Source organism: Bactrocera neohumeralis, chromosome 2 (assembly GCF_024586455.1).
Source record: "Bactrocera neohumeralis isolate Rockhampton chromosome 2, APGP_CSIRO_Bneo_wtdbg2-racon-allhic-juicebox.fasta_v2, whole genome shotgun sequence".
In the NCBI taxonomy this organism is placed as follows: Eukaryota; Metazoa; Arthropoda; class Insecta; order Diptera; family Tephritidae; genus Bactrocera; species Bactrocera neohumeralis.
In genome coordinates, this window is record NC_065919.1 from 38,600,546 (window position 1) to 38,672,634 (window position 72,089).

Below are 72,089 nucleotides of genomic sequence, written 5' to 3' on the forward strand. Positions count from 1 at the left end.
TATTTGTATGGATGGCATATTTCATGTGTAAATTACATAATTACTATGTACCAAAGGTACAGGGTCTTTAGAGCTTTTGCCAACTGAAATTAGAAAAAAGGAATAGAAATTAGATTATGGACATAGAATGTTTATCTTCTTCTTCTTCTTAATTGGCATAGACACCGCTTACGCGATTATAGCCGAATTAACAACAGCGCCCCAGTCGTTTCTTCTTTTCGCTATGTGGCGTCAATTGGATTTTCCACGCGTAGCCAGGTTCTTCTCCACATGGTCCTTCCAACGGAATGGAGGTCTTCCTCTTCCTCTGCTTCCCCCGGCGGATACTGCGTCGAATACTTTTAGAGCTGGAGTGTTTTCGTCCATCCGGACAACATGACCTAGCCAGCGTAGCCGCAGTCTTTTAATTCGCTGAACTATGTTAATCTCGTCGTATATCTCGTACAGCTCATCGTTCCATCGAATGCGGTATTCGCCGTGGCCAACGCGCAAAGGACCATAAATCTTTCGCAGAACTTTTCTCTCGAAAACTCGCAACGTCGACTCATCAGTTGTTGTCATCGTCCAGGCCTCTGCACCATATAGTAGGACGGGAATTATGAGTGACTTATAGAGTTTGGTTTTTGTTCATCGAGAGAGGACTTTGCTTCTCAATTGCCTACTCAGTCCGAAGTACCACCTGTTGGCAAGAGTTATCCTGCTTTGGATTTCCAGTGTGTTTACACTGGTTCCAAGATAGACGAAATTATCTACGACTCCAAAGTTATGACTGTCTACAGTGACGTGAGCGCCAAGTCGCGAGTGCGACGACTGTTTGTTTGATGACAGGAGACATTTCGTTTTGCCCTCGTTCACTGCCAGACCCATTTGCTTTGCTTCCTTGTCCAGTCTGGAGAAAGCAGAACTAACGGCGCGGGTGTTGAGGCCGATGATATCAATATCGTCGGCATACGACAGCAGGTGCACACTCTTATAAAAGATTGTACCTGGTCGATTAAGTTCTGCAGCTCGAATTATTTTCTCCAGCAGCAGATTGAAGAAGTCGCACGATAGAGAGTCGCCTTGTCTGAAACTTCGTTTGATATCTATCGGCTCGGAGAGGTCCTTCTCGATCATGACGGAGCTTTTGGTGTTGCTCAACGTCAGTTTACACAGCCGTATTAGTTTTGCGGGGATTAAGGGGGGTCACTCATCCGAGGCTTGTTGCGTCTTTTCATTGGGGTGTTTTTCTACGTGGCGGGTCCCAAACCCAGCGCACAATCCAATGTAGGGGATGTTTCGCCTTCTCACTTTAGCTCGCCTTCAAACGGATGTGCTTAGGCTACCCAGAGGATACTTGGTCAAAGACCGGAAGTCGTGAGCTGCTTGAGCCATATGTAAAAGAATCGTTTCTGGCCACTCCCAAGTGAATGGCGATCAGAGAACTTTCCTCACTTGCGTGAACTTCTACACATGACCCCATCCTCCAGAATGCCTATCAGGGGACTCTTTAATAAGGCTCAGCATTGGATTCACTGACGAATGGAAATGTATAAACTAAACTTAGGAAGGCTAAAAGAACTTTATTAAAAAAGTTTTCATAAAAATGTAGAATATATCAGTCAAAATCGCAAATCAAATCAAACTACCCTCATAATTTCATTCTAAAGGAAATCCAAAACTCAAAAATTTTTCATCGATAATGAGATGTTTTCACTTATAGCTTGCTGATAAGGTGGAGTACTTGGAGCTTGTCCAAATAACCCAAATAGCGATAACAGAGTGATAATAACATCCCTTTTTCTAATTTATTGCTCGAAAGGCAACATACACGTTTTTTATACTGCGGTGGCTGTTTTAAAAATAGCTTTAGAGCGAGAGCTGAGAGTCAGTAAGTATTAAGAGCGCAATCTCAATGATTGGGCTTGATACGAAATGTTTAACATTAATAATATCATGGGGATATATTGAAGTCTGACGATATTGCTAGAAAGAGCACTATCGCTTCTTTATTTTCGAACTGAAAGCAGTTGAGAGTTCTCTTTTCCTTGCTGTTTGTTTTTGGAAATTTTAATCCCAACTGAAAGCCAAGCGAATTGTCTTTTATTCGTCCTTTCTACAATCTGCAAATTCATATACAAAATTGTAATGAATGAACCAATGTCTTAAAATTTATGGCAAAGTCTGCGTGGCCATCAGGAACCATTTAAACTTTTACTTCTTCATATGATATACATACAACGTCATATAACGGTTGAGGTGAAAATTACTAAACGTGCAATAGTAATTAGTAAATAAATGCTTTAGTTGAAATCTTACGTCATTCTCTACTTAACGCATTTCAAACAAAATTTTGAGTGCTACATTGTGGAAAACTATGCGTTTTGCATTTTAAATTGTTTTTTTTTGTAAGAAACTGTTTTTCATAAGAAAAAAATCGTTAATATCTTTTAAAGGGTTAGGTTTACGAAAAAACCGTAAGAGACTATTGTGTGTTCTTAAAGTCAGAAGTTGCAACTCGGAAATGTCCGGCTATAAGGATTATCCGCAATGAAGAATTTTACTGTATTTTTCAAGTTGTTGGAAGCGAGATTTGAACTTTTGTATCTGATAATAAAAAAATATAAAGCTGTAATGCGGAAGACCTTCCCGTGACTATTAAGAGCTCAGGTGTGAAGAGACTTTTTTAGAGGTGTCTAAGAATCTATTTTCCAGAGTACCCAGCGAATATTCGTTCTTTTACCCACATTAATGTGTAGCTACCCACTGAAAATAAGTTTTGCTTTTCCAGTCAACTTTATTGGATATATCGATTAATGAGGGTGAGTGATCAATAAAATAATCAATTTACTAGAAAGGAGCAAAGCTAATTTTTTTATTAACGCGAATGTAATCAAAATTTATGTAATTTTTTCTGCTGATATAGAGCGAAGCCCCCAATAAATTAAAAATCTAACCAAACTGGTAGCTCTCCATAAATTGATTAAAAATCATTATACAGAATTAAATTTTTTTATTTTATTTTTATATATTTGTCTGACGCTTTCATTTTTATTTGAATAATTACATACTTGTATTTATATTTGTAATTTAAGACTTTCCATCAATATTATAGCTAAATAAAAACATCTTTTTATAAATTAAGAAATAGAAAATAAATAATTTATCGACTGAAGTTTAATTATATACATACATATAGTATACACTTTATGTTTTTAAGATGATATCTAAACTTAACATGCTTATTTGAAATTACTTTAAATAACAGTAATAATATATGTATAGTCATTTACCTTGCAATCACTTGCAAGATGAACAAAATTTTCATAATTCACAATTGACTAAATTTTCTATATACGTAGTACGATAACTGACTTGCCGTAGGCATCTAAACCACTTCAGACAAATTACTTTAAAAGTTTTAAATATAATATATAAAAGTTATTTTACACATACATATAACCAGCTATATTCAATGTAAATTCTAATTATACAAGTGACGTAATTGAAAAATCAGCAGCAGATTTCATCGAGTCTAATCAGGATACTTAGTTGTTGGTGCATAATTACAGCGGTATTAAAATTAGTTTCACTAGAGAAATTAGAAACCGTATATTTTTTAACAAATAAATATCAAAGAACAATCAAAGCGTGTAACGGTTAGTCCTTAAAATATACTAGTTAGTAATTAAGCTACATACAAAATAATTAAACGATCAAATAAATAAATCGACTTATGTACTAATCCTATTTACAAAAGCAACGGCGAAAGTAGAAAAATTGAAAATATATCGACTACTGAACGCCGCGGGATAAATTGCTGTACAATTAGTTTTTGTTAGTTACTTATTCGGTGTGCCTACGAAGTTAGCTGCAGGCCGCTTTAGTCAATTTACTGTTTTGGCATTTTTGCGCCTAAAACGCTGCAAATGCCCACTATGCATAAGCAGGTGCTTTGAAGCTTTCACTTCAGTACCACCACGTATCGATTTTGTGTCATTCACATTTCCGCTTCGTTGCCAAGCGCAACTCATTCCGTATTAATGTTGCACTGCGGATAAAGGCGTAGGCAATCTCTTTGATCCTGTCCATCACGGGCGGCTTGTATGAAACGGTAGAAGCGCACAACGGCCCCGTTCGGGTTCGACACGGGTTGCAATTCACTCGTATCGCTGCGTGAATTCAATTGTCAGCATTTGGTATAGTTGTTGTTGACGAGTGCGTGTAAAGACATAGAAATGATAGAATACTGATTAATGATGGGGTGGTATTTTCGATTTTAAATTTCAATTGGTAATTTTATAGGCCTTGTAGGCAATAGTCTTTATAACAATTTTATTATATAACCGTTTTAGAAATAAATCCAAATTCAAGTTACGAAATTTTATTAAAATTTTGCTAACTAATAATCTAAGTATATATTTGGATAAGTTTGATCTATATCTATAAGTTAATATCATAATCATTCAATGACAAATAATAAAGAAGTCATGAAAAGTGATGAACTAAAGAATGGAAATAGAAAACAAAACTTCACAGAGAAGTTAGCCTTTATTCAGATTCTCTCTATAATATCAACTAAGAGTGCAGGAGAACGCTTTCTAAGAACTAACATTGACAGTTTTTTCTGGTTTGTTTCTATTTTTAGATCAAACTAACAGCTTTCCAAAACCGAGAAGTGAAAATCAATCAATCATGCACTATATTTATTGCCTATCTACATATACGAAATCTCGAATCTAATACAAATTTCGTGTATTCTGATAGCAGGAATGGATGGAAAACATCTTAAACAGTTAAATATGTTTGCTTACACAAATATTTCGGAGCACAGCTTCAACTTAGATTGTACTTCTGTCTAGCATGAGTAGGTAAATTCTTAATTTTCTTTCCAACGCAGTGGCTACGTACGCGAGCTGAATAATTGAGTCGCATACATACTTACGGTTTGAAAGTTAGTATACTTGGTGCTTTTAGGCTTTTGAGCTCTAATAAAGCGACATATGTATGTTCTTAAGCTCATACGTGCTTCACAAAGAGCATGTGTGGATTTTTTAAGTAGCAGGGAAACTCTCTCCACAAATTTATATGAAGTTTGGCAGTACAAAGAGATTGTACATTATGTATGAATGCTGCTGGAACAATGTCTCAGCAGACAAGAAGATATTTTTCTCAACTTAATTAGATCAGTTTATTGTTTTTGCATTAAAATTCAGAGATTTATTAGAACGCATTGGGATTTCTTTTTCATGATTCACTCAGATGAATTCCACAACTCCACTGTCCTCCTAAAATTGTTTTACTTCGGCATTTCTTTCGAGCACAATAAAAATGCTTGCCGTTATAAGTAACCGTTTGTGAAGCACCATGCAATCGGAAATTAATATCCCATTTGCTTTGGCAATTTGCAAAGCTGCTTTAACATTCACTTTGTGTATTGCGAAAATAAAATTACAAATGGAATCATGATGTGTTTTTAATCAAAATCAGAACGAAGCACCAAACCGAAATCAAAGTAGATATTGCATTTTTGTAAAATTCCATTTGTATACTTTCTTTTGTTACTGTGAAAATTGATAATAAGGATGAATTTCTCTCACGTACACCGTTCCTGCAACCAACACCAACAGGAAGGTCCCCAACAACAACGTTCGAGTGATTTATTTGATATTAATGGAGAACTTACATAACTGTATAAAATTCGTGTTTAGTACGGATTGCAATTGTTTCCCATTAATGGAAAATGGAACACTTTATTCGGTTGGCGCAATGTGGAATAACAAAATTTATATTGGATAGTTGGGTTTTCTTCATATTGCCAAAACATCTGCTCGATTTTATATTAAAAACTCGTTTAATAAGAATACGTTTATGTTAAAAATTTTATAAGGACATAAGATAATATGATACGCTATTACAGATTTGAAAAGACCTTTTTCATGATACAATCAAGGATGAATATTTCATCAGACTCAGAAAGTAAAGCTGTTTTCGATTCATAGAGTTGATGATTCTTCTTTCCGTGTCAAAAAACGTTTTAGTAACCCCTTAATTATGTTCTCTACGAATTATTGTAATTGTTTTCAGGTCTTAAGTTTTTAAAATAAAAAAAAAGAAATTTGATATTTGAGTCATTCATAGTCTCCTACTTATCTAAAGGAGATCCAAAAACTTGGTAGCGTTGAAGATAGCGGTTATACCACTTTAATGGCGCCTGGCACACGTTCAATATTTAATGGAATATTTGGGTTCATATTGATGATTGATGGGCCGCGAGTGAATGCTACATGTTCATTATAAAATGTCAAAAAAGTGAAGAAAAGATTTTAAGATTTTGCGGAAAAAAATTCAAAGGAAGCATTGGATCAAAAAAAAGTAGCAACCCTTGAACAGAATGCACCGGATCTATGATTAAATTAAAATGTTTATATATGTAAATATAAATAAATAATACATTTTATACATTGATTCCGTCGTATCGCGAATATACGTAGACTATATCGCGATAAATACTGAACGTTTAAAACGCATTCCATAGTCCGCTTTCCTCGTTTCAAAATATTTAAATATTTTGAGACATTGATCAATCCATTAAAATTGCATGATGCTACACGTTCAATAAATATGACCATTCAGATTCGCGGTCAATATATATTGAACGTGTTGCAGGTCCCAATGAGGGACTTTCCAGTATGGATTCAACTGGCCAACTTTGTGGTTAATTTTTATTGAAGTGTGTATCCAGCTCGATTACGCGATCTACTAATTTTTTGATTCGATTGTTTATGGTAAAATCCATATTTGTTTCAAAACACCTCTCGGTATGATTACCTCTCATCGTTGATAAATATTTTCCCATCTAGCATTTTCTTCAGATCCGGGAACATGAAAATGTGGTTGGTAGGACCGGAGAATACGAAGGATATTGCTACTGAAATCTAGCGCCTTGATTTTGAACTCTAGGGAATTCACTGTGCACAAAACTGTTTCATACCCCAATATTTATGAACGCTCAAAGTAATGATCAACTTCATTTTACGGTCATCCAAATAATTTTGTGGTTTTTGATGCTTTTCGTCCGCCCTTGAAACATCCTCCATAGGGAATTCGCTAAAAGTGGTTCAACAACACGGATTTTCATTTTATAAATTTTCTTGAAGCCACCAATGTTTGAGTCAATCAAAATGCCATCTCATAGACTAAGTGTCCGATATCTGTGCAATTTCTACTTACTTTATCCTAAGTCGGGTCTAACTATTATGGAAATAATATGCTCTTTCCCCTTGAAAACATTACACTTTACTTTGTTCAAATGGCCAGTTTGACAGCAAAAAAATTGGAATACCTTACTAACGTCCCAAATATGTCATATGTAAAGGTTACATTTACATTTCCATCACTATTGTTACGTTGATTTGAAATTATTGGAGCAAATATGTTAGATATGTCTCCAGGCGTTGACGAGCAAATTTATTTACTTATTATTCTCGTTAAAATTTGTACATGAATGAGCGGGTTTATACGTACTTACATATGTACATGTGCATTCGCATAAATACACGTTTGCAATTTGCGCGTTTTGACAAATGATGATAAAAGGTGACAAATTTGCTCTAATTTTTCTGACAGCTTTAAGCTTCGCTGGATTTTATTATTCGCATGTGCAACTCTTTTATTGCAGCTGATATATAGTTAGTTATGTATATGACATATGCCTACTACATATATTACCTAAATGTGTGATTATGTGAATATGATTGGATAAATATACTAGAAGTGAAAAATATAAGGGTTTAAAATTAAATGAAAAACGAAATTTTTGTAAATTTTTCTACATTAACTTTAACTTTTACGTTTATGTTTAGATAACACTAGGGTTTGCAGAGTAAGTATATAGCCTTCTACATCTCGTCAACTCTTTCCGCCTCTTCGATGTTGTTTTTCGGTACAGGTACCGATTTGAAATATAAACTGACTTTCTGTAGACTTTGTTTACCACAGTTTAAAAAAAATATCAGAACCAAATGTGTTTCAAGTTTTCAATAATAATCTTTCAGCAACATACATAAGTATACAGTGCGGTGTTTGGGTTAAAATTGCATTTCTATGACATCATTTTGTTTACTTACCGACTCAGCTCCGCAGATACGAAATTACTATGCGGACTGTATCGCGTTGGATCCTTATACATGCTGCAGATAAGACGCTCTTTGCAGAGATCATCTGTAACTCCGAGTTGTTCAACGATTTTATCAATTTTCAAAAGAATTGGACTGTAAAACGGATCATAGTTCTTTGGCATGATTGGCTGAAATAAATGTAATACAGTTTTATTAAAAATTGGCTTTAGTATTTTTACTTGTTGTCAAAAGAAAATACCTGTCCATCCTGTACAAATGGCTGTTTGTCAAGTATTTGTTGTTGTTGCGATATTATGCGGTGTTCCGCCTGGATTCGTAAGGCTTCTTTTAGTTGTGCGGCCAATTCGGGCTAAAAGGAATAAAAGACAAGGAGGTCACAGATACAAGTTTTTATTCTTTCGCATTTTCGTTTTTATTTGCTAGATACATGAGGCAACTAAACAGAATGTGTCTCAGAGGTCAGTCAAGCGGAAGTCCTTCTTGGTAAAAGCCGCATACGGGAATTGCGCCAAAGTTTAGCGAAATACCCAAGCGTGTCTGGATTCCAATAAACTTGGTGTAAGCGATCACAGTAGGCGATCTCCCACGAAGAGTGGAGGAGGCTCCGACTAGCCCTTCCATACGCGCCAGGGGAGAAATCCTTACTCTCTCCAGACGCGGTGTATAAGTGGGTAGAAAGCTTCCTTAGAGCGCTCCTGTTCAATTATATCACCAAGCGGCAGAGGGAAAACGTTCTGGTAGACATTGGTACTCTCGAAAATCAGAGCTTCTTGTAGATAACTCTCCAAGAAGGGCCGTAGGAGTGGGCAACTAAAAACTGGTCACCTTTGGGATAGTACTTCTCAGTGTGCCTCAAACGGACTACGCATACGTTTAGTGTCTTTTGGATTGTCACCTAACATCATCAACGATCAACTCATTCAAACCATTCAACTACCCTGGGCCGGATGGCATTATACCATCACTAGCTGGTATCTATATATGCGAACTGAGCGAAGTGTTAATGAGATATTAGAATGGGACTTGGAGGCAGGTTAGGGGCGCATCCACCATCAATAGGAGGAACGCGTCTTCAGCTTGCTGACAGAGTTAAGTATCTATGGCTCATCCTACCGCAACATTGAGGAGAGAGCATAGAAGACATTGGTTGCCCTTTACTGTTGCGGGGGAACCATAAGCAGATTAATATTAAAATAATATTAGAAGGTATTAAACCATAGTTAAGTCAATAATGCTCAATGGAATTTTTTATTGGTGGAAGGCGCTGGAAAAGATCACATGCGGAAAGTATTTGTGGTGCATTACTAACCAGACCAATTATGGCGTTAAATTTCTTGCTGCATACAGCATTGGTGGGTGTAGCCACGAAGTAGATGGACGCGAAAGCTGCTTTCAGACTCAGATATTCTGACAGCGAGACTGAGTACTTTGGAATCCTCGCATACTTCGATTTCAATTCAAAATACTTGGATTACCAGGTGTCGAACCTAGCCCTGGCTGTCACTTGTTAACTCATATACCTTCCTTTCCTGACCACTGAAGTGCCTTCCAAGTGGAGGTGGATGCCATAAAAGTGGCAGTAGATTTACGACTCCGAAGCGTAGTCTCCGTCAGAGTGGTGATTATCCATTCCGACAGTAAGGCAGCGATATTAGCCTTGAGTTCGCTGAATGTGGGCTCAAAACTAGTGAAAGATTGTCTAGACACCTAAGGGTGAACATCTAACCGGATGCCAGCTGCATCAGCTTGTTGGAAGAAGATGATACAGAATCATCTCAACACTTTCTCCTCGATGCCCCACCTTTGTCAAATCAGGGCAAAAACACCTTTAAATATTTTCGTGAAATAGCGGAAGTAGAAATAAAACACCTAAGCAGATTTGTGATATGTTCATGGTTTTTTTTGACGATAGCTAATGTTATGGCCAAGAACTTAGCTTTATATAGAGATAAGAGTTTGTCATTATGTATCAAAAATGGTTTCGGGTCGTTGTCCGTCGCGTTTGGCTTGAATAAATTCGGAGGGGAATAATTTTCGATATGCGTCAATTGAGGTTGTGTGTCAACGGCGCTGAATATTATCTTTCAAGGCGTCAATCGTCTCGGGCTTGTCTGCGGAGACAATCGACTTCACATAGTCTCACAAAAATTATCCGAGCGGTGTTACATCGCATGACCTTGGAGCTCACTTGACAGAATGTGCTCACCAAAAGTTTCCTTGATCGATTGTTTCATGGCTGTATGGCATGTTGTGCCGTCTTGTTGGAGCCAAAGTTCGTCCACACCCTAATATACTCTATAGCGTTCTCCATTGACTGTGAAAACATTGTGGCCGCCTTCATTTTTGTAGAAATATAGACCAGTGATATCCTTTGTTCATAGAGCTCGACATAGTTATTCTTGAATGAAACGGTATCTCGACAATTATTTGTAGATTATCTCTCCAAATGTGAAAATTTTGTGTATTAAGTACACATTCAACCAAGAGAGACCTTTATAGGTTTTCTGGAGTAAGTGTGTTTAGTATGAAAAATGGCAAACCAAACTGAGTATAAATGAAGTAACAGCTGTCAAAAAAGCCAACTCCGAAAAGAGTATTGCCTCACTTAAAACCAAACATATAAAAAATACTCAAATCAATAAGTAAATTTATACTACTTCATGTCCATTAACTATTGAAATTACAAAACCATTACACCAACAAATCTTTCCTAAATTCAAATGATATGCAACAAGCAAAAAGTCGGAGAGAGAGAGAATCATAATGAATCCTCCATATGGAATAAACAAAACCAAGATGAAGTCATCCACTTTTGGAGGCTGCTGCGGCAGATAAGATATTAATCACTAAACATTTTTATTTACTTATGTACATACATATGTATTTAGAAGTGCGGTGTAATGAAGACAGTGATTTCTAAAGCGATGATGATGAAGGCGCCGGAGAACACGCGGATGCGTTGCCGATGCGAACACAAATGACGACGCGCTTTTGCACAGCTGAGTGGTAGACGCGTGCCATGTGGTGCAGCATGGCTGCTTGCAACGGTTATTTGCTGTTGTCGACACAGCTACTGGCATTGGCACTGAGCATTGTGCACTTCGCGCTCAGCGTCGCGTCTAAACCGGCTGCCGGCATGTTTGCCTTCACACTGTGACATACTTTCGCTACGTACTTGAGGCTCGACCATGGCAATAGTAATTTCTGCTGTTGTTGTTGCGCTCGCCGCAGCGCTAATGCCGAGTGACAAGAAAAGCGCATGCAATAATAAGGCAGGCGAGATAAAACCCATTCAAATGCACATAGACTAACACAAGTGCAGTTGAAAATTGCTGTCATTCTCAAACACGCCGAGTGCACTTGAATGGGCTGTGATAAACACAATTACAAGCAACCAAAGCAAAAACACAACCAACAGCAATGACAAAAAGTAGAAAGAAGAGTGTCTGCTGCAAACTGACGGTTGGCAGCAGATAATTACACATCGCACTATGATTGTTGCAAGCAATTGTTGTTAGTCATTTCTTTATGGCTGTTGACCCGCATGCGCAGGCCACTGAACGCAGACGGGGCGACGGAAAACACTTAAAACGCCGCTCAAGGGCTCATTTGCGAAGTTAAATACGCCAATATGACGAACGTGTATGTATTTACATGTGTACATATCTATATATGTATTTATAAAATTACTATGACACGTGCTATTTATATCACTTATCGTTTAAGCATGCTTTCATATGACCATCTTGCTGCTACAAGTACTGTGTGTACGATACATACATATGTACGACTTTATTTGGTAGCTATGTCTGCCTTTTTTGCTTACCCAAAAGTCATTAATTGTGTTTAGCATAAGCACGTTCATATACAGACATACATATATAGCTTATTTATGGCAGCAACTAATGAATGCGTTTCTGCCATTTTTTAATTGTTTATTATAGCCACCGCTCAAGTGATTAATATGAAAAATGGTGTACACCTCCTAAATAGAGCGAACAAGTTACTGCCAACCACGCCCAAGTCGCAGCAGGCAATGACTATTAACGCTGGTGAAAAGCCCATTAAACTAGGCTTCTTTCCTTAAATGGCTTCCGGTCATTAGTGGTGCAGAATTTACTCAAATTGTTGTTGTTTCATTTCTTATTTTTTGCTAATTTCTTCTTTATTTGCGAATCGAACATTCCAGATTAATGTCTGTTTGCCTTCTCTTATTCCACTAGCAGTTTGCCGAAAACTCAAGTAAAAAGCGCTTGGATACCAACGAGGCTGGGGTTTTCTTTATTAAGAAACTGAATAAAAAGCAATCGCGGAGAGCTTAGGAACCCTGGGGTGAATTTTATAAAACTCTATTGAAAGGATACCTTTTAAAAGTCAAGGCTTGAGTCTGAAATATTATATATTCTTATTACCTTTTTGTTCTCTCGTTTTCTGCCCTTACAGGTTTGGCAATAAAGTTTGTTTCAAGGAAATTTGGTTGCTTCTGAACAAAACTACTGAAACACTAATACGTAGTTTTATTTTAGGTTTCTAATCAAAACATATTTGTAATTTATATATATTTTCGCAAGCTCTCGTATTTTTGTGTGAAGAAAGATGTGATATCCAGCTTTGTCAACCATATTTGAATGCATAGAGTGACAGCTTTTTTACCCATATGAATCCGATCTCTAAGGTCAATATCACTGCAACAGCGAAGAACGTCTTGAACCAATGTCTAATATATAGATCTACAACCTCAAAATCACTATAACTTTCATTGTGTCCATAAACACCTTATTTTCAGGGAAAAAGCGAAAAAATATTATTTTAACTTTTTATAGATTAACATTGTTGAAAGTCAAAAATAATTAAGTAAAAGAGTAAGCTAATTTCTGATCTAAGGTTGAATAAAAAACGAATTTTGACAAAAAACGTGTTTTACTATGGTAGGCCGGGGACTTTTCAAGTTACCTGTTATATCCATACTTGTACATACGAATGTACTTACTTGTCGTTTAAATACTAATATTTGTCTTCATGTCGTTCATTCAAATATTTACATATTTAGACCCAGATTTATAATGCAATCTGATATATATGTATGTATATGTATGCAAACTAAATATTTTCCTCCATCAATGGTGCCGCGAACTTTATTTATGTAAGTGAAAATGCAAATAGTCCAGTTAGCTGATTGCATAGTAAACAAAATATGAAAATGGTATAAAATGACAGCCAACAACATGCAACCAAGTGAGTATGGTGAATAAATAAGCGCATACCAATTTTAGTACAAAAATGCAATAAATATGCATCTAGACATACATAAGTATGTATATCACATATGAATACTACATACTCCATTTACATAGTAGAATACTTAAAAGGGCGTGTAGTAAAAGCGCCGCACTTATAAATGGAGGAAAATACAGGAAAATGGAAAAGGTGGACGGAAATATAGCAAATAGACGGGCAGACAGACCAATGAAATGTAAACAACAAATCTACATGCATGACATGGAAAATGCATTTAAATAAACGAAAGTGTCAATGGCCCAGAGCGAGGAGATGGCATGGTGAGAGTAAGGGCGACGCAGCACAATTTTGCGAACGAGTTGACGGTGGGAATGCCACTATGGCATGAAATTGCTGGAACTGTGTCAAGTGCGATATTTCAAGTGACCACTCATGTGACAGTTTGTATGTATGTATGTGCTTTCACACTTTCATAAATGTTGCACTGCAGAACCTGCCTGGTTGAAAAAATAGGCAATTAACCGTCTGTGGCTCACGGCTTGTGTAAACAGCGGCAAAAAATCAAGTTGTTTATCTTTAATGAATTTAAAATAATGTAGATTTGCAATCCGCTGCCGTTCTCTATCGCCATTTTTTGTAATCTTCCTTGCTTTATACTACATACTTACATATGTATGTACATAAGGGTGTGTCATTCTGAGGCAACCTTTTTTTCAACTGAAAAACAGGCTAAAAACTTTCGAAAATGTGAAAAAAAGTCACTTAAAAGATGAGCTCTTAATATTAATATTAAGAGGTGCCTCTTTCAAATTTTCTATTTTCCATATAAATTACATGGAAAAAAATCATTTTTTTGTGGTGGTTATTGTGCGGAGGTTATTATATGTGCACGCGATGGTTGCCTGTAGGGATAGTAAACTCGATTCCGATTCTACTCGAGAATCGAGTTTTCTCGTAAAATAATCGATTTTTCGGAATCGATCTTCAGTAGTCGAAGTCGATTAGGAATCGATTCTTGACATTCACATTAGGTGAAATTCCGTACTTTAGAACACGACTGACCGATTTCGATAAAGTTTGGTATGGGACATTCCTCTCATATTCCTATATCACAGAACGAAAATGGACGAAATCGGATCACAACCACGCCTACTTCCCATATAGCACAATTTTAAATTGCATTTGATTCTTTCATTTTCCAGTACACAAATCAAGAAGAAGTTAGTATAACGGGAAAAACTTTGCATGCCTTTAATGTATGCCATCTTATGACCGAAAACTGCCAAAGTCTAACGAAAAGGTTCAAGGCTCTAGATAACGGATATTTGGACTCCGAACCGGGAAATTACAGAGCGTATTTTACTTATAACAGTGTATTTTTGTGTCTAAAACAGTTATGATTGGGCGAAAATTTTACCTACACCTCAAATAACTAATACCATGATTTTCGAACATCGGGCTAACTTTACTCCATGTGATTGGTGATTGTATGTGACGTACTTTGATGAAACCCCGGGAACCATTTTTTAGTATGTGGCATGATAATAGTTAATAAAATCGGGTCGATACTATCCCACCTCCCGTCAAAGTTGTACGTATTATAATTTTCGTTTTCTTAACAAATCTTATGGCTAATTTATCGGTCAGTGGGTCTCAGTTTCGGCGATCACCAATTCTTACGACAAACATTCTTTTAGGATCTTAGAATATGAAAAAGTCACTGGGGGACAGATCTTCAGAATACTTTGGATGTTCATGGATTTTTGTCATCGTTTTCACTGACTTGTGACACGGTGCATTTCGTCCTTAAAACGGTTCAATAACGCTATGTAATAGTCGCTGTTGATGGTATAGACGCCATATTCTCGCCAGCCGACTGTTGCGTTTCCCACGCTTTGGAGCGGTTTTATCGTGAGCAGTTCACTCCGATGACTGTTGATTGGACTTCGGAGTGAAATGATGGACATATATCGACGCAAAAATTCGGGTTTATTACATTTGAATTTCTCGCGCGGCACCCACTTTGCGCAGAGCATTGTCATGCCCAAAAATTCCTGAATAATATGATGTACACATTCAGTTGATATCTTTAGAGTGCCTACTATCTCGAACAACTTCACTTTATGGTCATCCGAAATTATTTTTTGATGTTTTCGTCGGTAATAACCTCCTCCTCCTCTTCACCGTTTTGTTGTCCATTTCACCAAATCTAAACTTGGAATACCAATACTTGATGGTTGATTTTCCTGAGTAGTGTCCGGAAAGTCGTAACAAAGCCAAGTTTTTGCTGGAACTGTATTTTTCTTCATCAAAAAGCAATATTTTTTAAACACGTATAATTAAATAAAAAACTGTAAGTCGACCCGCCCTAATATATATGTTTAAAAATCTCTGCGTACTAATCTCAAATCCTCGAAGCGAATTGTGCGCAACACCAATGAAGTGTCGCAGTTATGTAAATACGAAAATCCTGTTGTTCCTAAAGTCTCGGAACTTCGATTTATGTGTGGCAAATACCACGAATACCACAAGTCTTCATTTGCTTTGAGAGAGCGGCAGAAAATTTAATACTATCATTCATAAATCTAAATATTTAGATACATAAGTACATATGTATATACATATGTACATATGTTGAAACTCATTAAAAGGTGAGGGCTTGTCTGCCTACCAGCTTACGTTGATTGCGTTAGGGCTTAATATGGTGTTCGCTCGCTTTCGAGTAAACGTAACATCATAGAGAAATTTACGTACTTATTTTTCGTTTAACTGAGACCGTAATACTTGTAATATGGATGGCATTTTTGTGTAGCCAGAGATGGATCTTATCTGATACATATTAAGCAGTAATAATTTGGTAGATAGAAAGACGACACAATAGATCATTTCCGAAATGCTAAAACATTCCTTTACCTTCCACAATATTTACACATATTCATAGTATTTTAATTTATATAAAATAAAATAGCAGGAAAGGATTACTTTAAAGTTAATTGCATGGCGTCCGAATTAGAACAATAATTATTTTTATAGTTTTAACTATGATCTAACATACCTTTATAGTTCCAAGGCGCATCTCTAAACTTTACGAGTCAACAATAAGTTAAAGATAATGTATGAGATTGTTAAGAAGACTACAATCCCAGTCTATGAAATCTGCGTAACCGGAAGAACCAGTTATGTCCCTGTATGTATATCCTGAAGAGGGTATATTAAGTTTACCACCGAGTTTGGAACACCCAGAGCTTGTATAGAAAACTTAAACATTTGAGGAGATATCTTCACGAAATTTGGCACAGATTATTGCCTATTACAACTTTGGCTTGTGAATAGTTACCATACAAACTAAATGATCAAAGGCTTGGAAGGAATCTTTTGTATTTTTGAAGGGTGTCGCCCGAAGTTAACGTTTTCCCTTGTTTTACTTTATTCAACACTTGATTTACTTACCGACAATTGTTGCTGCTGTTGTTTTAGTAATTGCTGTAGCTGTTGCTGTTTAAGTTGGTCCTGTTTTTGTTGTTGTTGTGCGAGACTATTGCGTGCCGGATCGTATTGAGCCGCGATGTGTGCGGCTGCGGTTAATGCCTCTGCCGATGGCTGCTGCGGATGCGATGGCGGCGCTGGTGGGGGCGCATAAACTGGATTTGGCGCGGATTGTGCTTGTGCCGGAGATTTTAATTTTGTGGCAAATAAGCTGTCGTGAATAAAAAAGTAATAAATAAAAACGTTGTAATGAATTGCAAATTTAATACGCTTTCAGAGAAGCCCGCAGAGGAAAATATCCGTGCATGAATGAGGAGGAGGAACAAGTTTAAATATACTTTGACGGGAGAGCTATCATGTATATGATGCTCTTGAGATAGTAAATGTTTTTCGGTATTATTTGGTCTGGGGGTGTATTAGGAGGGATGCTGTGAAGGAGGGCAGGCATTTTAGTAAATTTCGGTTTTGAAACAAATTCAATTGTACGTATTTGCTTTGTTTCGTCAGATTAGTGTATTAGCTTGAGTTTTTTGTTTCGTTTTTACAGTTTTATACACGCCAAATTGGCTGAGCTCTTTTATGATGGCGAATAGAGAATATGTTTGGAGTCTACAATTAGTAAATAGCTTGAGAATTAACTTTAATATTATCTCAGTTGGTTATGATATTGGAATAGGGTTTCAGTTTTGGAAAATCTACAGAAAAAGGTAGTGAGATATTTAGGAAACTGACATTACATAAGAGAGAGGGAAAGAAAGATAATTTCCAAATGAAGGATCTTAGGATTATATGGATCCACTTTTGTAACCTAAAGCAATAATAAATCTAAGGAGATTACATTTAAATAATAATTGCTATCAAATATATAGTAAAATTTTGAAAAAATTGGTTTTAAAATGAATCAAGTGAAATCTGATGAAGGAAGGGTGAAATAATATAAATTCAGAAATTCTAGTTGAAGTGTAGATAATTATCATTCTAAGTAAATTGTAACGAAAAATATTGAGAGTTAAATCATTTTAAATTTGATTGTTTTAATGAGTTGTTTTTTGGGAAGAAATTGTAGACTTATAAAATGTGAATTTCGCTCCCTTTCTTTCCACTTTAATTTGAAGTAAAGCGGTTCACCTTTGTTTCAAATTATTTTCACCATTCAAAAATGGATTAAAACTGTGACTAGTGGCGTGTGGTTTCTGAAGATTATGTGTTTGCTGTTGTTTTTGTTGTGTTTTCAGTTTTTGTTGTACTAGCTGTTGTTGCTGTTGTAATTGCAATTTTTGTTGCTGTACAAGTGATGGCGGTCGATGTTGTTGTGTAGGTGGTTGTTGCTGTGTTACCGGTCGATACCTTTGTTGTTGATGTTGTTGTTGTTGTTGAGGAATGGTTCGCTGTGTGGTACCCAAACCCCAAACAAGTATTTCATTGGCATCCTTGTTGGCATTTGGTTTAAAATAATTAGAATTTTCATCAACTTGTGCGGACCGATTTATATCGCCAATATAACTGCAAAATGAACATGCAATTAAAAAAAAACGAAATAGAAGGATCATGTGATGTGGTGTAGGTGTGTGTAAATAAGATTTTGTGAGGTTTGGTTGTTAAATACTCGATTAAAATAGAAACTTTAAATTTTAAGGATATACATGGGGAATGAAGTGTTCAGATTTTGGGTAAAGTATGGTTCCGGATGATTCTTGGTTTATTTATGCTATTGTGTTTTGAGGACATTTGCAAACATATTATATCTAGATTGCGTAGTTTCCTAAAAACGAATCAAACCCATAAAATATTGACTACCTCTAAACTAGTGGGTTGAATAATTTCTGTTCAACCAATTTATTTGGATTACTGAAGGTAAAACAAGTCAATTGAAAATGCCTGAAAGATAAATATCGTTATCTTGTTATAAATATCGGATCACTAGTTTGTGAATCATATCATTTTAAGTGAAGCAGCTTTTTATTGTAAAAAAATTGATAAAAAAAATTAAATAATGAAATAATTTTAGATTACCGTGAAGTTGTTCGAGATAGCAGGCGCTATAAAAAATTTAACAATTTGGAAGCAAAGGACAAATCGTAGTACAAAAATTGCATCGAAATGTTGCAAGGTCGCTGTAATTAGTGTATCACCCTTGAAAGAAACTACATATGAAGAATAAAAAAACTAATTTTGCTAAAAAAAAATGTTTTATACTATGGTTGGTCGAGCACTGTTCAACTGAACTGTTAGATTTAAAAATGTAAACCTAATAAATATATTTTCGTTAAAAAAATTGCCCTTAAAATTGTTGCATAGATGCACTTTGAGCGTTCAGAGCAGGTAGTTTAATGAAGCTCTATTTAGCCCGTTCTCAGTTTGGTGATATTGGGACGATATTAAACTTCATGACAACTTCATCAACTTTACAAATTCTTAGAATTCCGATAAAAAGGGTCTATACAGCATTTAGTAATACACAATTTACCAATTTATACAAATAAATCGCAATGAAAACGGGTATTATTTCGGGAAATAGTACTCACTCTGAACCCAATCCCGGACCAGAATTTTCCCAATTACCCTCATTATGTTCCAATGAGTAAGGGCCGTAGTTTTCGTGAATTGGCGCGCCGTGCAAATATGTAGAAGGATGCCCTTTTGGAGGATGAGTATAAATAATTTCCGGTATTGAATGGTGTTCGGGTGCATGCCAAGCTGGAACAACCTGGAGGAAGGGCAAATAGACAAACGTAAATAGGCAAATTATATAAGCAAAGTACATTCATATGTAAATTTATATACATACATATTTGAGAACTTAAAAAGCAAAGGTAAGTATTGGATTAAATGTGAATACGAGTGCTTTCGAAAATTGCTTCGGGAAATTAATTAAAAGTTGTTTACTTCAAAAACTTCTTTTTATGCCGAAACACGCTCACGAGGACACATTTTTCTTTTCAACCACAGATTTTTCACTTGCTTAGATACCCTGCCGAGATTCATAGGTATATAATACTGTACTCGTATGTATATGTACATATGTTACCACATTATTGCCTTTAATTGACTATAGCCTCATTCGATTACAAAAATAATTTTTTCAACTATGACTCGTGTGATAAAATATTGCCTTTCGTATGGAATAAAACGAGAACATTGTTGTGTTTCATAGATTATCGGTTTAATAAGCTGAACTCCTACGGGGGTCTCTCATAGCGACAAACACACGTACATACACATGTCGTTTCAAGGGCTGTGCCTGAAGGTTACCAAATTGCCACTCGCAGATAATAATGTAAGTTTTGAATACATTTCCATGCACATACATATGTATGAATGTACAAAATTTTCAAAGTACTTTTGCGTTCAAATTTCGTCGCCTTCTTATTCTCCATTTCCAAAGTTTGATTGGCTGTCAGATACAACTTCGAATAGGGTTTTCAAGGGAAATGAGAAGGTTTGGAGCATTCGTGATTCTGTGCTGCCTAATTTTGGTTTTGTATTGAAATTGATTGCATTTGCATGTATAAGCATGGTTCTTATCTCTTGAGAACAATCTTGTCTATGATTAATGGTGGCTATGCAGAAGAATAAGTATTTCTTCCAATGACTTGGAACTTCTGTGCGACTTTTAAATTGTAGTAATCAAAAGACAAAAGCATAACACATATTTGGGGTATTCACAACGTGTCATAAGGCATTGTAAAATTATAAAATCGTAAATTTTTATACTAGTTTAAAAAATGTGTTGTTGTATTGCATACTAAAATAAGTTTACGCAAATACAATTCTGAACGCTAGGTTTTCGGATCGTTATAACTTATAACTTCGTGAGACTATGTGAAACCCCTAATTATTATGTAATCACAATTCCTCCACCCACGCTTTTATTTTCACCTGGCTGTAAAATGGTTTGGTTACAATTCTGCTTAATTGCTTGCGTCATACTGTTTATAGAGTGGACCATGAGAACAATGTTTAAAGAGTGTATAATATACATATGTACAAGCATAAGTATATACGTACACATATTTGAAATGTTTAGTAATGGAAAAATAGAAAAAAGTTAACTTCGGTTGCAGCGAATGTATAATACCAATCACAAATAGGTGCAGAAGATTCCGTACGAGAAAAGATTCCATTGACGCTTCAGTATGTTACTCAGCTATAAGCTACATATAGTGTTCCAAAATCGGCGGTTTCGACAAAACTCAAAAACTAAGGGACTAGATCGCGTGTATCCAAATAGATGGACATGGCTAAATCAACTCCTCTTTTAATGTTGATTATTAAATACCTACACTTTATAGGATCTTTGATGCTTCCTTTTCGGTGTTGCAAACTTCTTGGCAAAGTTAATATACGCCTACGGTATAGGAACCGAAAATAGGAAAATACCAAATTAGAATTTAGTGTAAATTCATCTAAACAAGTCTTATTTGGTTTTTTATTTTGTACTCGCGCAAAAACTAATGTAGTATGCAATCTGCGGTTCCGTTCGAGCTTAAGTCGTTTTTACTATATGCGTTTTTTAATAATAGGAGTAAGCATAGAAAGCCGGAGTGCGGAACTTTTATCCTAAACTTAACCTCCTCTCAACTCATATCTCTCCCACGGAGCCACCGGATTAAGTATTACTTCATATGAGAGAGAATGACTTTAAGTTGCATCTATAATACGGACTGACTGACGCCTAATATACTGTATATGTCTTAGTTTTTTCATAATTGGAGCTGACGCTTCGCTGACAGCTTTCAATTTACTGGAGGACTGACACATAAGTACTGTCAAATATTCTATCGAAAAACTACCGACAATTTAAGTTTTCAACTTTTCTCTTTAATTTGAAAAAACCAGACCGTTGAACAAAACCGTGATCGGCACTCTATGCACTCTGTACATGTCGGACAGTATGGACTAAGGTTGTGATCGGAACCGATAGATTTTAAAGCATCCATGTCCACTTAGTATTTGGGTGAGGAGGAAGTCTAGGCCTCATGTTATCTATATATCCACGAATGGATGTCCGGGATGAGTATGTGGGTCTACCGTCCTTTGGTTGAGATTTGCCACCGTTGCTGCCACGTTGTGATGTTTTTGGTTCTCTAAGTTTACAGATGGTTCTGATAGCTGGTTCAATCGCGCGAATTCGTCTCCTTGGATGTCAATGGGCAGCATACTAGCTAGAACTTCAGCAGCGTCGCTTGATATCGTTCGGAGTTGCTACTCTTATAGCAGTGAGCCTATGCACAGCGTTTATTTGTTTTGCATATTTTTAAATCAAGTTAAATTACGGAATTCAATAGCAAAAGCAATTAAAGCTGTCCGGTTGGAACGCACGCAGCTCCTATTAACCATCATTCTTGATAGAGCATTATACACATATTTTGTTTGCTTTTTGTCGAAGTATACGTTAGGTATTCTTTAAATTTTAATTTGGAATCCAATATTACTCCCAGATAGTACTTCGGCCGTGAAATAATTCCGCATTTTCGCCGGCTTTTTGGATCGCTAACTCCAAGCGATTTCTTACTATGCTTTCGTACCCTTTCGTATTCTTCAAGTGGCTTGTTTGGTTTTGAAGGTAGAACTAAACGCTTTACCTTTCACGGGTCGGGGATCACTTCTTTTATAATACACGTGTATTACATTTTGATGATCAAGCTGGGTCTTAGAGTCATTGCTTCTTTTAGTGCTCTATTTGGTATACCTGCCTTGGTGTTTTTGATTTTTTTGCGCAATTGTCAATATTTCATCTTACGTGAGTAGTTGGGGTGACTCTGTAGTTTCATTTCGCTTAGCACAGAAAATGGGGTCAGGTATGGGAAATAACGCTTCAACGACTTTTCTCATAAACGATGGATTTTTTGGCTGCGGCGACTTATTTTTCAACTTCACATATGTACATATTTTGTAAATCGTTCACCAGGGAACTGCATGTATGTACGTGCATTTGACATATTAATATAATATGTACAAGAGCTTACCAAAATTTGTGCTACTTAAGAAAGACGAGAAGCTTATTAATATGAAAATTCAATCATGAAATTCTCTAATTTTCCATTTATGTTGGCAAATATTACTGCAGACACACATACGTATGTGTGTATATATGTGTGTACATACATATGTATGTAGGTGTAAATTCCTTGCAGGATGAATTTGAAATTTGTTGGCGCAAGGCTAAATTAATGAATTATACTTGTATGTTATGGTTATAATAAATTTTAATTAATTAAAGCACGTGAATATTAAAATTCTACTCAAAAGTGTCAAATCGAAATTTGCAATTCCCTTCATTAGTGTCTGGTATTATGAGTAAAATAAACAATTAAAATATTCTGTGATGCATACGTGCTTACCGTTGACATGTTACTACGTACAAATGTATCGTTATACTCGTATGTATATGTACAGAACTGTTTCTGACATACCTCATACTAATAGATGCAACACATTTGCACGCATTTCAATTAAAAGCATTTGTTGCCGCTGAATTTCACTGTTATTTGATAGATACAGTTTTTTAGATACACAACGTGTCCCGAAAGGAAATCGACTTTAGCTTAACTTGTTGCAAATTGAGTTTGAGAGCTTATACAAAGTTTCAAGAAAACATTTTTATATCAAGATTTGCATATTCTATTTTTCAGAAGATATTCATAAATGTCTTAAAAATATCGTCGTTATCTCATTCCTTTGCATATAACAAACTCAATCTCTGCGAAAATCGAATTGACCACAAATGACTGAGAACAAATTAAAATATCAATATCAATAAGTAAAAGTAACGGTAGAAGTACTTTTTTCAATAGCCTTTTTTGACAGATCATGCGTGAGTCATGTCAAGCTGTAATGTTATTTTTATTCAGTATTGTTTGGCATTCCATCATGGAAAGACTTACGTTTGGACAACGCTTACAAGTCATTCAACTTTATTACGAAAACTCACGTTCTGTAAAGATAAAAATAACGGTTTGATGTAGTTTGTGGGCCGGTGGAATCGGTCCATATTTCTTCAAAAATGATGCCGATGAGAACGTCAATGTTAATGACGACCGTTATCGCGCCATGATAACCGACTATTTGATGCCTGAAAGCTCGTGATCTTGGCGACATTTGTTTGGCGGCCGGAGTTCCAAAATTTGGTACAAGGTTGCTTACAAAATTCATGCACAGTGAAGAGAATATTGAGCATCAAGAAATAGATGCTGATTTTTCGAACAAAATCAACCTAAGTGATGAGGCACCTTTTTATGCTGATGAGATTGTTAATTGAGAAAATTGCCTCTTTTGGGGTTCTGAGAACCCACATGTGGCTGCGAAAAAGAAATGTATCTAATTGGACCATACTTTTTGAAAATGAGACTGGTGAATCAGTGACTTCCACTCGTGCTTGATATCGCGAAATGACTGTTGTTTCAACAAGACGATGCCACATGTCATACAGCTCGTGAAATACTTCGATTATGATCGGAATTGTCCCCGTAGATTTAACAGCATTATATTTTTTAAGAGGTTATTTAAAATTACAGCTCTTTTGCAAAAAGCCTCCTACCACGCGAGCTTTAAAGGAGAAGATTCAACGTTGCATCAATGAAATTCATTCACACTTATGCAGAATAGTCCTGGAAAATTTCGATAAACGAGTGCGTTTGTTTATGAAAAGCTGTTGAGGCTATTTGATGTTTTATTGCATAAATAACCCAATCCTATATACTTTATGATTAAATAAAAAAATTACAAAGACTAAAGACTGTGTTTTCTATTTAGTTCTAATATTGTGTTAGTTTTGGAACACCCTGTTTTATTATTATCCAAACAAAATTAAGTGAATGTCGTAATGAATGCTAAAGCTTTCCTTGCAGGGATGCTCTCTCGCATGCCCACAAACAATTTTACGCCCACTGCTTTTCAGTTACCATTTTATTTTATTTTTTCATTTTAATTCAATTCGGCGCCTTCTCCCACTTATCACGTCTTCCCATACCCACTTTCTTTGGCTTTATGGCAAACAGTTACTTACCGTGTGATGGTGGTCGATAAGATGATGGTGGTGATGATATTTGGTGGAGTGATATGTCTGTTGATAGTAGGAGCACAGCTTGAAGAGATGTGACAGCGCGGGGAAGAGGAATAGCAAGAATTTGAGCAGCAACTTCTTGGCAGCGCCGACACCTATCACCAACGGCAACAGCCAGAACAATTTGATTTTGATGATTTTTATAATGAGCACAAGCGCCAGAAATGATAGTAATAATTTGCTGCGTAAGAATTTCTCTGGAAATAAGATGATTTGTTGAAGAATAATTAGTCAGATTTCATTGAAATTTCAAGTGCGTTTGAAAGGCAATATTAGGACTTGAAATTCTATAACAATGAGAAAAGTCATTGATGTGAAGTACTTTAGGGTATTTATAGAAAATAAGGGAAATTTGATATTGCAAATTCAAGCAAATATAAAGGTGAGTAATTGAACTAACAGAAATGCACTAACACAATTTTGACAAGCAACTGTTAATTTAAGTTGTATTCAATTGCAAATTTACCTAAGGCAAAAAAAAAAACAAGATAAAATATTTTAGCCTTTGGAAATCATAACCTAGCATTTACTGTGTATGAAAGCCTTATGCTATATAGTATGTATTTCTTCGGAGATTGGTTCATTGTCTTAGACAATACCACACGCCAAATTTTGCGAAAATATTTCGTCAAATGAAAAAGTTTTTCACACAAACACATTATTCCGATCGTTCAGTTTGTATGGCAGCTTCTTAGTATGAAAACGACGGGTGCAAAATTTTAGAACGACGGACGGATAGGCAGATGGGCATAGCTAAATGGACTCACCTCATCACGCTGATCATTTATATATTACATATGGTATATAGTACTTTATAGGATTTCTGGCATTTTCCTTTGGGTGCTAGAAGCATCATGGCAAACTTAATATATGTAGCCTGTTCAGGCTATAAATTTTGTAAAACCTCGGCGATAAATATCTCAATATCTGAATCTTTTCCATGTAATTGGCAACAGTTAATAGAAAAAGCGAACGGGCACCATTACGTGGTATCATGTTTAGATTCTTCTAAAAGGTCTCAAAAATATTAATAGTCTAACCTAAAATTGAAAATATTGAATTCTCACCGACCTTATAGATATTAAACCTTCACAATAGTTTAAATCAATAAAAATGTATATATTAAAATTTTTAACTTTAAGTTTGTAAATGAGTTTTAATGAGCTCGTACACCTCCCTATTTCATTTCGTTATAATATTGTTATTACATTTATCCGTCAAAAGAACTTACGTATCTTCTTCATGATTATTTTGCCAGCCAAACGGGCTTCCACTTCCTGTTTCGGTATCAACTCCAGTTTTGCGATAATTCCATTCCCTTCGAATGAACGTGGAGAAATGCGAAATGTGGCGCCATCGAACATCATCTCCGGCAATTTTATTTCCATGTCGTGTGTCATAGCGAATTTTACGCTTTTGCCATAGAGGGCGTTGGTAACTTCTTCAATGGGCGTTTCAGTTGTCTCACTCTCTGTGTGGGCTAAAAAGACAGAGAACTCATTACAATTTATTGTGAAAACAGTATTGATGTGAAAATTCACAATAAAATATTTTTAAAATGATTCTGCTTGCACCAAAGAAACTTATGTGAGTAATTACATATTTTATAAATGCAAAGCTTAATTTCATTTATAAATTTATTAATAGCAATTAATAGCAATAATTTCTGATATAATCTTCACCAAATGGGTTTCATATAACCCATTGGTTCTATGTAAGATATTCTTGTAGCTTGTTTGTTAAAAAAAGTATTATCCAATTCGAAATACCAGAAAACACTTAGCGATCCTTTCGATATTCCCACATTATATGTTACCTGGTCTACGGAAAGGGGGCTTAGGTGTCAAAAAAAGGAGAACAATTAATGAGATAACGAGAAACTGACGAAACTTTCAACAGCTGTTTCCCAGAAAACTAGTTTTCGCACGTTAGCTCACATATATTGATTTGCTCTACAATAAAGACTACCGCATGATAAACTTGTTCCATGCTTTTCCAGTCAGGCTTACTCATTTACTTTCTCTTTGGTCCGACCCCCCCTCTACAAAAAAGCAAGTAAGTTCGAATGTAACTGAAAATTTTATACCCTTGCAACTTGAAAGGACCAAAGTCGGGGAAACTCCATTAAGTGCTGGCAAAACTTTATAATAAAAAAAATGTTGCGAAAGAACTAAATATTCATTATTCGAAGGAATCGTAAATAAAGAATAATCAGTTTTAGTATCTTATTGACTTATATTGAAGGCCATATACATAGACTCAGATTTACTGTTATACAAGTATTTTAGACCTAAAATTATATTGAGAGCATCTTCACCTATGGTATGTGTATGTGATGTCAACTTGTCGGAAGAGGATGCAGAGGATTGCAAATCATTACTTTAGGGATATGAGCTTTAGAGGTACATTCCTTTTTAAGTAGTTTTTATTATTGCATTAAATAAAGTATTGAGCCGATTCAGCCCATTTTTGTCATTCAGACATACTACTTATTATCAGGAAAACTTGCCTAAAATTGTTCAAGTAGTTTCGAAGATTTGTGATTTCGCCTAAATTTGAGCGATGCCACGCCCATTCTCCAATTTAAAATTTCGTGTGTATGTCGGATTTACTTCTTGATTTATTACACTATTTTCAGACTATTTTGGGAACAGCCAAAATTATTGCCTTGTGCAAATTGGGTTGATATAGCTTGAATTGTTTGAAAGAAATAATACATAAATTAAATCTATTAAGGGGCGAGACCATGCCCAATTTTTATAAAGGTTCAAACTAGAGGCGCCCCTTTTTGTTGCGAATCCTTGTACCAAATAAGAGTCTTAATTTTCGGCCTAGTTGATGTTTGTGGGCGTGGCAGTGGTCCTAGTACGCTCGTCTACGAACTAGTGGCAGAGGTGAAGAGGCATTTAAAATTTTAATACATTTTTACCTTACCTCAAGTAGTTATGGCAACATGAAATTAATTATTTTCTTAAAGACCATTTAAATATCTAGGCGAGATGAGCTACGAAATTGCTTGTATTTAGTTTTGTTTGTACTCATTTATCTCTGAAGACTTCCTTCATTCGCACTGTAGTGAATATTTTGCATTACTCTTCTCCTTTTTTTACGTACACTTCCATTATAGTTTTCATTTTCTCTCTTAGCTGAAAGCATTAACATGGCAGAAAACCTTTCCCTTTAATGCTTCCTACATTTTGAGTATTTGCTGTTTGTATTTATTTCGGGCAGCAGTAAATAAGTTGGCCAACTAAACACTACGGTGGATTGGCAATTACAGTGAAATTCCATATTGTGGGCAGTCCTTATAACCGGACAGCTGCCAAAACTGGAAAAATTGTATAAGCACAACGTTTTCAATAATATTTTCATACAAATCACGAGTACGTTCCAATGACCGGACACAGACACTATTCCTTTCAAATTATCTCTGGTAACCTGACAAGATCATAAAATATTTAAAGGAAATTGTTTAAAATTTGTAATTGCTATTAATTTGTGGATCATAGCAAGCAAATTGACTTGTGCAGGCGTCTCTAGTCAGAAGAGCGGTCACCAGGTATATTGTAGTTCTGAGTCTGGGAAATATGTTGTTGTAATTTTTATTAATATTGTTGCCACAGGTCTAAAATGTTTGGTCATCTTTATTGAAAAGAGTTGAGATATTTTTCATTTTGTAAATCATTTCGTATTCAACTTGCTAGTATACGCTCATGAAAATAATATACATTCATATTTTTATATGTACATATGTAAATACATATACTTATATACATATATATGTATATGTTTCCTAATCCCAATAATCTTTTCTAAACAATTTTGTAAAATGTGAAGCATTTAATAAATTACAGCTTTTGTCCTTATTGCGACTCTAAGGATACACAACAGAAGTTTTTGCCATTATCCCCATGTTCACAGCTCCCATAGTGTGACGGTGGGTGTCCGTTTATGAGAAGTTACACTGTAATCCGTTGTCAAATTCGGCTTGGACTCGGACTGAACTTTGAAATTCGATTTTGTTTCCGGGCGCTACAACCACAATCGAGTCAATTTGCTTTGGAGCTAAAGTTCCAAATTAATGTTCTTGTTGTTGTTGTTCGGCATTTGCACTAGAACATGTAATTTACGGCAGTAAATAAAGGCAGGCTAGAGCGCGCTTGTATATATGTACATATTAATATATGTGTGTGTCAGCACAAATTGGCGATTGTAAGCCTCATGGAAGGCGAAAAGTAAAAGCTTGCCTTCAGTTGCCTGAAAGGCGTCTGTGCACATTCACGCAGACTTTGACTAAAATAACTGAGATTAAAGTAAAAGTAAATCATTTAATTTCATAAAAGTTTGGCTCGTTGAGAATGTATTAGAGAAAATTTACAAATTTTCGGGGAAATGAATGTTAGTCAGTGGATATACATGTGCTCTTTAGGACTGTGGGGAATCAATTAACCTATCAGTCGAAGAGGCTCAGTTCAGTTAGGTCAGCAAAACAAAAATACAATGACAAATATTCACACATAAATTGTTTATTTTTGCAATTCATTACCCATATCTTTACCCGTTAGAGCTGAAAGAACGACTTAAAAATTTTCATTTTACAAGGAAGGCTTTAACTTGTGATTGTTGAAACAAAATAAAAACGCATTTTTAAGGTAAAAGAAATTGGCTGTGAAAGTTTGCAGAGTTTCCCGGAAAAATAGCGATAAATTGTTTATAAGAAAAAGTCCCAATGAAATTTTACTAGATTTGTCTTCGATTCACCGTTTTTCTGTTCGCTTCTGCTCTCTTGTCAAAAAGTTACGTGTAAAAGTAACAAAAAGTTATCGAGTTGAACTCGAGGAAGTATGCAAGGAAGTATGCGAATGCCTCATTAAAATGGTATAGCCGCTGTCTTCACTGCTATCGAGTTTGTTTTGCATATTTTAGGTCAGTTTTACTGTTGTGAATGGTTTAAATGACAAATAAAAATAGAATTTCTTTTTTGTTTTTGTATTTTTAAAACTTGTAACTTAAAATCAATTTGTTATTTTTAAGAAAACTGTAAGAAAGAATCATAACACTATTGCACATGCGTCAGAAGACATGTTAGCGCAGGATTGCATCACAAGAGCTGCCCGTTCGTTTGTGCATCTAGTATAGTTTGCACGACTCGAAATTTCTTTCTACACAATACTATCAATTGAATAATACAAGGTGCGTTCCAACGTAAACAGGATTTAAAAAAGCAGAACAAATGTTTTTTTTTCGGCTAAATCAATTTATTTTATTCAAAATAGTCTCCTTTCTGCTTCAATATAGCTTTTTGCACGGTCCAAAAGCATGTCGAACGAGTGTTTTAGCTCGTTGGCCGGCATGGCCGCCAGTATTCCGGTACAAGTCTTTTGGCCTCTGGCCTATACGTCTGCATAACACTTTTCTTTCAAGGGCAAATGCATTTTTCCGAAAAGGAAGAAGTCGCACGGTGCCATATCAGGTGAATACGGGGAGTGGTTAATGGTTAAAATGCGATTTTTGGTCAAATAATCGTCCTTCGAATGTTGGATTCTGAGCAATTTTTGGTCGTCAGTCAATTTGTGCGGAACAAACCGTGCACACACCTTTCGTAAGCCCAAATGTTCGTTCAAAATGCGATAAATCGATGTTTGCGAGATGTTCATATCCATTTCCATGAATTTCAATGAAGATTTCGGCTGATTTTTGATGAATTCGCGCACAGTTTCGATAGAATTTCGTGCACTCTGCTACGGGATAGGCAATCATCGTCATAGGCTTGTTTCATCAATTGAAACGTTTCGGTAAAAGTTTTACCAATTTTAAAACAAAATTTAATGTTGGCTCTTTGTTCGAAGCTCAATTTCGCACCGATAACACAAACATACTGACACTTAAAACGCAATAACTTCACTTCCAATCAATGAAATGTCATGAAACTCTCACTGAAAATCGATAAAGATAGCAGATTCTAACGCACTAGTCCACATATAGATGGCGCCACCAGGGGGCGCTAGATTCAAAAAGTCCTGTTTACTTTGGAAAGCACCTTGCATCTATAGGAAATAAAGTATCTATACAAACAAACATCTACGATTTTTGAAAATCATAAATTGACATCCATTCAATATATGGTTTTTTAATTACACAAAATTTATGACTTTTTTGGACTGACAAATTTATATATTTACTTAAGTTTAAATACGAGTATAGTTGCCAAAAGTGCATTTGACAAATTCATAATACATAAATTATGTATACTTATACGAATTAATTTCTTTTTGAAAGGAATTTACTTGTATGTAGTTGTCTATAATATTGGCAAATATGTTCATTTGATCATATTCTTAATTTGTGTCTTATAAAAATATATTTATTCTTTTTATTATAAAGAAGTGCGAATATAAAGATAGTTATAATAGAAATATTTTATTATTCTTTATTTTTTGGCTAAGCTTGGAGTATAAATATAACTAAGTTGTAATTTGTAATTAAAGTAGAAAAAATTTTAAGGGGGTATTCTCATATAATCACTTCGAAAAATCGATTTTTTTTATACTTTGACAGTAAAACCTATTGAAAACATGCTGTGAAAAATTCAGACCGAAATTCATAGTATTTGATAAGTTACAGCTCATAGTCGCCTACGTGTCGTAAGCGACTTTCAACCAGGCGCCATGACAAGTCTGCAGCTCTTGAAACTTTAAACGCATTTTTCTCGAATCATCATTTTCTGAAACTGTCATGGTTCTAAAAAAAAGTATTCAACCGATTGCCTTAAAATTTACATATGTTCTTCTCCTCATTTATAGTTATCGTCCCTACCAGAATTGTTTATTTCCGAAAACATTTTCATATAACGATTTTTAACGAAAAAAACAAGATTTTTGTGACTTTTTTGACGATAGCCGCATAACTACTGAATAGTAATCCATTAGATTTTTTTATTTCAGACAACATGAACAGCCGCTATCACCATGACCAGTGAACTCCTTTGTTTTTGTTGGGGACTACTTTGATTAAAAAAAAAAATATTAAAAATGTAAAAAAACGAAATAAACATTTTTTTTGTACATTTCAAAATACAAATAAAAATATATTAAAAAATTAAAATGATTGAATTTTGTTGTCGCATAAAAAAAATTTTCCTAAAAAGTGGTAAAATGTATGCGTTCACATGAGAGTACCCCCTTAATGTAATATTTTGTAGATTTCCTCTACTTCCTTTGTAGCAGTGCATTAATAAAAAGCATTTGTTAAGAAGCGTTACCACCTGCTATGGAAGACATGTATTAGGTCTGCTTCACATATTACCTAATCTACTCAAATAATTTAATACACACTGATGCCTGAAACTGGCAACAAATTCACTTTCATTTTCATCTCATACTTGTGATTATTGTACTTCATTTCTAATGATAATTTATGCTAATTCTTTTACAATACTTGCTTTGGTCGATTTCTTACACAAATGATTTCATTTTCATTCACATATGTAAATATGCATGAATATACCCTGCAGGAAAATTCACAAGTGTGAATGAACTTTTCTGTAAGTTTACTTTGAAAAGCTGTCAGAATTACATTTCATTAAGTAAATTTTTACCTTTCTATATTAGTATATATGTATTTATATACTTGTATACTCAGGGGTAAAATATTTCACTATTTGGAAAAATGGTTTGGAAAAATGGTAGACTGTCAGCACGAACAAATTACCAAACGACCGACCAAAGGTAGTCGTTTCGGTTTCTTGAATTTTTCACGATAATTCCGTTTTTTTTCTACTGGGTTTTTATGCAGGTATGTGTGAGTGACTGGTAGACTGGAAGTGGTCAGCGCACAGTTTACGTGCTGATCGCTGCTGATCTTCTTTACTTCTTTCTTATGTGTGTTAACGCAATACTCTTTGTTCGTGTTAAAGATTTTATTTAACACATTTCTTTTATCAGCTTCTTCATCGTCTGCTTTGATCATTGATGTTAACTCTTACTTGTTGTTGTTGCTGGCTTCTTAACAAAAATTCACTTTTGCTGGAAAAACTTTCACTAATCAGCGTATGCACGTAGGTACATATTTAAGCATGTTTATATGTGGTTATGAATGTACGAGTATGTATGAATTTGTCAGCCGATAGCTGTTAATAAGTGCATGTGTGTGTGCATGTCTGGATGTTAAACGCGTTTGGTCAGCACGAAACCGAATTTATGTGAAAATTCCAAGCGAGTGTTTGTGGTTGTTGTTATTGGCGTAAAAGTTAACTCTTTCGCTCCACATGCGCATGCTTAGCCAATCTCGGATTTCGTTGCGCTTCTAAATGTAATCTGTGAGAAAAAATTGCATTCATTACATTCGATGTGGTTCACGTGAAGTCCAGTGGCTGTTGAGTCATTCTTTTCGCATTTTTTTTTCGTTGTGTATTTGTTTATGTTTATCTTTTTTTTGCACTTCGAAACTTTCATCAAATAGTCGCACACGCAGTAATGTGTTTGCCAGCAAACTGAGTTAATTTAAGTGCTTTAAGGCAGCTGAGCGAGGGGGCTCGAACATGGTAGCATGCCTCATCTGATCTTAATATTACATAATAGTTGTCATTGATGTAACAGTGAAGTTAATTGTCAAAGATAATTTTCGCAATTAAGTTTCTACAGTTTAATTGTCTGCTACTTGAAGTAAAGTAGCCTATTTTTTATGTAAATGAAAAATAATTGTGCGACAATAACATGCACACGGCAACAGTACTCTCTACTTGGCTATAAAAATGTTAAACAATTTAATTTGCATTATATAATAATTAATGCCACTGGTAATGTGTGCTTACTAAACCCATTTGCTGTTACATAAAATGTGCTTGTGGAAATGCGTATATTTATGTAAATAATTTACTTGCGTCTCTATGTAATAAGGAAGAAACTCAAAGGCTAGGCTTTCTCGATACTTAATATGACGCTAACATTAATCTGATGTCTGTATCGAGCAGTGTGAAAAGGGTTGAAATTGAATTTCTAACAAGCTTATTTCTCACATAAAATAATTTTACATTACATCTGATTTTCCATTTTACCGCATATAATAGAGAGCCAATGATGTTTTTGAAAAGAAAACTTTGCACAACTAGTCCTTTTAAGGATGGAATACCTTAGGGTTAAAAATTGTCCAAATTATATGAATATACCGTCTATGTGCACCCCAGCGCTCTTGGCTGACTAATTATCGAAAGTATCGGTTGATCTATGAGATATATTACGGAAATACGAAGAAAATATTAATCTGATAATAGAAAAAATTAGTAAAATCGGGACAATATTTTCCCTAGCATCCATCTACTAATATAAATATTTTTGATCTTCCGGTTGACTTCATACTGCCAAAATTGTCTAACTTGTGAGTGATTTCAGTGATGACAAATCGGTATGTATGTTCTTATGATAACAGTATATATTTATATTCGAGGTTAAAATAAATACAATTGGGTGAAAACTTGGTCTAGTCCTCATTTAACTCAATCTTAATCTTTATAGATTTTCAAATATTCGGTTGATTTATTCCATATATACTCAGAGAGCATTTTGTTATGTTAATAATATGTAGTAATACCAAAAATAGATACAATCGAGTTAACACCGTACCTATCCCCCATATACATAACAAAAGATTTTTTAACTTCTGGTTAGCTTTATATCGTATATATAGGTCAATTTGTAAGTTAGTATAATTAACTGATTGATCTACATATTACCCAAATGTAGAATATTTCGGTCAGGATCTGAGTTATATATTTATAAAATTATTTGAAACTATTTTATCGAGCAACGACAAAGATATGTCACATATAATAATTTCCAACTTTCAAGCTGACTTTACACCGTTTAGGTTGGTCAAATGTGTTTATGATATTACAATGAAATTAAGTGGACAAGTTTTCTTAAAAATTATATGATCTAGCGCTGAATATGACTGAAATTGGTCCAACCCTTGTTTCAAACCTTATATCTCTAATATAATGAATTCTGACGTTTTCCACATCATCTCAATACATTAAATATAGCCTCTACGTTTGAATTTACTTATATCACGGATGGTATATCTTATTCCAGAATGATTTAATATAAGAACTAAAATATAGTAATAAACCTAGATCCACTTAGTATGGCCTTCAGTATAATATAATAAAATAGCACATTTCATTGCAATGCTTTCACGAATTCGTCTAGCAATGAATGTTAAACAAAGTTGTGCTAAAACCTGAAGGTTTTTCCCGGCTAAGAAAAAAGATCCTAAGAAAATGCGAAATTATAAAATGTTCGGTTATACCCAAACTTTAATTTTTTTTGGTTTGGAAATTTAATTTAATCTATTTGAATTAAAATTTTGCATATGTTGAAGGTAGGCGCGGTTGTGTCTAAAATATATGATTTCACCTGCAATTTTGGGCGACATTGTCCAATTTTGAGATCTGCTCCTGGGAAGCCTTTCCGGACAGTATAGGAGGTGAAATTTAATGTTTCTTATTTGTTTGTTTAGTGAGTTATCATATACAGTCAATCCTGGGTAAGTGAGAACTGGATAAGTGAGAAAGCTCTATAAGAGAGAGTCGTTTTTCCCTCATGGACCTCCATAAGTGAGACTGTTACTTATCTATACCTCTATAAGCGACAGTCGAGCTTTATTTATTATGTATATTATTTAGGAGGAACCATAGCTACAATAAAAATACGTACATACATAAAAGATACACATATACATTAACAAAGGACAAAACAAATTACAAATTTAACGTCTGATATTTTATGACTCATTCTTAACTTTCGTGGAACTTCCTTCCATTGTTTTTGTATTGTTTTATTGTCAATATTGTGCATATCGCATTGTGTTATCGCACTCGCGTTAGTGAGAAACCTCAATAAGCGAGAATGAGATTGTGCTCCCTTAAACTCTCGCTTATCCAGGTTTGACTGTAGTTAGTAACTATTATGTGGGAAATCCGTTTTTAACCATTTTCACATAGTCTGAAGAGGTACCGAAAGGATTTGTCTTCAGCAAGTTTTATTGAAATATATTGTGTCAAAAAAGTACCCGGAAATTATAAATAAAACGTAAAATATTTAATTATTAATCAATTTTTATTTTGTCGCCTCCAAAGTAATCCCCACCATATGTAATACACTTATGCCAACGATGTTTCCAGTTCTCGAAAAATTTTTCATTTTTGCATATGAAACTCATAAAGACATGCTTCATCGGTTAGAATGTTCTCCATTAAATTCAGCTTTATCGAGAGAAGTCGAGCAAAAACGCATTTCATACCAAAAATGTCCACTAAAATCATTCGAACGGACTCGCCAGAGACGTTGAGTTCTCTTTACATCTCTTTAGCATTTGCCTGACGATTTTCAAGTACCATAACATTCACTTTTTTAATATTTTCATCAGTTGAAGAAGTCGAAAGTCGTCCAAAACAGACAGCCTTTGAAGGGTTTGGACCACCCTTAGGCTTGTGTTTTTGATAAAAATGAATGAATATTTTTTTCCACTGTAAAAATCGCAACGTACTACTAAGAGCTGCAGCAAGCAACTGGTTGATAGATCGCGGCATAGTTGTTTACGACAGTCCTACCAACTTAGCAAAATACATTATTTTGAAACATCAATTGCCCGGGGAATATAATCACAATTTCCGGGAGTTCTTTTCACAAAAAAAATACAAATACAAATACCTCTCTCTACTGAGATTCACTGTACTAAATAACAATTTTGTATCTTCGGCTTTCTTTTCGACTTTATTAAGATATTTAATAGTTTACAGTTAACGGGACTCATCCAGTCAGTCTAGTCTAAGTTCATATCTATCTCGATTAGTTTTGGTGTTACAAACAACCGTTATGAAACACAACTATTATACTCTGCACTTTTAGTGGTTTGTGAGGTAAAAGGCGGTCAAACCCACGAGTTGTCTTATTTTAGAGCTTAATATTGCACTTTACAGATATTTGCTTAATTGTCATTATATGGGCGGGACAATAGTCCGATTACGTCAATACAAATATTACCTTCCTGTTATACCATGGAGCACGTTACAAAGTTTCATCACAACATTTTATTTTTTACTCAAGTTATCGCTTGCACAGACAAACGTAAGTCCTGTTACCCAGGGGAGTATCAGAGTTGCGAATTTGTTAATTCAAATAGTTTTGGATTAAATATTAAATTCTTGTTTTTAATCTCGATGTTGGGGTTAAAAATTTTGATTGAAAATTTTATAACAAGGAGACCGAAAAGGCTTCTGCCCCTTTACGATATGTAATGCCAAGATCAAAATATTTCACAAATCCCACTTTTTTACTGATTACATACATATATTATAAAAGGATTATTCCGTGGTGGTTCCGTGGTTTTTATTTTATGTGAAATTCGGTAACGGTGAATTGAGACTATTAATATATACCATATAGTATGAATAATTGTTGACCGACTCTGTGTGTTTGTAATATCTTTCCAGATTGTTTCGTTTATTTGACTTTCTTTTTCTCTATAGTGAGGAATGCGAGAAAACATCTAGGGTAAATGTTTAGTTACTACCCTACTGGCACGTTGTCCACAAATTGCCAGGAAGGTGGTCAGAATGTATAAAAGGCAATGGTCAATGCTTTGAATAATTTTTATTTTACTTTTCCATTCAAAATTTGTATTTAATTTTCACAAAAAAAAAAAAAAATCATTTCATACCGGTATAACTGAAAAATTACTTCGAACGGACCGTGGCACTTCCGAAATGAAATTGAGTATTCGAAAATATCCAAGTATTCGTCTATTGTAATATCGAAAATTGCTTTTATTTGCTTGTAAGTATTGCTTCTAAAATAACAATTAAGGAAAACGCACACACGTATATACTATATGTACAAGATATTAGCAATAGGCAAATATAAATAAAAACACATATACATATGTATTAAAATCTATTATTTTTAGTTTTTTCCTACCTTTTGTGGCTCGGCCTTCTTCATGGGGTATCTCGTTGGAGAGTAACTGTTCTTCCTCGGATAGCAGCATCTTAATTGAGTTCTGTTCTTCTGAAGATCCATCCATGCCAGCCTTCGCGGCGGCCGCTTCCGTTGGCTCATGTTGCATATCCGCGTAGTCCACTTGATTGCGGTAGAATTTCAAGCGCTGCGTTACATTTACATCGTGTGCGTCGAGCGCACCGTTTAAGTACGTGAAAACGTTCTTCTGGAAACAACTGACGGTGGGTTGCTGGTAGCAATCGCGTATAATGTCATCCCACAATTCATTGCCAGTGGAGAAACGTTTCGCGAAACGCATAAAAATCGAGTCGCTGCTATTTTTGCGGCCAGCATTTCCACTACCATCACTGTCACCATTGATTTGGCTTTGATTGCGCCAACTATAGCCGTGGCTGGTTGTTGCATCGAGCTCTTGCCAATTGCTTGTGTTAATTGCTAATGACGGGCTACTAAGCTCGTTGCTGGGGAGTACGGTTTGATTGTCTCTCGTAGTCGAGTGCATTGGTGTCGTACTTTCGTACATGTCCATGCCTTCAGTTGTCGTCACACTTGCAACGGATAGCAGGATGACAAGTAGCAGCGCAAATGGATGGAGTTTGTCGGACAAGTGGCAGCCTTGCAGCATAAACATCGCTCGCATACGCAATGAGTTTCTCGGTGTGACTGATGCTGCAGAAGATGGTCTTTGAAAAAATGATTTATTTGCTGGCGTTGCCCTACTGTGCTGATTTTGCACGCAGTGTCTGTGGTTGATCACGGCCGCAGCTGCTGTGTGACTATGTTTGCTGTTGGTCATGCTGATGTCGACTTGTGGGTTTTCCATCCAATTTGGCAATATGATTGATCTGTGGTATGTGTCGTTGTTTTTTGTTTCTGTAGTTTCTATTTTCAAATCGGTGGTTCTCACCATCGCGTTTGCTAACAAAACTTCTTGGTGGTGATAGTCTCGCAGTTTTCTCTGCAGTTGTTGTTGTGGATGCGTCCACTTCTGTAGTTGGTTGTGGCTTTGTTGCATTTGTTGTTATTGTTTATTTAATGTTTTCACGTGTTTTGTTTCTTAGAACTTCTTCTTTTGCAATATTTATTGCTGGTTACAATTCAACGCTTAACAACTTTCTACTTCTTGCGATTTTTCCATTGATGAAGTCACTTTTTCTCAATTATCCGGCTGCACTAGTCAATGAAGATGCATATTTAATTACGTTAGTACTATTTCTTATTCGGATACACACATCCTCGAGTATATTTGGGATTATTATTGGGGAAGGAGAAGTTTAAAGAATTTCAAAAGAATCTTGAGAGGATTTATCGGATTTGAGTCCTATGTGTGAAGCGAGTTTTGAGCCGTGGGCTTTAATTAGAGCACAAAGATATGCCTCTTAATTTGCAGTTCTTTGCCTTGAGAATTATTTAAATGTGAAAATTCGTTTAGACAAATTTGATAAGCAAGGTTCTCACAAATCAGAAATCGGCTAGATACAACAAGAAAATCTATAGCGGTCAGTATTCACTGACATTTGCATCTATTTTATATAGACGATCAACACAAATTTCAAAATATAGGTTTTTAAGAAGATCTAAAATAATTTCGATCTAATATAGATAATATGAAAGAGGGTTCCGAATATGTGTACGGCTTCTAAAACCAATCAGCCATCTAAAAGTCTTCAAGAATGACGTATTCGTATGAGAAGAGCTAAAAGTCTAAATTCTATGTTCATGATTTAGTTAAGAACTTGCTGTTATCTCAACAATTTTTTATAAATGACTTAATTTGTTTTTTAGCTTGAGGTTCGTTGCTTAAATCTTTTGTTTTCGCAATAGTGTAGATGAGCTTTCACCAAGTTAAAAGCACTTCCTATCGGTACGACTAATCTCAGTACAAAGGGTTAATTTGACACCGTTTAAGATAATTTTTTACCCATAAGCGTATAAACCTTTGAAAACACTCTATTCAATTACAAATAGTTTCTTAATTTGTTTAACAACACACTTTTTGCTTATCCATACATACAAAATTCATGAAAAAAGAAGCTTAAAAATCAGCTTAAAAAAACAAAAACATGAGAGTAAACAAACTTTGGACCACAAAGGCCCGCTCGTCGATTGTGGGTGAGTGTGTCAAAATGTTGCCCACTTTTCGAACAATTTCACTACGTGCGCGCTTAAGCCGACTCTTTGAACTATTGTGAGTGAGACCGAATGCTTATTGTTGTGCCCACTTTTCTATGCCAACCATTCAACGACCAATCAATTGTCACTTTCGAGCACTTGAAATTGTCGGGCGGTGTTTGTTACTTTCTTTTGGCGTTTGCACTTTTACAAATTGAATATTTTGCGCAGAAATCGTAAACGGTTTGAAACTGCCAATTAGCACATTCTTTGTTGTTGTAATTTTTTACGTTTTTTTACGGTTTACGTTCGGAATTTCAGCTGAATTGGTATCTTTCTAGGTGAGCCTAAAGCATACAAAGTCATTAATAATTAAAAAAGCAACAACAAAAGTTATATTCTCAGACACTTGCTGTTTAAGCTTGGCGCTAATAAGGTGGGCGCTCGTTTTCATTTATTTAGTTATTTTGTTGTTATTGTTATATTTAGTGTGCTTCACTGATTTTTGTCACTTTTGCGTCGGCTTTGACTTTCACAATTTAACACATTTCGTTTTACACATTAACATCGCTGCGCGTAAAAGTGTCACTGTCAGCTGCCTGGTTGTTGTTATTATTGTGTTTATTATTCACTTGGAGCTTTCGAATTCCTTACTTGCCTATAAGGCCGTCATATATTTTGTATAGTTTGCTAGGGAGCGTTGGCGTGTGCGTGCGCATGCGTTGTCATCCGGCAACTGAACGTGTAGAGATCATGGCGCGCATTTTTCTTCTTTGCGGCGGTACGCTATGTGGCCTAAAAGCAGCGCCAGTCACACAAAAATAACAAACACTCTGCTGAGGTAATTATCTTGTGATAGGAGGAGATTGTGGCAAGTTAACAGCCGGCGCTGGAAGACTGGTTTTAATATTTTTGCTGGCTGTTGCTGCATCAGCTGCTGCGTATATGAAGCTGTGAATAGAAATCTGAGTATTTTTTGTTGCCAATAACGGGCTTGTTGTCAAAATTGCAACTCAGCTTGGCTTGACTGCTTTCTGGAAGCTCTTCTTCATCTACTTCACTATTAATTTATATTTCTCATCTTCTCGCTCTCTCTGTCCGCTTTATTTAACTCTCTTTTTCTCACTAGTATTTGTACTCTCTTTAATAGCCACCTAACTTCGTTAAGTTTTCTTCAAACGTTGCACGTTGAACGAAAACGGCATTTGCTGCATATTGCCGTGACTTTTCGAACGGCTTTTGACTTTGTGTTTTGCATACATATATGGTATGCCTTGAGGCAACAGCTGTGTTGTCAGACTTCTGCCTTATTGAGTGTAGACTGTTGTTTGTTTTGGTCGGAATTGACTTCTCAGGAATTCTGTCTATTTCTTGTTTGCATTCCGCGATAACCATTAAACTCACCTTACCGGTAGGTTTCAGGTTTATTGGCCATGCAGAGCTATTTTTCAGTTGTTGTTACTTAAGTGTGCTAGTGTGGGTTGCGGATTATGCGCATAAGTTGGAGCAGGTCATTCATAATTACTACCGCTGCTTTTGCTTGGATTCTGTTAGGTCTTATTATACCAGAGTCCTCGAAGTGCATTATAAGATGATGGTGTGATAATATTCCCCTTCTGTCGCCAACAAGATTACGAGAAGCAGCAAGTTGAACAAATAAAAATGATGTTTGAAGGCTTGTTGGGAATGGGCTAAAAAATTTAAAATTGGGCACGAGACCGCCCACTTTTAAGTGAAATCTTATATATCAGGAATTAGTTAACCGAATAGAACTAAATATAATGTATAAAACATTAGCCTAACATTCTTATACCATAGTGTGAAATCGCACTACACCTACTAAGCGATATAGATATAAGTATATACACATATATATAAATGATCAGGATGACGTAAAAAGTTGAAATCTGGGTAACTGTATCGGCCAGTATGTGGGTTATCGCAATGATAGAGCCAATATTTATAACAGATAAATTTGAGCGAAGACTTGGCCTAGTCCCTATATAACTAATATCAGGATTTTGTAACATTCGGCTGACTTCACTCTATATGAATGGTTTTACACCTTAAAGTATTTCCTTAGATTTTAGTCTTGAAAGTTGCAAGAGAATAAAATGTTCGGTTGCACCCGAACTTAGCCCTTCCTCACTTGTTATCATATACTTATATTGGTCATTACGAGAGTTGTCTTTATAAAATTCAGAGAGCATCTTAGTAAAACATAGTGTTTTATTGTCGATCGATATAAGTATCTTAACGAATATTATTGTATTTCGTTATTCAAAAAGCGATAAAAATATATAAGAATTTCAAAATCCCGGTTGGCCATTGAAAATATTTTATTGATAATGATTTTCGTTATTCTAGCAGATTTACCGAATATGTAGGTCAGTATGAAAAAATAATACAAGAAAAGTTGGTCAACATCGTCGGTCAACCTGCAGCAAACTGTCAATTTTTGGAGATACAATTGCGTTTTCGGAACCAACGAGTATTTGATTCACCCCATTAGCTATTAAGACAGAAATGAGCCTCATGTGAGTAGATGGTTCTTTCGTTTTACGGAATCTAGACGACATAATTTGTAATAAGTAACAATCTGGGACAGTTTTCAAGCATTGTACCAAACTGAAACGTGACATGTTGCAATGGCAAAACTTACTGAACACACTGATAAAAATTAAAACAAATTCGTAAACAAACATGGCCGAAATGAGCTGTCAAAATCAGGTCATTTCTATTGCTACACTCGATATTATGATTTCTGACTTATCCAGCTGTTTTCTAACTTTTTATCTTATAGCATTGACAGACGGCAGCGTTAAACCAGATTAATTGCATTTTTCGGGATTAATTCAGAAGTTACCATAGCTAACTCCGTTGCTGAATCCAAAAATAACTCTCAAAGGGAGTTTGTGAGATTTTCGTTGGCAACATTGTTAAAAATGGCCAAGTTTCATCTATTGTGAATGAAAACAAGCAACCCTGACAGCTGTTTATCAAATTCTCAATATAATATCAATAAAACGTCTATGTTATGATGCAGTTTTAATAATAATGTGTTTATACTTATGTTTTTGCAATAAAAAATGGTTTGGTAAAAATTGGTCGCCTAACAACCGTAATGTTTATCTTCTATCAATTTTCATTGAAAATATTATAAAAAGGACAATGAGCTGTTTACGAGAGGTTCAAACTCTCATAGCTGCTATCTGTAACCTACAAATTTGGATCTGATTAAGTGCGCAATTAATCCGGATTAACGCTGCCGTCTGTCAAGGCTATAACCGACTTTCTAACTTGAGCAAAGACAATATGCTCTGATTCTCTAATTAAGTGCAACACAAAGACTACAGTAATACCACAGGCAATCGAAGATATGAACCACAGTCTTGAAAGATGAGTAGGGTAGGCTGTCCAAATAATGTTCAGATTATTCTCAATTATGTAGATTGTTGAAGCTGCTAAGGGGCCTATATCGAAAAGTGTGGATGAGAGGATAAAATTATTGAAGTATATTGAATGAAGCTCGCTGTCAACGATTATTTCTTAATAGCTAGCTCTGGGAAGTCAAGAACTGGCAATATATTAAAAGCTATATTGAAAAACATCCGAGAAAAAATGCAAACGAACCAATAGTGTTTACATTGAAAATTCCAGTTACAACAGGCAGATGACGATATTGACTATGGCCAAGGCTACACACAATTTCAAACAAACTTAAAGCAAGAAATTGCAAAGATGAAGCTGAAATTGCTGCAAAACGAGGTCACCTGACCGTCGGCGAAAAGCGCTTAAACTGGAGTAACCAGTTGGTAGCGGACACATAATCCGCTGCACACAGGCTGGCGAAAATATTTGAACGGCCGTATCAAAATATAAATGTGCACGTATATGTTCATACATATGTACAAACAGATGCATACCATATGTACATATCTGCAGATATGAAAATTTTACTGAAAGCTTCAACAAATTTTTCCATATACTTGAATTGAAATTGGAATAAACTGAAGAGCTTCTTATATTGCATTCAATTAGTTACAAAGTACAATTTCGGAAGTTCAATATCTCTTCATCATTTAACTTCCATTTATTTTGCTGTCAAATTAGTTACGAAAATTGATTTCCAATAATATCTCAGAGAGATAGTAGTAAATGATTTATTGAGTTATTTCCTGCGCAAATTGACGTTTGGAGAACAAACAAGTATTTAACGCATGTATAAGTATGTAAGTGTATGTGAGTGCTTATCAAGTTTACTGCGTAGTTTGTTGGCACCCGTCAGACAAAGCTGCCATCCAAAGTCGCCAACAAGTCGACCAGCGCAACAACAGCTACGATTGAATAGAGAAGCTGTGGAGGGAGAAATATTGGCAACATATACTTATTCTAGTCTATCTATTACAAAAGAAAGAAACGAGTACGCATAGAATATGAATTGCCAAAACAGCAAATTGATAAATAAACCGGAAGAATATTGCCGTTGTGCAAATAGGTATGTACAGCGCCTTGTAAGTTGCCGCAGCAGGTATACTCAGCATGGTTAAATTCACTTTACTGCAGGAGGTATTTTATCAAAATGTTATGTTCCAATATTTCACACCTGTGCATTTGAAACTGTCGTCCTTAGATTGTGGTTATAATGTTACCGAGTGTCAACACGTGTCATCCCAAATAAATCCTTTTCTTTTGAAATTTTTCCCTCTTTTTTTTAATGTAACGCAGCTTGATAAACAACATTTTTTGGTTTCTGTTCCGGTGGAAAAGATGGTTTTCCAACTCGTGAGCACGCCGCGGCCGTGTGAAAAACATAACATTTCCAAATTTATGCCTCACACTATGCGACTATCTTTAGGTGATTGTCATCTCACATGCAATTTTCACTGGAAACGGAATACGTTTGAACTGAAATGGGAAATCGTTAGAACTCGAAGGAATTCGTAGAATCAAGCATTCTGCCCCTTGTATTCAATAGGTGTGTCACAATCAGTCGGGTTGGATTACACAGTTTCGTGGCATGATGATTACGAAACATAATAACGACCGATCCTACTTTGAGACGCAAATGATGCCATACCAAGCCTGTCCAAAGAATTTAGAAATACCACTGGATAATGTCCGAACATTTGTGATGAGTTCATCTTTCGTGAATTGACAAAGGGAAGATGGAATTGATATCGAACCACCGGAAGTATCAACCGAAATTCTACCATTTCCAATTTTTAGCGAAGGCCATGTAAAATGTCTTCGGCAATGTCGTTTTTGTTCGTAGCCCATAATTGACGCGGATTTGAAGGCTGATATGTCGAAATGATTATCGCGAAAAGTGTGCGAACTTCATTTTCATTCCAGTGATTAACGTGTTCCAGCAATTGTAATTGCTGGCTTAGTTCTCCAAAACTTGCACACACCGTACCATTCACAGTAAGCAATGACTCAAATAAAGTTGAACCGCGTACATTAATCAATAGCAACCGAAGGGAGAAGCAATCGTCGTATTAGTTGAGAACACATCTGGAAGTCAATCTACTGGTTGGCCTTGATTTCTGCGCAAATATTTCTTCGACGATGCATTCCATGTATAATATCAGGGTATTTCCGAATAGAGCAACGTTCTCGTTAACGGATCACTGACGAAAGTTGAGAAAAAACTCGTCAATGTTAATTTTGTTGCTGGCGGTGTTTCCACTGGCTGTACTGTATTCTTTGAGTTGAAATACACATTAAATAAACACATAAATAGCATGGTTTGAATTTGGTTAGCATTTTCATTAATGTTTAAAATGTGACATAACTACAATAGTTGGACATATGCTACCGCGGAGTTTTTTGTAGACATTATGATGTTCTTCAATATTGTTGTACATTATTTTGTTCTATCGCTAATAGTTTCGGCAGCGCATTCGACGAAAGACATTTTAAGACTCATTTTTCTACACCTTCGGTTCCATTGTTAAAATTTTACCAAGGATCCCTAATTTTTTTCAAAATGAAGTTTAGCCTATGTCAAATTGGAAGAATGTAGCATTCTATTGGTGAAAGAATTTTTTAAATCGGCCCAGTACTTTTTGAACCTATTCACTACAAACATACAAAAATAGGTACAAATCTTTCCTCTTTATAATATTAGTGTAGATAGACTCCTATGTTCCACGCATTATTTTCCCGTTATTCTATACGCTGTTGGCATTCTGGTTTATTACCTAACTAAATGCTACTAATTACTATTTAACACGTTGAGACCGTTGCCTCAACAAAAGCAATGCTTCCTTCATATAAATGTTATATAAATTTTGTTTTCCGCTCCCCTCAACTGTTGTTCATCCGCAATGCTTGGCAAATGTTGGAGGAATTGTTGCATAAACTTTTTAATTTAATTTTAATTGCTCTCCGTCCATTTGTTATTCTACGGTGGACAGTCTCGTTTAGTTTTTTCTACTCTTCTATTTTCAACACTTACTTATGGCTTCATATGTCAGTCATATGTCGCTTACTTGTTGGTGTTAGTGTGTAGGTCAGTTATAATAATTTCACACATCGTTGGCTGCTTAACAGTCAGGTTGACGTAAAGCCATGGCGTTATCGCTGGTTATGTAATCGTCGGTAAACACTTTTTTGCTTTCGGTTTACTATATTCCGTGAAGGCAGTGGCGTAGCTAGGGGGGCAAAGGGGGCCGTCGCCCCGGGCGCAACGTCTTGGGGGCAAAATGTTATTTAAAAACTCCAATTCGGGCAAAAATTCCTGCAAATTGTGTCAAAAGTGTGCAAGATGTAGGGCGAAAATAGTTTTTTTCTATGGTTTTTAATGAGATGTCTTGTAAATTTACTACCAATTTCCTCAAAAACTGTATTGTGAGAATTTCGGAACTTCAGAATATGCGTGGCTTCTAGTTCCTAAATTTTATATACTTAATATCGAAGGTATTTTGTAAAAATTCACTTTTGTTTGAACCACCTCCTGAAACTTGTAGGTAGGTAGATAAAGGGGGCCCCGGGCCCCGGGCGCCCGAAGTTGTAGCTACGCCACTGCGTGAAGGTCACAATGATTAATAGAGATGATAACCTAAATGGACATCAAAAGAGACAGCTACGGACAAAAATATTCAAAGGTCTTTAAATGGTTTGGTATATTGTTGACATCGAAAGAGGCAGCACCACAAGATTACAAACTGGCTTTGAATATCGTAAAACAAAATTGATCGGAATGGTTGATATTAAAGGGACAAGTTGGACTTATTGTGCTCCAATGCTTAGATATGCGAAGTGAGTGTCATTCAGGGTCACAATCTCACAAACACAAAAACGAATTTGGTGATTTCTGAAAATCGAAAATATTTAATGTGGATTGCAAACGATGAACCCAATCATCAATGTAACATGTTTTGACTTATATATAATTCTGGGAAAAAATAGTAGGACTTTTTAGTTTATATTTCGCACGAAAACCAATCGTCGAAATCTTTTTCTTTTCTATGTTGAATTGACTGTCAGTAACATCTGTGCCAAATGTCACATCAAAATAATGATTAGTGTTTAGCAGAGATACAGATTATTATTATGTATAATATACGCTTTTCTTTCAGAAGTACATAAAGTGCGTTCGGCAAAATTTACGACGAGTGAAATTATTTAACAAAGAAGTTTAATTAAATTTTGTGCGTGGAATCAAATTGCTGGTGCTGATACCTTCAGAATGTTGGAAAAGGCCTTGAATTCCCATTGGACATATATTTAGCGGGGTAATACGTGAGTCTAAAGCCTGTTTTGAACTTTAGTCTGACTTAAACTTTTCAGTAAATCCTATTTTCATTCCATTAAATATTTTAAACATTTGTAAAATAAATTTCTAAAACCTTTACTCATTCCAAACTTTTTACTTACATAAATTTGCCTTTAATAATTTTGCGAAAAACACGAAGCCAATCAAAATCAGCACGAGTGAAACGATTTATGAAAGAGTAATAAAAGCGTTAGTCATTATGCTTGATGGCATATTCCCTGGTCTGAATGTCAAACAAATAATTCAAAGTCGTGCTAACGACATTTAATTATTATGCACTTTACAAATGAAACAATGGTACAGTACATACATACATACATATGTACGGGGTCGGCCAAGTGTGTGAATATGTCCGCTCAGGAGCATCAACACCGCGGCGACAAACGGAGAGAGTCCTTCATCAGGCTGTCACCGAAATAAAACGGGTAAGCCAATTTAGCTTTGAATCGTTTTAATATATGGTATGTATGTATTTTTAATTACAGCTGTTCGTGCATGCTTACGAATACATAGACATGCGTATGGGTTTCACGAGTTTTAATGCACATGAAAGACACACCGGCAACTTGTTAACTTGTTTTGGAGCAGACGCACATGTATTCATAGCATACAAATGTATGTGTGCAATTTGCATATACCATACATATGCGTGAGTCTGTGCGGTTGTACTAAATTTCGCGTATGCGTGCCTTTATTATTTTACATACATACATATTTAAGTGCTAATTTTTATAGCGTGTGCTCGCACGTCAAACAATTGTATCGTTTGTCGTCTCGCGAGTTCATTAAAAGTTTATATACTCCTTTATTTATATATAATTTGGCATTTCCTTCAGGCATCGCTTTGTAATTTGCTGCATTTTCTCTTGCTTTTACTGCCTCCATGCCCGACTAACCCGTTCCCTGCTCTCCATGCGGATTATTGTAATTTAGTATTTTCGTGATCATGCTTTTAGTTTTTAATTTTATTTTATGTAAAAATGTATCAAAACGCAGTGCTTATGTAAACAATTAATTTTGCTTTTATGCCAAAGCAATGGTATTGTGTTTAAAATTATTGTTGGACAAAACTGAACTGAAGTATATTATGACCTACTGATGTTATGACTAGACTACTGTCAACACGTTTTCTCTGTAATACATTAAACTATTTAAAATTATATATTTTATACATATTTTAAAGAAAAAACCGAGCATTCTCCAAGCAACTGCGACTCAAGTTTCGCATTAGTCCACGACGTAAAACGTCGTTAATGGAGAACTTATAAACTGTTACAATAAAGCCCCAAATAAGAACATAAAATTGTTTTGGTAACAAACAACATTTTTCATTTTAAAATGAAAAAGTGGGCGTTGGTCCGCCCCTAATAAGTTTAATGTACATATCGCACAAACCATACAAGCTGTATCGGAGGAAGTCCTTTGACACCTCCTTATATAGTGTGAAAATGGTTATTCTTAAAATTGCTAAATATGCGTTTAATAAATACGTAAAAAATGTTGGCAATGTGCGTGACCTACGATTGATCCCATACCTCACGAATTACTTAAACAATTTCAACAAAAATTGATGCATAACATTAAATGTCTTAGTCATAGTGTGAAAATGCACGAAATCGAGCTAGTCCAGATTGTACGATAACTTTTCAAGTCTTTAGATAACGAAACTGTGGATCTTAGTACCTTTATATATATGAGTTTCCTTAATGGAAGTCGAAGAGTTTGAAAATATATCATGATGAGAAAAAAATGGATAATATCAGCTCAATATTTCATCAGCCCCTTCTACCTAATGGAAAGAATTTCGAACTTCCTATTTAGTCAATAAGCAAGCTGTCTTAGTGATATTAAGTGAGCATATTATATTATATTTGATGCCCTACACCTTAATTCTGGTAATGTGTGTGTGATAATGAAATAGGTAGATTTCAAAATTGTTTAGTGTTGAATATGAATATAATTGGTCGTGACCTTGGCCTAAACTTCATATTCATAACAGATATCATTGACTCGGTGCTGTCTTTATCCTCTTATACCAAATATGTATATTAAATTTTGCCAATGGTCCGATCTGTACTATATGTTCGTAGATTCTAGCCTTGCCTCGAACAATAATCTATGCCAAATTTTTTTGAAGATACGAGTGTACTACACTCAGTCCTTTTTTTACGCGATCTCTTTTTACGCTATTTCACTTTAACGCGGTTATTTTTGCAGCGCAAATTCCTTTTTTTACGCGAATTTCTCACTTTAACGCGATTGCTTTTTTTCGTTTTTTGCTTGGTCTTAAACTTGCAGCAGAACGTGCACGAATTCTTCAAAAAGAATTGAGTGTATGCATGTTAAGATATAAAGAACTACATCGGAATTTATTGGGTCTAAAAAGAAGCATTCAAACAAAATTAACTGAGTTTATGGTGCAAACTCAGTCGGAGACGCTAAGTCAATCAGAACATCATTCCATAGTTCTTACTATTGATTCTGATACAAATTCTAGTGATATCAGTGCCGGCCATCAAAATAAGCGGCTAAAAATAATTTAAACTACGGATAATGACAGTGATTAAACAGCATTCAACGGTTTTTTTCAATAAATCTACCTATTTTCTACTTTCTTCTCTTTTATATATGGTTTTTGTTTTCTATTTTTTATTTTGTTATGAATGAATAAATCATAAGTCTGAAATTTGAAACTTATTGTATTGCTTTTGAATATTTTTTGCGCGTATATTTTGTTATACGCGATATTTTTTATATTCGGATCGAATTCGTCAGTTAATATTGGAAAACTAACCATTTTTTTTGGCAGAACCGAAAATCGCGTAAAAAAAGGACTGAGTGTATATGTTATTGCACACGTGTTCCATACAAGACCGTGATTTTAAATGGTCAGTTTTTATGGCAACAATATGCTTTGTATGAGCCCGAAAGAAGGCAGAAGCCGACTGTATGGCTGTTTCAAAATGAGCCGAATCCAAAAAAAGCTGTTCGCTCAGGAAGCATTTCCAAGCAAATGGTCTTTTTTAGAAAAACTAAATACTGCTTGTATCTGCCACTGTTGACAGTCATAACTTTGGACCAGCATCACCACAAACAACAATATTAGTCTTGAAATCCAAAGTAAAATAACTCCTTCAATAGGAGCTACCTATCTCGACGAACAAAAACTAAACTCTATAAGTCCCCGATCATTCCCGTTCTGCTGATGAGTTGGCCTTAGGAGTGCTCGAGGGAAAGGTTTTGGGGTAGATTTATGATCTTATGGTTTTTTGCGAGTACCGCAGCCGATTGGACGATGAGCTGTACGAGATAGACGGTGACATTGACATAATTCAGCGAATCAAGAGACAGCGGCTGTGCTGATTAGGTCATGTTGTCCGAATGAAATATAATACTCTACCTTTTAAGGTTTTGGATTCAGTATCTGCCGATGGAAGCAGAGGAAGAGGAAGACCTCCAGAAGAACTGGCTGCACTGGTATTTAGCGAAAAGAAAAAACGACTGGCGCGCTGTTGTTAACTCGGCTATAACCAAACGGTGTCTACGCCAGTAAAGAAGAAGAAGAAACATCTTGCAACCATACCATTACAATAATACAGAGCAGTAAAGTCTAAGTGATACACAGCCTGCCTCTTTCAAGAAAACAGGAAAACCAACCACCGAAGACGCATCACTCTTCAACACGACAATGCGAGTTCTCATACTTCTACATCGCCTGAATTAACTGGATTTTTGAACTCTTAAAACATCAATTTTATGAATAAAGCACTGTAAAATCCTGACTTGGCATCGAACGACTTTTTTTATTCCTGTACGAATAAAATAAACTAATATCTCAACGTTTTGCGACACTTGAAGAGGTGGTTATATTATTTATGGGGTCTCCGAAGTTTCCTTCTGGGTGTTGTTGAATTAATTAATTACATTTTTCAATAAAAAAATATTAATATTAAGCTACGATTTCTAGTCTGTTGTAGAGAACTCTGATTAGGTTGCCGATCTTTTTATATTGTACACTCATAGATACATTAAAGATATTCAGCCATTATAATTATCCGTTTCTGGTTTCTATCTGGTAGTTAATGGATGTTTCGTTGAATATGTAAAATAATAAAATATGTGTCTGTTGAAGCCACTTCGAAATTAATGCTAAGTTGACGTAAATCAAACAAATTTACACTTATCCATTAAAATCCATCAATTAAATTAATTTCAGTGTGCAATTTTAATGAAATTGCCACCAAGGCATTTCATGATTTTTCCATATTGCACGCAACGGTAGAATTTGCGATTGCAAGTGCATATACGGTGTGACCGGCAGATTTTTTGCCAATTTAAATTTAATTATATTATTAATGGGCGAATAAAACAGATGGTTGGATAAACAACCGATGTAACGCTGTAATTTGCCGGTGATTTTTGCTAGACAACCAAAAACTGTGCACGCTTCGATGGGCCTTTAAAATGCGAAATGCGGCATAGCTCATGCGGGTGCAGTTCGATTACGCGGAGAGAAGAGTAATGCATTGAGCTGACGTTAGCGTGAGTAATATGATCCACCAACGGCCATTGACCAACAAAAAATAAAAATAATCAAAAGCTCTCTATAAGCGCCGCACGTAAATCCCAATATAGTTTTCACTTTCTTCTCAGTCAAGCAATGGGTTAAATGGAATGCAGCATTTTCGTGAATAAATACGAACAAATTTGTGAGTACTCTTATACTGCTTCGTCAAATGAAAGCATAATAAAAAAAGCTTTTATGACGATTCGACATGAAGGTTCCGACTGCAGCCCCACACTGGCAAGTGTTTGTTTATTCAATTAAATATGTAGTTGGTGGTATAAATATTTCGACAAATAAAAATAAATAGACATCTTTTAAAACTGTTTGTGTTTATATGCTTTGTTGGTTTAAAAATGTGCTTTCAAGTTACAATCCATAAAAGCAAAGTATAATTCAATTATTATTCAGGTGTCAAATTGGTGGGTGGTAGAATATAACAATATCTCTGCCGAAAATGAAGATACAATATGGAAATGGCAATGTGTTATTGTGAGCTAAAACAATAAATTTCTACCGCAAGAAATTTATGTTAGTTGAAAGTTAGTTCTTTTCACTTGAACATATGTATATTTTATCAGATGTGATCAGTCACATTTATGTCAAATTTCATGTCAAAATATTGATTAGTGTTTGAGATACGTGTCGTTTTGTGAGCTGCTAAAAGTGATTTTTTCGTTTTTTGCGATGTCGAAATTTGTTGAGCAAAGAATTTGCATTAAATTTTGTTTACGGAATCAATTTTCTGCTGCGGATACGTTGAGGATGGTGCAGAAAGCCTTCGGTGATGAGGCTATGCCTAAAAAAAAAAATGTTTACAAGTGGTATAGTGGGTTCCAAGCCGGCCGTGAACGTGTCGAAGACGAAGAACGTCCAGGGCGACCATCAAACTCAACCGACGAAGCTCACGTTCAACAAATCAAAGATTTGGTGTTGAAAAACCGTCGATTAACAATTAGAGTCCTTGCTGATGAAGTTGGCATATCGAAAGGCTCAGCCAATACCATTTTGAAGGCGTCGCGTTGAAGTGTGTGAAACGATGCTTTCCGACTACCAGGGTGTCATGAAACGCATTATAACTGGCGATGAGACTTGGATCTATGCTTACGACCCCGAAACAACCGATCAATCGAGCGAATATCGTGCCCAAAGAGAGCCGAGACCAAAAAAATCGCGCCAAAGTCGCTCAAAAATCAAGGTCATGTTGACTGTTCTTCGATTATCGTGGTGTTGTGCATTATGAATTCCTTCCAACCGGTAAAACAGTCAACAAGGAATATTATTTGAACGTTATGCGTCGTTTGCGTAACGCTATCCGCCTAAAAAGGCCGGAATTGTGGAAAGACAATTCTTGGTTTTTACACCACGATAATGCACCATCCCATATTGCCCTCGTAATTCGTGATCATTTCGCCAAAAACTCAACCCATATCGTTCCGCAACCACCGTATTCACCTGATCTGGCGCCGTGCGACTTCTGGCTGTTCACCAAGATCAAAAGACCGCTCCAACACCGTTTTTATACGATAGAGGAGATTCAAGCCGCAGCGAAGACGGAACTGAAGGCCATCCCGGAAAGTGACTACAACCAGTGTTTCGAAGATTGGAAAATCCGTTGGCATAAGTGCATTGCATCGGAAGGGGATTACTTTGAAGGGGATGAAATTGATTTGGAAGAATAAATAAAGAATTTTCAAAATAAATACAATGTCACCTTATTTTTTTTGCACCAGCTCGTGATTGCGCCTTTGTGAAATATTCAGTGGATGAACATCATCTATACAATTTTTTCAAGTAAATTAAAGAAATGTTTAAATCTAATTTTAAAGGCTTTTTGAATTGGTTTAGGGAGTGTCTGCGGACATCTTAGTGAAGATGTTGTTCCTGCAATTCTGCAATTTTGCAAGACTAAGAAAAACTTTTAGGAATACATGTTAGTTATTTGGACATTGAATGAAAAGTGATCTTTATGGTATCTCCTACTTTGCTTACTCTGTGTCACATTGATACTAATATCGCAACAAGTAAGAAAGACCTAAGTTCGGGTGCAACCGAATATTGCAAACTCTTGCAACCTTCAGAAGTTAAAACCAGGGAAATACTTTAAGGTGTAAAATGTCAACCAGAGGATTGCAATCCAAACTTTTATATTATATATTACTCATAACATATAACTCAGACATATTCACCATAAGGTTTTGTTAGAAAAACGAAAACCACTATAACTATGTAGTATAAGTTTAGGTATATGGGGCCTCGGGGAAGTATTGACCCGATTTAACCCATTTTGATTTATTTCGATACACAGAGTGACTATTGTCAGGAAAGAATTCCCTCTGAATTTCAATTGTATATCTCATATATTGACCGATATTTTTAGTCAAAAGTCAACTATACCGAAAGTGAAATTGTGTTATATGGGAATTAGGCGTGGTTGTAACTCGCCCATTTTCACGCTGTCACATAAGAATATAAGAAGAATGCTACGCATTGAGTTTAGTTGAAATCGATTGGTCGGGTCTCGAGATATGTGATTTCACCACACTCACCGTCCAATTTTCACACCGGTTTCGGAGTGAGCGGGGTTATCTTCCGATTTCATTTATTTTCACACTGTCGATAGATGTTTTTATAGTTAATTTATATATAATATTTATATATTCAGCGAATTTGGTTGTTGTAGCTTAAGTAGTTCAGAAGATATGTACACTAAACGTATTAGAGGGCGGGGCCACGCCCACTTTTTCAAAAGCCGCATACCGAATTTCATCAAGATATCTCCATTTTTACTCGAGTTACAGCTTTCACGGACGGACGGACAGACATTCACCTGGATTTCAAATTTTCTCGTTATCCTGATCATTTATATACATAATTATAACTGTTTATCTATCTCGCTTAGTTTTAGGTGATACGTACAACCGTCAGGTGAATAAAACTATTATACTCTATAGCAACAGGTTGCAAGAGTATAAAACGCTAGGAAATGTTTTGTGGACCCATTGCCAACCATTCAAGCAGTTTCTTTTATGGTGATTTTCGCTAATGGTTCAAGCCATCAGAAAGCGTGGCTACCTTAAAGAATTTGAAGAATGAGCACTAAAGTGAGCACTAAAATACACATAAACACTACGTAAGCCCACAGTCATTTATCGAAAATGCTTTACGTCCGTGTGTAATATCAATTTAGGGTGTTTAGAAACATCAATTTGTTTGAACATGCGGTTTGTTTGTCTTCAATTTGCTGTATAAATAGTGGAATTTGCTTAGTTCACTGTTTTCTCGATTTTCTTTTTTATTATTTTTGCTCTTTGTGGTTAATATAGGTACCTATGTACTATACCAGTTTTATTATGTGCTTGCTTATATTTTCTCCTTCACGGCCGTCGAACAGTTAGTTTCATTTCATCTACATATTAAGTGCATACTTGCTTCGACACTCAAGACTGGCCTTTTAGGATGCAGATAAGTGAGTAGGTATTTTCACGCTGCTAATTGAATGCCAATTTATTTTAGTTATTGGCTTGCACTTTTGTTTCTACTCATTTAGTTTCGGTATTTGATTGTAATAGCATTGTTGGTATTTACTCTTGTCGCTTAAAGAATTTTCTAAGCACAAAACCACTATTAATAAATATTTACCTAAGCATCACTAAATCAAATTTAATAAATACTGCAGTGTGTCTTCTATCATCAGGAAAAGTATTTTTTATTTTATGGAAAATATATTTTGAAATTGCAATTTATTACAAACCAGAGCGAATAACTTTTATTTCGGATTGCCCACAGCTTTTATTTTTTCCTTACCAAAAATGAGGAGCTGATGATTAAGTTCGATTAGTATCATTATATTTTTCCCAGTTTTCTGGTTGTTATTCTTGATTATACAGCTTCTAGGTCAACTATGATTTTGAGTTATGGATGAACGTTACTACAAGGTCTGTCGCAAAAGAAACAGAACTTTTTAAATATAACTGTTTCTGGTAGCGCCACCTATTGGTGGGTATATGAAATAACAAGTTTGATCTCTTGTTGACATTTCGTAAAAATTTTAAGACAATTGGTTAACTACAATCGATGTTATCGATCAAAAAGTGACAGCAGCTTTTGGTCATCGGTCGTAAAATCAAAGAGCAAATATTAAATTTGTTTTAAACTTGGGAAAACGTTTACTGAAACATTTCAAATGATGAAAAAAGTTTATGGTGATCAGTGCCTATCCCGTAGTAATGTGCATGAGTGGTTTAAGTGATTCCATGAAGGTCGTGAGGACCTCTGTGACGATCAGAAGTCGGTCGTCTTCAGAAGTCAAAAATAAAGACAATGCTGATTTGTTTTTACGATTCCGAGGGTATTGTACACTGAGAGTTCGTCCCACCTGGCCAAACGATTAATGCTGTGTTTTACCTTGGTGTTATGAAGCGTCTTTTGTCGTGCTCGACCACAATACCGTGAGGCAGGGTCCTGGCGCCTGTTGCACGATAATGCGCCGTGTCGTCGGTCGACGCTTGTCACTGATTTTTTGACAAAAAACTCCATATTAACCATTAATCACTCACCCTACTCACCTGATCTGGCACCCTGTGATTTTTACCTATTTGGAAAACTTCATTTGCTCAAGAAAGGACACTGGTTTCAGGACATTTCAGCTATGCAAAAGGCGACGACCGATATTCTCAAGAGTATTCCGAAAAATGACCTTAAACACTCATTTGAAATGCTAATTGACCGGGCTAAACGCTGTATCGAAGCACAAGGAAACTACTTTGAATAAAAAAATATAACTTTTAAAAAATTGTAATTTTGTTTTGTTAACAGTCCTGTTTCTTTTGCGACAGACTTTGTACATAATTTCGTCATGACAACAGACTCATACATGTGTTTTGACCGCATGTGGATGACATTCGCAGAATTTTAGAAAAATCGCAGAAGAGCAACATCGGTCCTTACTCGATCTTTTTTTGGAAGATAACATTTACAAATCAAGAGGTCTTTCCTTAAGTACGACATCAGACAATACGCCGACCAGGCTTCTGACGCAACAACTTCAGACATGCACAGACCGCCATTCACAGTGGAATCATAAATACCTTCACAGACTCCCTCTCAATAAATGACGTACTTGGTGTCAAACCCCCCCATTGCAGACGATGAGCTCGAGTTGCCGCGAGAATCTAGGGTGACCCTTACAGAGCTTTGTTCTGGATACTGTAGCAGGTTAAACTCGACTCGACCCCGACATACCAAGTGTACATATGTCCAGCATGACTCTAACCACCTCTTTGCATGCCCAGCTGACCATACATATCTAAAACCCTTCTCCCTGTGGTTCGACGCCGTCAAAACAGCACGATTTCTGGGCCTATCGTTGGACGACCTTGATGACAACTTATCTGAGCTTACCACCCAAGCGGGGATTAGGTAACTGTTACAAAAACAACAATGATGCTATTCGAATTCAAAAGTTTGCAGTTACCGGTGTGGCTCGTTTTCGCAATGACTATCAACAAAGCACGAGAACAATGGTTGCAAGTGTGTGCTTTATATTTGGAGTATCTATTCTTCTCACATGGACAGTTCTATGTGAGATGCTTACGCGTCGGAAAACCTTCTAATTTATTCCATCACGCACCGTTTGCCGTTAAGAAATAATTGTCTTATTATCGGATTGAAAAAAACGCTACAATGTCACAAAAATCAACAAAACTACTCAAAACGAATGTAGTTATAATGTGCTTCCTTCAAATGTATTTTAGTTGGTGGCGTGGCAACGCGCGCTGGTTACTACAATTAGTAGTTAATACTTATAACCTGAACAGGGATATTAAGTTTGCCACGAAGTTTGTAGCACCCAGAAGGAAGCGTCGGAGACTCTATAAAATATATATTATACATGGAGCAAAATAAAGAGAAAATACGGCATATTTTACAGTACTACTACGATAAAGGCAAAAATGCATCTCAAGCCGCCAATAAAATTTGTGCAGTTTATGGACCCAATACAGTTTCCATTTCCACCGCACAACGATGGTTTCAACGTTTTCGTTCTGGTGTAGAGGTGGTCGAAGATGCGCCACGCTCCGGAAGGCCTGTCGTCGAAAATTGCGATAAAATCGCTGAATTGGTCGAAAGAGACCGGCATAGTAGCTGGGCATGAGTCATCAAAAATTCATTTCAATTTCAATAAAAAAAAAAAATCAATAAAAATACCGCAAGACTTTTTTGACAAACCATTATATAAATGATCAGTATGTTGAGCTGAGCCGATTTAGCCATGTCCGTCCGTCTGTCTGTGTATATACGAACTAGTCCCTCAGTTTTTAAGATATCGTTTTCTCTTAAAGAAGCTGTCGGAACTGCCGATATCGAACCACTATAACATATAGCTGCCATACAAACCGAATGATCGGAATCAAATGCTTGCATGGGAAGTTTTTGTTCATACAAATAATGTAATATTGGAAGAAATTGTTCAAAATTGAGATATCTTGATGAAACTGGGTATGCGGGTTTCTTAAAGGCCATAACTTTTTTTTTTGTTTTCAATATTATTTTATTTATTGGACCTGCTTTTTTTTAAAGCCTAACAATAATTTATAAAATCTTAAATCCATTTAAAAACTAGACTGGCTCAAGCAAGTGATTGAGCTGTTTTGTTGATACGTTGCTCTTTCGTACGCAGGCATATCTCTTCTTTTAAGGCGTGATTGATCGCAGGAATGTACCAAAGCATTAGCCAAACGGTTTGGGTAATCTCTGAGTTTAGATATATGTATGTATATTTAATTCTGCTATCTTCTACTTCTTTCCTAATCATAGAGATACCAAGGCCCTTATTGCATGTTTTCATTACGCTTGTACCATGGTGCACCCGTGATTGTTCTAAGCATTTTCGATTAGAACCTTTCTATTATATCAATATTAGTTGTATAGGTCGTACCCCACAGTTGAACCGCATTATATAAAAGCACTTTATTGTCTAGGCTAAGTTTTGAGTTTTTATTTAAAAGCCAATTTATATTTGCAGCTCTAATCTTCATACATGTTATTTTACTAGAGATGTGTTTTCTCCACGTGAGCCTTCTATCTCTGTGAATACCAAGATTTGTTACTTCTTTCTCTTGGGGTACTAAAATATTGCTTATTTTTACTGCCGGGCACATTTTTGGTCTTAGCGAAAACCTAACATGCTTACATTTCTGTTCATTCACATTTATACGCCAGTTCGCTAGCCATTCTTCGACAGAACTTACATAAATGCTCCGCTAGTATTCTTGATGCTCAAATGTGGCAATTGCTACGGCTCACTATAGCTGTATTATCCGTAAAAGTTGAAGATAATACATTGTTAACTGTAGGAAGATCTGCTGTAGGAAGATCTGCTGTATATATTATGTATAGAGTTGGGCCTAAAACGCTGCCCTGTGGTACACCAGCCTCACTCACTTTTACCATAAATTATCTATTATTTAAATAAGACTCCAATGTTTTATACAATTCTAAAGGTACAATTTTTTATTCTTATATAAAAGACCTTCGTGCCACACCTTTTCAAACGCCTGAGCTACATCTAGAAATATTGCTGAACAGTATTCCCTGTGCACAAATGCTTTCCTTATTTCGTTAGTAATTCTATTTACTTGCTCTATCGTGCTATGTTTTTCACGAAACCCGAATTGGTGCGTTGGTACTATATTTTTTAGAAAGACAGGGTAGAAGATTGATTGGTCTGTATGAAGACGGTTGTGTTAAGTCTTTCGCAGGTTTATCTATCAAGATAATCTGTGACTTTTTCCATGAATAAGGATAGTATCCGAGATTAGGAATTGCATTGAAGAGCAAGGAGAGCACTTCTACAGCAATATTTGGTAACTCAATTTGCATTTTTGGGGTAATATTATCATGTCCTGGTGACTTTTTTGGGTTAAGTTCTTTTATTATTGTTATAATTTCAGAAAGTGAGTCTTAAAAGACTCGAGTGACTCGTTAACTGTGTTGGGTAAGGTGGACAACTCAAAGTTGTTCTTTGGGCAATTTGGTTGAAATACCCTTTCGAGGTGATTTGCAAAACAATTAACCTCTTCCTCGTCACTTCGAGCCCAATTTCCACCCATGTCTCGTATAGGCATGTTGGAGTCAGTTGGTGGCTTAATGGACTTTTGGGCTTTCCAAAGGGAATTTTGCTTTTTTATACACATTTCAGTGTTGAATTCTTCCTCACGTTTAAGTGCTTTTTATACTCTCGTAACAAAGTTGCTAAGGAGAGTATTATAGTTTTGTTCACATAACGGTTGTTTGTAAGTCCTAAAACTAAAAGAGTCAGATATAGGGTTATATATACCAAAGTGATCAGGGTGACGAGTAGAGTTGAAATCCGGATGTCTGTCTGTCCGTCCGTCCGTCTGTCCGTCCGTGCAAGCTGTAACTTGAGTAAAAATTGAGATATGATGATGAAACTTGGTATACGTATTTCTTGGCTCCATAAGAAGGTTAAGTTCGAAGATGGGCAAAATCGGCCCACTGTCACGCCCACAAAATGGCGAAAACCGGAAACCTATAAAGTGTCATAACTAAGCCATAAATAAAGATATTAAAGTGAAATTCGACACAAAAGATCGCATTAGGAAGGGCCATATTTGGACGTATTTTTTTTGGAAAAGTGGGCGTGGACCCGCCCCTACTAAGTTTTTTGTACATATCTCGGAAACTACTATAGCTATGTCAACCAAACTCTACGGAGTCGTTTCCTTCAGGCATTTCCATATACAGTTCAAAAATGGAAGAAATCGGATAATAACAACGCCCACCTCCCATACAAAGGTTATGTTGAAAATCACTAAAAGTGCGTTAACCGACTAACAAAAAACGTCAGAAACACTAAATTTTACGGAAGAAATTGCAGAAGGAAGCTGCACCCAGGCTTTTTTTAAAAATTGAAAATGGGCGTGGCCTCGCCCACTTATGGACCAAAAACCATATCTCAGGAACTACTATACCGATTTCAATGAAATTCGGTATATAATATTTTCTTAATACCCTGATGACATGTACGAAATATGGGTGAAATCGGTTCACAACCACGCCTTCTTCCAATATAACGCTATTTTAAATTCCATCTGATGCCTTCTCTGTATAATACGAGTATATACATTAGGAACCAATGATGATAGCGGAATAAAACTTTACACAAATACGGTATTTGAAAAATATGTAAATGACGGATAATGAAATCTCGATTATCACTTTATCAAGCGGGAGTATAAAATGTTCGGTCACACCCGAACTTAGCGCTTCCTTACTTGTTTTAATTTACGTACAGCTGATTTTAGGGAAAGGGAGCGATTTTTCTACCATTCCCGTCTTGCACGCCTTTTTTCATTTACAAGCTTTACTTTTTCACTATTAGAGATTTTTCTGAAACCAAGCGGCTTATAGCTTTTGTTTGGTGTTGCTAAGACAGCTGCGTTAGTTATTATACATATCATTGAGTGCTCTTATGCTTTCGTCAATATCTCTTTCTGTATTTGTTTTGTGCTCAATATTAATGTGGCTACTCACGTATGTTTTATATTTTAGCCAATTCCTTTTATAAGATGGTAGACCCACTTTTGGATCAACGAATATTGGTTGTTCACATATCTTTATTAGCACAGGAGAGTGATCTGAAGATAAATCAGTACATGTATCAACTATTATGTACGATTTATCTATATTTTTGATTACAGCAAAATCAATTAAATCGGTATTTTTTTACGATCAATAGGTCAATATGTCGGCTTACCAGGAGATATTATGTCAACCTTATTGTGCCTGTTTATAATATACAATTGTCGTCCTTTCGGATTAATTAGTCGTGAGCCCAATACGTGTGCTTTGCATTGTAATCTCCACCTGCTAGAAATCTATGGCCTAGTGTTCCAAAAAAGTCTTTAAATTGGATGTCTGTAATTTAAACCGAGGTGGGCACTATATGGCCGTCAGGTTTAAGTCTCCGCAGCAATTTTTTATAGTTATTGTTGTAGCTTGTAATTGCGTTGTGGCATAAGATTCTAATGCGTGGTGATTTAACCGTTTTCTATCCACCACTGCTGTTCCTCCATGTGCCTTTCCATCTGGGTGGTTTGTAACATAGAGTCTAAATCCCGATATAAAGAAATTGTTTTTGTTCGTAAGATGAGTTTCTGACAATAGCATTACTTCAATATTATTTTCATCCAGAAATCTAATAAGTTCCGGTTTATGTTGGTTAACACCATTAGCATTCCATAAACAAATGTTCAATACACTCATTTTTTACTTAAAAAAGTATGCAACATTTGGTTTTCTGATTTGATTATCTCTTGAATCATATTTTGCATTGAAGCCATAAATTGTGTCAAACATTGGGTAAGGTTGAAAATAATAGTTTCAACGCTTACATTTGGTTGGTTTCGGGGCAATTGCATTTGTGCAGTATTACCTTCACCACGTTTGCATAGCTCCCTTGTGTGGCATTGTCTTTAGGATTTACTGGTCTTGAAATATGGACGGGGCCATAACTAAGATATAAAACTCAGAGACAAAGGGCATCTGTGAGCGAAAAATTAATAAAAAGTGGGCGTGGCCCCGCTCTCTAATAAGGTTAATGTACATATTTTCTAAACTACTAAAGCTACAACAACCCAATTTGCTGGGTACAAATTTTATAAAAACTTTTAACGACAGTGTGAAAATGAATGAGCTCGGAAGGTAACCCCGCTCACTCTCCATATAACGGTACTGCTAAAAACTACTTAAAGCGCGATGATTCAATAACTAAATACGCGACATTAAATTTTACCACCAAGATGGTATGAGAGAGTAGGTGTAAAAATTGGATGATGGATGTAGATGACTTTTGATCAAAATTATGGAATTAAGTGATAATCCTTCTCTTATAATAGTTTGTCAGTATGTCAAAAATGGGGAAGTATTAGCCCCATATACTTTATAAAAAGATTTTCGAACTTCGGGGTGACTTTGTATACTGCGGCTAATATGTGAGTTATCCCAGTGAGAACATGAAATTGGGTTCTGCTCATAACAGTGTATTTTTGTGGCTAAAATAGATAGATTTGAGCGAAACCTAGGCCTAGTCCCTATATAAATAACATCAGAATTTTCGAACAACCGACTGACTTTACACTATCTAATTGGTTTTACACCTTAAAGTATTTCCCTGCCTTTGATTCTTGCAAGTTTTAAGAGTATAAAATATTCGATTGCACCCGTACTTAGCCCTTCCTTACTTGTTCAACTTTTTTTTTTAATTAAAATGCCCCAACGAACTTTAATAAATATTATTTAGGTTACTTCTTTTTACTCGTTTCTAAATGGATCTAAGTCGGTTTCATTGAAATACTAGGTTGAGAACTTGAAGAAAATCAGAAAACTGAAAAATTTAATCTTATAACCGCAAAAGTATACTTTTTGACGTTTTTAACAACTCAAAATCAGCAATCCAAACCTAAAAAATTTTCTTGCCATACCTGTCGAGAGCCGATTAACTGTCGAGAGCTCTCTAATAGAGGTACCGAACCCAGATAGCTAGTAACTTTTTATTTTACTTAAAGGCATTAATATATTTTTAGTAATTTTGAAAGTAATAGCGTTATTAAACAGGTTCCAAATAGGTAATGAAGAATTACAGACAATAACTGAAATATTTACGGATTTCATCGTCTACATTTGCATTTACCTAAGTCAAAACATATGTGGTTTATTAGAGCGCATTAAGATTAAAATCTAGAAGCTACATATAACATAATCGCGCTTAGTAACCTCATGCAAAGTAAAATTAATGTGCGCTCTTTTACGGTGTGCAGAGTGGAGAAAAAAATGCAATGAGGAAAGTTTGAGCAAACTAAAGTTATGTTCAATTCAATCTCTGATATATAAATGTATGTTTCTATACGAAAAATAAGTTTCGACGTTTTTTAGGTATGCTTTGGATTTTATTCAAAAAGTTGTATGAAAATACCAAGTAATTTAATTTACTTTCATAAATTTTTAATACTTGGTTAGTAGTAATCTAAAGGTGTCATTGCAGGAATACGCGTAGAACTGGTTGTTAAGGTTCGTTACCATTAATATGAGGGGAAAAAGCATGGAATGGCTAAGTGTGAGGTGTAACCAAAATATTTCGTTTCCTCACGGCTTTTAGAATCAAAGGACATGAATACTTTCAATTTTGTTTAAATAGCAATATTCATTATTCGATGAAACCTTGAGTGGCTTACAATCGTATTTGATATCATAAAATAGTTTATCACTAAGTTCCATTGTTATAGTAAATTTTGCTTCATCTAAGAGATATTTACCTATATTTAAATGAGATACAAATTTAACCCAAAGGAGCTAAAATTAAAATAACATATTACATAAGTTTATAAGGGAAAAATCAGCGAAACGGAAATCATTATAACAGAAATAGCGTAGACCGATTTCATTAGTATTCAACACTTAACGACATTGTGCTTAAGAAAACATGTCCTTTTAATTTCATTAAAATACAACACATATTGCCTTAAACGTACGGTTTAAAGTCAACTTGAAAAGCGAAAACACTATAAATCGGATATATTGGGTAAGAAGAAGGTTGATTGCTTTAACTTTTGGAATTGCTGTAGTATACTAGAGAAGTACATTTTACGGATTGAACCTTTTTTTCGCGAAAAGTCTGCCATATACTTCTAAGGTACACTGAGGTCCGCATATTCCTTATCTGGAGGATAGGAGAGTTATCATCCGCTTGCGATAATTTTAGACAGGTGATAACTTCACTGTCTCTCGATTTATACTCGTATACTCTAAAAATTTAAATGAAATTAAAAATTTCAATATATGTATGGTAAGTGGTCGTGGTTGCAATCCGATTACGACCATTTTCACTGTGTATTTTAGTGAATTGTTGTTTTCAACATTACCGTGATATAGAGAATAGGCAGGGTTAATAATATTTCTCACAGTTTTAGAAAGTGCTGAAAATATCAATATGTTGCGGTGGTATAAAAATAAAAAGATAAACATGCTTTGGCAAGCAATAGAGTATTTTTCTTTTTTTTTTTTTTGATTACTTTTTTTTAATTAGGGGTTTCATATAGTCTCATTTTTCTAAACAAGTGTAAAAATTTATGATTTTATGATTTTACGATGCGTTAAGTGGTGAGTCCCCAAAATATGATTAACACTTTAACTAACTGCGTCACTGTGCAGCGTTTGTTTGCATGCGCTAATTACGCGTAAGTCAAAAATAAAAATAGAAGCGGAAAATGGGTGAATCAAAATATGCATTAATAAACAATTTTAATGCTACCACGGTGAACACACATTGGTGTGTGATTGTAATTAAAAGAAAGCTACCGGCGTTTTCTTTGTGCAAGCCACTTGTTCTTTACTTTTCATTTATAGCTTATAAATATCATGAATTATTTCATTACATTTCATATGAGCACTTTATAGTGCTTTCACTTTTTTGTTTGGGTTTGGGTAAATGTGTTATTGCATTATGCGCTCCATCGCAGATACTGCCAAAAATAAACATATTTGCCGAATTTCACTTTTTGTGCAACCTTTTTGCTATTGCAGAAGTGCACACAAGACGCTACAACCGGTTTTTGGCATGCAACACAAATTGAAAATTTCCTGTGCGATTAAATGACCTGGTGATTGCAGTTGCCTTTACAATATCAACCACTTGTGCGTATATATGACTTTATTAAAATCCGCACACGCACACTTCTTTGTACAGAGACATGTACGAGTTTATATGAATGTCAGTATATATAAATTGCTATAAATATGTATAGTAGTTTGTCAACCGAAATTATATTTTGAAGCAAAAAAAAAAACATTCTTGCAGCCAAAGTTAGTTGGTAAACACTTTAGACCATCGAAGCAGCCAGCTCTTTTAATAATTAGGTCAGCTATTACTTTAATTACACACTTTCACTAATTTTGTGTTTGTATACAGATTGAGGATACACTTTCGACCATCGATTCCAATAGAATGTTATGAATAAACTAAGCACAACCACATTATACAAGCATTTCCTTTCGAAAATCAGAAAAACTTTTCACTATTCATATGCTGCAGCACACATACACACACTTCATTCTTTAATATTAACGTTTGTTATTTTGGCTTGGCAGCTTAACGGCCGTAATTCTGCCAATTACTGCAAACACTCGCTTAACCCAGCTAAGCACGCACCGGCAGCTTACAAAAACTTTAATCAACACTTTTCACATTATTTTTCTTTAAGACTTTTCGCGTCGCTCAATGCACTCCACACTAATTGTTGCTGTTGAATCGTTAAAGTTAAAGCAAACTTCTTGGCATTAGATATCTCTGAAGTACTTTTACTCGAAATTTCTGAAACTGGCAGCTCACCTTGGCGCGTTCACGTCGCTTTTGGCAGTAACTGTCTGACTGAGCACAATTCGCCTGCAACACGTTATTTTGTTAAACTCGAGAATTCTTATTTGGGCTGCAGTTTTCAGCTCCAAGCTTACCGCGCTGACAGCCAGCTGTTGCTTCTTCTTGTTTATTCTGCTGAACTCGCTGTGATTGTAAAAGTTGGTGGAGAAGCTGCTAATGGCGTATAAGTACGCACATACATAGCCAATGCCATAAGTACACCTGAAATCCAAGAAGTTATGGTGGCTTTTAACTGTTTGGTGGTTTGCTTGAAAACAGGAAAATAGAGAGACATTGTGAGAGTAGTCAATTTCATGGAGTCTTCTTTATCACAAGGATGACAGTTATTGCTTACATATGCTGTAAGAAGAACCAGTAGCTTTCTTGCATGCGAACAAGTGAAATAGTTGTAACGGTTTTGCACAACAGGTTACTAACTTGTTGTGTTGTCTCAAGCTAAGCGTTTTTTAATTCTTCCTGTTGTTTGTGAACTAGTATCAGTTTTAATTGCGTTTCAGCTACTCTCTTGATTTGAGTTTGCTCCTCGTGGATGTTAAGCACTGTTTGATAAGTACAAGGGTGGTTTAGCTCTAGATTAATTGGAAAACTGGATTTATGCATTTGTACAAGCATTTGATAATATAGTTGGTTAATAACTTGCGTTACCTTTGGGATAAAAATTGCAATCTTTCAATTTAAGAATAATAGTTTAAACTTAATTTCCTTGAAATATTTAGTACCTTTGTGGTGATATGTTAATATTATATCCCAATGTTTATGTCCGTTTATATCTTTATCTATCCTACTACTGATACTGCTGTAATGATTGCTATAGCAATAAATGAACATTGTGAAGAAGATTTATACTTTTGAAAATGTTTTCTGAAACACCGAAGAGGTTCCTCATCGAATACTACATTGCTATTGAATATTTACACTTCTATGATAGTGTCAGAAGTTTTAGACAAATTAGTTACTCTTACTCTTTTTGAAGCACAATTTATAGAAAAATACTTTGGATTGTGACGTCATCGATGGAAGGAGCGGTTTTCTTTCTAATTAAAATGAAAGTTTGAGAAAGGCATATGTTCCTTGCTACCTTGGACTAATTCGAAAACTTATAAAGTTCCCTAACTAATTTCCACATAAAGATATAAAGATATAATTTGGTACAACGAATCGTATTCGAAAATTATATACTATATGTGGTTAGAAAGTTTTTAAAAAGTGGGACCGCCCTTAAACAAACTTAATGGCCATATGTCACAAGCCACAATGCTATTTCAACTAAACTTGCTAAGAACAAGTCTTTCCGGAACTTCTTTTAATATTGTGAAAAAAGATGAAAGCAGATGAAAACAGCACGATATATAAAAATAAAAAAAAAACATTTTACATTTAGCATATCACGAAAGCGGTCTATGTTGCAAAAATGGGACAATCAACCTATCATCCAGAGGTAAGATGAAATCCTATATCTCAAGAACCACTCAATCGATATTAATTAAATTTTGTGTGACGTTATCGAAAGAAAACTTTGCAAACAAAGTGTATTTAAGACATGCGATGTCATATCTAGAAGTAGCCGAAATCGGAGTAAAACTTTTTAAGGCCCCAGATATCTGAGGGTATGATTCAATACTTCCCGTAGCCCGCAAAAACATATGTGTCTCAGAGAAAGACTTTCGAACTTTCTGTTGACTTTATACCGAATATCGTGAAAAATTAAAAGCGTGGCTGGATTATTTAACAGAATAAAATTTTCCCAAAAATGTAAAAATTGGACTGTAACTTTTCAGTACTGAAGTTCGGGGAGAAAATTTTTAGATGACGTCATGCTATTGTGCCAAATATCAATAGAATCGGGGTAATACTTAGCTTATCCGCCATATGCCTAAAATATGGTAAATATTTTCGAGCATCCGCAGAAATTAATATCGCATCCATTGGGTAAATATTTAAGAAATTGTAATGGAAGGACCTCTAACCACGTAAGCGCTGTTTACGACAATAAAGAAGAAGAATTATAAAACAATAAGTAAATGCGTCTGAAAAATCATGAGTGCCGCTGCCAACCCATACCTTAAGACCTGCACCATCAATTTCAAACCAAATTCACCAAACAGCATAATTCTGGTGTTCCTAATCTTCTTCTTCTTAATAGGCGTAGACAACGTTTACGTGATTATAGCCGAGTCTTTTCGCTACGTGGCGCCAATTGGATATTCCAAGCGAAGCCAGGTCCTTCTCCACTTGGTCCTTCCAACAGAGTGGAGGTCTTCCTCTTCCTCTGCTTCCCCCGGCGGGTACTGCATCGAATATTTTCATAGCTGGAGTGTTTTCGTCCATCCGGACAACATGACCTAGCCAGCGTAGCCGCAGTCTTTTAATTCGCTTAACTATGTTAATCTCGTCGTATATCTCGTACAGCTCATCGTTCCATCGAATGCGGTATTCGCCGTGGCCAACGCGCAAAGGACCATAAATCTTTCGCAGAATCTTTCTCTCGAAAACTCGCAACGTCGACTCATCAGTTGTTGTCATCGTCCACTCAGTCCGAAGTAGCACCTGTTGGCAAGAGCAACCCTGCGTTGGATTTCCAGGCTGACATTGTTGCTGGTGTTTACACTGGTTCCAAGATAGACGAAATTATCTACGACTTCAAAGTTATGACTGTCTACAGTGACGTGAGCGCCAAGTCGCGAGTGCGACGACTGTTTGTTTGATGACAGGAGACATTTCGTCTTGCCCTCGTTCACTGCCAGACCCATTTGCTTTGCTTCCTTGTCCAGTCTGGAGAAAGCAGAACTAACGGCGCGGGTGTTGAGGCCGATGATATCAATATCGTCGGCATACGACAGCAGCTGTACACTCTTATAAAAGATTGTACCTGCTCGATTCAGTTCTGCAGCTCGAATTATTTTCTCCAGCAGCAGGTTGAAGAAGTCGCACGATAGGGAGTCGCCTTGTCTGAAACCTCGTTTGGTATCGAACGGCTCGGAGAGGTCCTTCTCGATCATGACGGAGCTTTTGGTGTTGCTCAACGTCAGTTTACACAGCCGTATTAGTTTTGCGGGGATAAAGGGGTCACTCATCCGAGGCTTGTTGCGTCTTTTCATTGGGGTGTTTTTTTTACTTGGCGGGTCCCAAACCCAGCATCCCCTATGTTGGGGATGTTTCGCCTTCTCACTTTAGCTCGCCTTCAAACGGATGTGCTTAGGCTACCCAGAGGATACTTGGTCAAAGAACGGAAGTCTTGAGCTGCTTGAGCCATATGTAAAAGAATCGTTTCTGGCCATTTCCAAGTGAATGGCGATCAGGGAACTTTCCTCACTTGCGTGAACTTCTACACATGACTCCATCCTCTTGGTATTGCTTATCAGGGTGCGAAAATATGGGAAACGATCACGCCTACATCTTAAATACCACATTTTTAAATTCCATCTGATTCTTTTCACTTTCCAGTAGTCAAATTAAGCACCGATGAATGACCAATATTATACATATCGGACCAAAACGGTTAAAGCCAATAGATACCGAATATATGAACTAAAGCTCCTATTTCGAAATTCAGAGAGAACATTTAGCTGTCAATAATATGTTCGTGTCTGAAACTGGATTTCAATAACTTCCTTAATCCCCACATACATAATAGAAAAATATGTGACCTTCCGGCTGACTTTATTCCATACTTATTGGCTACTATGTGAGTTACATTAATCGAGTGATCGAGTTTTCTTAATATTTGCGTCTTTGTGCCTAAAATGAATATTATATAGTACATATATTGGTGATAATAAATGTACCTTAATGAAACCCCGAAAAGCATTGTATTAGTAACTGGCATATCGTGATATTACAAAAATTAGATAACATCGGGTAACATAGCTCTTCTTCTACTTTATTGGCGTAGACCAGCGTAAGCGGTTATAGCCTAAGCCAGTGTGGCCGTTGTCTCTTAATTCTCTGAACTATGTATAACTCCTACAGCTCATCGTTCCATCGAATGCGATATTCGCCGTTCCAATGCGCAAAGGACCATAAATCTTCCGCAGAACCTTTCTCTCGAAAGCTCGTAACGTCGACTCTTCAGATTTCCATGTTATGTTAACCAAATTAGTTACATGACGTTCTTTTCACATTCCTATGTAACAACGCGAAGATGGGCGAAATGGCACTGCAACCAAGCCTAGTTCCCATATTACATAATTTTTAATTCGATCTGATTCTTTCTTTTCCAGTGTACGAATAACGCCTTTACAGTATGCCATCTTAGGACTAAATATTGTCCAAATCCAAAAAAACTGTTTAAGCCTTCTTTGTTTAGCCCTTCCTTACTTATTTATTGTTGCAGTTTTACTTATTTCGTCTGGTTTTTATCATTTGAAGGGACCCCATCAAGAAGAAATATAACGCCTAAAAGTATATTCGTTTAAAGTTGGTTTGGTCGCTTATTTGTATGCGAGTTAAATGTATGTATACATATACAGTGATACTAAAAAATGTCCAACATTTAAAATTTCTGGGTATGATTTCTAATGGCTTTCCAAAGAGAAACCACAAATCTTATTTTAAGAGTTTGGTAATTATGAACCACCAACTCTTTGAATTATTCTCCAAAATGTCGTTGATAATGAGGCATTTGTTGAACCCAATTCGCATTTCTTTTAACATAAATTGAATTGTGTTGACTGCGTAGTTTTCTGGTTAGTAATTCACGATGTTGCATCTTATTTAAATCATCCGGCAACTTGAGTTAAGGGACTTTTAAACCTGAAGTATTTTTATATTAGTAAGCGGTAGGACAGCTTCCTTAAACGCCTCGAAATTGGTGTGCGCTTTCTGACATCGTAATGATTGAAAAAAAATAGTATTAACATTTTTTTAACAGTTTTGTACTGCTATTTGCCTTTTGTTTTTAAAATGAGGTCAGAACATTCGCTGTTGTAAACTCGGCTATAACCACGTAAGCGGTGTCTACGCCAATCAAGAAGAAGAAGATATTCTATATAAATTTAAAGAGTATCGGCCGTGGGCTGTCTTTTGGCCTTCTTTTGAAGTTAAAGCACTGGCACAGGGCTCTCGTCAAATATACATACATATACAATAGGAAAAACCGTTTCCTTTAGTATTCATATGTCCGCTAACAGGACTAACGTCAACACCCTAATGCCCGACAATTGTGGGTTATGTCTCAATCCTAGCTATTCTAATTACTCTGGTAATATACTAACATGCATTAGTAAGGCCAGTTTATATTGTGTGATA

The 72,089-nt window shown here is 35.7% G+C and overlaps 1 protein-coding gene across 1 annotated transcript; it reads right to left on the reverse strand.

Moving 5' to 3' along the window:
• Positions 1-3,225: 3,225 nt before the first annotated feature.
• LOC126756284 (uncharacterized) lies at positions 3,226-39,080 on the reverse strand. Its single transcript, XM_050469240.1, has 9 exons — positions 37,884-39,080; positions 26,141-26,389; positions 24,853-25,106; positions 19,370-19,551; positions 17,973-18,347; positions 16,809-17,055; positions 8,359-8,469; positions 8,109-8,287; positions 3,226-4,151 (listed from the first exon to the last, which is right to left on the reverse strand). The coding sequence occupies exons 1-9, from the start codon at positions 38,938-38,940 to the stop codon at positions 4,010-4,012; spliced, it is 2,796 nt and encodes a 931-aa protein (XP_050325197.1). The 5' UTR covers positions 38,941-39,080; the 3' UTR covers positions 3,226-4,009.
• Positions 39,081-72,089: the final 33,009 nt, after the last annotated feature.

Bases quoted from the DNA above. Each gene is read 5' to 3' on its own strand.
- LOC126756284 (XM_050469240.1), bottom strand. From the start codon at position 38,940: ATGCAACAAAGCCACAACCAACTACAGAAGTGGACGCATCCACAACAA. The intron at 19,552-24,852 runs GTAAGTAACTGT...CCCTTCCTCCAG, and splicing joins TTATCGACCACCATCACACG to GTTGTTCCAGCTTGGCATGC. The intron at 17,056-17,972 runs GTGAACCGCTTT...TATTCACGACAG, and splicing joins GAAAATAATTTGAAACAAAG to CTTATTTGCCACAAAATTAA.